Source organism: Prionailurus viverrinus, chromosome D2 (genome assembly GCF_022837055.1).
Source record: "Prionailurus viverrinus isolate Anna chromosome D2, UM_Priviv_1.0, whole genome shotgun sequence".
Lineage (NCBI taxonomy): Eukaryota > Metazoa > Chordata > Mammalia > Carnivora > Felidae > Prionailurus > Prionailurus viverrinus.
In genome coordinates, this window is record NC_062571.1 from 2,171,754 (window position 1) to 2,243,842 (window position 72,089).

Genomic DNA, 72,089 nt, shown 5'->3' on the forward strand with positions numbered 1-72,089 from the left:
GATTTAGAATCTTATTATTATTAAAAAGTCTTACTAAATAATGCCAGCTGGAGGTGAGTGCTATAATGAAACAGCACATAAGAATTTAGAAAGTAACATTGGGGGTTGCTCATTTTAATAGGGTGACCACTAATGACCCCTTTGACAAAATGAATTTGAGCAGACTGCTAAACACCCAGGGAAGCAGATCATGGCTTAAGAGTATTTGGAAGGTAGGAGTGCCTGGGTGGCTCAGTTGGTTAAATGTCTGACTTTGGCTCAGGTTGTGATCTCATGGTTTATGAGTATGAGCCCCATGTCTGGCTCTGTGCTGACAGCTTAGAACCTGGAGCCTGCTCGGATTCTGTGTCTCCCTCTCTCTCTGCCCTCCCCCTCTCACACTCTATTTCTCTCTCTCTCTCTCTCTCTCAAAAATAAACAAACATTAAAAAAAAAGAATAGTATCAAGGCTTTCAAAAATGTAAACTATCATTTTATCTTTCAGCATCTGTTAGGAGGATAATTTTAAGTATTTATTAATTGTGGCCAATAATATGATTCACAATATTAAACTATGTGATTAATACACTTAAAATAAAAAAAAATTCTGTCTTTTAAAAAATCCTTTTGGGGCTTTTGTCCCTGACTTGAGCCTATCAACCAAAGTTTAGAGGCAGCAAAATGAAAGAGTCAACATTTCCTAGCCTATTTGAAAGGATGACACTCTATTATGGTTATTTTTTTAAAAATATTTAACATTGCTTTAAATTATATGATGAAACATTGTGATTTAAATTAAGTGAGTTGCAATAACATATTTCTATAATTTTATGGTAAATTAGATTATGTCAAATATCCAAGGCCAGGGATAAGGCTAGATCCCTGTCTCTGAATATCCCTATTAGCTGACTTAGGAGAAAATTTAATATGGTGATAGTCTGACAAATACACATACTTTAGAAAATTGCTAAATAAACTGCTTATTTTTCTCTCTGAAGCCAGTTGTAGTGCTTAGTGTTTCAAAAAATCTGGATTTGGTTTTATGATGGTGTTATTATTGTTATTATTATGATGCTACTCTCTGCTCTGAATGTCATTAGTCTTCCAGCCAATGTAGGGTAGACTTCTGTGGTAAGATCTCCTCCCTCTGAGACATTGTCCATTTCTCTTTGTCTTGATGTTCCTAATACTTTCTATACCTTTTACGGTTTTTATTTATTTGTATCCAGTGTCGAAATTAATATACACAAAGATTTACATCTTAACTTGAGCTTTGTTAACATTGAAAATAGGGTTAACTCACGTTGGGGCACCTGGGTGGCTCGGTCTGTTAAGTGTCCAGTTCTTGATTCAGCTCAGGTCATGTTCTCACGGTTCATGGGTTTGAGCCCCGCGTCAGGCTCTGTGCTGACAGCATGGAATCTGCTTGGGATTCTCTCTTCTCCTCGCTCTCTGCCCCTCCCCCACTCATGCACTTGCTCTTTTTCTCAAAATAAACATTAAAAAAAAAAGAAAATAGGTGTAATTCACCTTTTTATTCCTCAGCCCCACGTGAAGACAGTATTGTACCATGGCAGACAGTGTGGTCTGTCGTGCCAGCTAGTCTAAGGTGCACATCCTGGTTTTGCACTTAACTGACCACTGGAGAGATTGGGTTGGGAAACAACTTCCTTAAGCCTCAGTTTTTGCCATTGTTTTAACATATAATTGTCAAAAATAAACAAAATAATGTATAAATGAGCATAGAATCTTCTGTGTAATGAATAGTTAATAAATGTCAACTATTGGGGCTCCTGGGTGGCTCAGGAAGTTAAGTGTCCGATGCTCAATTTAGGCTCAGGTCATGATCTGACAGTTTGTGAGTTTGAGCCCTATATCAGGTTCTACACTGGCAGTGTGGAGCCTGCTTGGGATTCTCTCTCTCCCTCTCTCTGCCCCTCCCCAACACATGCTCTCTAAATAAATAAATACATGATAAACATTAAAAACTAATTTTAAAAAAGTCAACTATTATTGTTTGGCTTGAAAACAGTGATGGGTAAATAAATGTTTGACCACATTTATTTACCCCGGATAGGCAAAGCAGTCTTGAAAAGGAAAAACAAGACTGGACGCATCATTATTCCAGACTTCCAGTTATATTATGAAATTGTAGTGATCAAAACAGTATGGTACTGGCACAAAAGTAGACATGTAGGTCAATAGAAGGGAAACTCACCCCACCAAAAACAAAACAAAACAAAACAAAAACCCATAAATATACCCATGATTATATGGTCTATTAGTCTTCAACAAAGCAGGAAAAAATATGCAATGGGAAAAGACTGTTCAACCAAATGGTATTGGGAAAACTGGACAACAACATTCAGAAGAATGGACCACTTTCTTACTCACTACACAAAAGTAAAGTCAAAATGGATTGAGGACCTAAATGTGAGATCTGAAACCATAAAAATCCTTGAAGACAGAATAGGCAGCAACTTCTTTGATATCAGCTGTAACACCTTTCTAGATATTTCTCCTGAGGCAAGAGAAACAAAAGTAAAAATAAACTATTGGGACCAAATCAAAATAAAAAGCTTCTCCACAGCAAAGGAAACAATCAACAAAACTAAAAGGCAGCCTACTGAATGGGAGAAGATATTTGTAAATGACATATCTGGTAAAGGTTTAGTATGAAAAATACTACATAAAGAACCTCTATAACTCAACATGAGAAAAACCTACAAATAATACAGTTAAAAATGGGCAGAAGACATAAACAGACGTTTCTCCAAAGAAGACATCCTCATGGCCACCAGACACATGAAAAGATGCTCAGCATCACTCATCATCAGGAAAATACAAATCAAAACCACAATGAGATACTATCTCATGCCTGTCAGAATGGCTAAAATTAACAACTCAGGAAACGAGTGTTGGCGAGGATGCGGAGGAAGGGGAACACTCTTGCACTGTTGGGGGGAATGCAAGCTGTTGCCACCACTGTGGAAGACAGTATGGATGTTCATCAAAAAATGAAAAATAGAACTACCATATGATCCAGTAATTCCAAAACTGGGTATTTACCTGAAGAATACAAAAACACTAATTCACAGGGACGTAGGCACCCTTGTTTATTACAGCATTATTTACAGTAGACAAGTTATAGAAGCAGCCCAACTACCCATAGGTAGATACATGGAAAGAGAAGATGTAGTATACATACACAATGGAATATTACTCAGGCGTAAAAAAGAATGAAATCTTGCCATTTACAACCATGTGGATGGAGCTGGAGAGCGTAGTGCTAAGCAAATAAGTCAGAAGAAGGCAAATACCATATGATTTCACTCATATGTGGAATTTAAGGAAAAAATGAACAAAAGAAAAAAATAGCTAACTCCAAAACAGAGTCTTAACTACACAGAATACACTGATGGTTACCAGAGGGGAGCTGGGTGGAGGGATGGGCGAAATAGGTGATGGGGAATGAGGAAGGCACTTGTGATGAGCACCAGGTGATGTATGGAACTGTTAAATCACTATATTGTGCACCTGAAACTATTATTATACTGTATGTGAACAATAAAATAAAATAAGATGAGATGAGGTAAAATAAAATAAAGTAAAATAATAAATAAAATAAATAAAATAGTTTGGTAATTTACTTCAGAAAAAGCACATTAAGTTTTCCTCCCTCCTAGTGAAGGAAACAGAATAGTGGTCATGGAATTATTAATCAAACATTTTCCCATGTAATGAGAGATCTGTTTTTAGGCCCATATTGAATCAGGGTTATTTTTAGCCACAGGAATATAGTTTAGTTAGTATCTATACGAACACAAGCTCAACTTGTCCTAGGTGTAACTGTCTGTTTTAAGTTAGTCTAATCTGTAAACTGTTTTCTATGGGTGCTCATTTCAAAATCAAAAGAGACACTTTATCCCACCAGTGTCCAACGTTTCATTCAAGGCAACATTCTCATTGCTGAGATGATTGGTTTCATGCATGGTCTTTTTGTTAGAGAAGAGAGTAGCCTCTTTGGGGAATGATCTTTTGTGGTGGTGTCGTTGTTGTTTCCAAATCTACCCTAGTTATGTTGCTATCTCCTGAGACTCTGGATTTCTTCCTGTTAGGGAGTGTGTAAACAGTTCTATTAGGTCAGAATTACATTCTCTTTGATGGTCAGGAAACACGAGTTGCGACAGCTCCACCAATCTGAATTAACAGTGTCCCGTCTACATCACAGATGAGTCAGAGAACAAAAACAGCTCCCAATTAGTGAGTGTGTTCTTTATTTGCATAAATCCAGACTTACACATCTGTGTTTTAATATTTCTCTTTTCCTTGGAGCGCTTGGGTGGCTCAGTTGCTTGAACGTCCGACTTTGGCTCAGGTCATGATCTTGCAGTTCGTGGGTTCGAGGCCCACATCAGGCTCTGTGCTGACAGCTCGGGGCCTGGAGCCTGCTTCAGATTCTGTGTCTCCCTCTCTGCCCCTCCATCACTCGCACTCTCTCTTTTTCTCTCTCAAAATAACAAATAAACATTAATTTTTTTTTAAATATTTGTTTTACTTATCTAAATCAGGACATTCCACTGGGATATTATATGATTAGGTCTTTGTAATGGATAGCAGAGTACTTCTGTAAAGGAGAAGTCCTACAACAGTACATCTGACATTGAGCATTTCTCAAAATAGCATTATGCATTCTGCCCACTATTAGAACCAAGGTTTTGACACCCATTTTTTAAGAGAGGGCTGAATCAAAACTGTGATGTACAGAACTATCTTCCAAACACCATAGCAGTAAAATACATTAAATGTAAATTGAAGTTAAAAACTTTAGAAGAAGTAATAAGAAATATAATGATAATAGAAAAACTGTATAGTTCTCAACACATCTCTTTTCAGTAGAGCATAGTTAGCATGATACATTAACCTGAAAAATACGATTAATTTGAATGAAATATAAACAGATCCATAGGTTAAATTGGGTGTCCCCCAAAGCACAGACCCAATGACCGTTGGATACGGCTAGTTTATTTCAAGAGTTGTTTCAAGAAGGAGAAGGAGAGGGGAAATGAGGTGGAGAATGGAGAAAACCAGTAGAGTCATTTTAGTGAGCAGGTGACCACTGTGGTCACACGCATGACCATCTCTGACATGCAGAAATCGTGTGGTAGCCAACCTCAGGGTGTCTCGCCAGAGGACAGAGGAACTGGATATGGACCCACCAGTCTCCTTCCCTATTGGTTGTGAGTCTCCCCCCACTCCCTGCCCCCACCAGTCTCCTTCCATATTGGCTGTGAGTCTCACCCCCCCTCCCCCTACCCGCCAGTCTCCTTCCATATTGGCTGTCTCATCCCCCCACTCCCCCCACCCGCCAGTCTCCTTCCATATTGGCTGTGAGTCTCATCCCCCCCAGTCCCTCCACCCGCCAGTCTCCTTCCATATTGGTTGTGAGTCTCACCCCCCCCCCACTCCCCTCTCCCGCCAGGCTCCTTCCATATTGGATGTGAGTCTCACCTCCCGCCCCCCACCCCACCATGCTCCGGGACCTAGACTCCTCTCATTTGTAGATTGGTTTGGTCAAGCAAGAACACAGAGAAACCCTGTGATTATTGAATACGCACGCCTGCAAGTAAGAAAAACAAATCTTCAGGTAAAAAGTTCTGAATTTGAGGAGAATTATCTCTCAGAGCTGTAAGGGAACACAGTTCATTCGGGTTTCCCCTGCAGTGTTACATTCTGCCATTCAAATAATAATAATAACAATGATGGTGATGATGATGATGATGATGTTGTACCTGCTTTTCATGTGTCCACAAACTAGTTACTAAACAGTAGTAGGTAGTGGAGGGGAAAGGAATCCAGGTGGATCTAGGGAAAGCAGAAATTCCCTCGCACACTTTGGCACCTGCAGGAGTGAACCGGAGCCCTTGGAAAGCCTGGATTTCTGGGCCCCACCCACAGAAATGCTGATCCCTAGATTTGCAGCTCCAGGCTCCAGACAGTGCTCGTGATGCTGGTTATGGAGCGCATTTTGAGCATTGGTACAGATCATATTTTCTGAACATACTGCATTTTAGCAAAAAAAAGTTAACAACAAAAGTAAATGCCAAAACAAAACACAAAAGAGAATTACTTTGAAGAAAGCTAAAGATGCTTTGAAAACATCCCTTGGGTTAAAGATCCATCATTGAATCCTAGGAGAGACAATGAAATGACATGACAATCGGTACCAGTGGGATGCAGCTGAAACAACACAAAAAGCCTCGTCTTAAAAACTTACATTATTAAAAAAAGCACAGAAGAAAGAATAAAGCGGATTTAGCATTCTGCAAGAGAATCCACAAAACAAGCGTAAGAAAAATAGGGTAAACATTGAATAGAAATAAAAATGGAATATAAGAAGTAAAAATATAATAAATGTGAAGCAAAAATATAGAATTGGCAGTCAGACCTAAGAGGTTTTTCAAAAATCACATGAAATGAACAACTACTTAGGCTAGAAAAGGGTAAGATGAGAAACCACAAGCATATCGTGAACCACAGATAGGAGAATGAATGTAGGAAGAAAGAGAAATACTTCCGTGTCAGTAATAACAAGCAAACGTTTGTGCAGCATATGTGGGTTTAGGAATTCCCACCTCCTAGACTGACCTGAGGTAGAGTAGCATAGTCAAAACCAGGAAAGGCGAGGAAGGCGATCTGAGAGCTGTATCCCCTGCAAAGCAACAAACCCCAGTAGTGTTGAGAGGAGGACGTGATAATTCATATGCCCCACACACAGAAAAAGAAGAAATACCACCTCTTTCTTTTTAAAAAAGAACTGACAGTAATATGTTCCAAAGGTCATTTGCAGACATACACACACACACACACACACACACACACACACACACACACACACACTGCATTCATATCATCCATGTGCATGTGTGTTAAAGTAATCGGATTGATCCACTTAGGGAGGGAGAGGCACAGTGCATTGTTACAGTGTTTTGATATCAAGGAATGTTTTGATATTTGTTACCAAGTTTGATATCAAGGAATCTGTTGATGAATTGGAGACACTAGCAGGTCAAAGGAAGAAGAAAGCCATACTATTTACATGGCGCCTTTTCAGTCTGCCAGAAGAATCATAAAAATTTTCATGATTTTGTTAAAAAATAAATAGATGCGTATTTCCTTAACATATACATATAGATGCTATCGATATTCGCGTGGATGGGTATGAGATGTGTGTGTTTCTGCGTGTAAATTATAGATGTAGCCGTAGTCCCGGGTGTGACCCATACTTAGTAGCCTAGATGCCTATCACCATGTGATGACAGTGGGGTGGTGGGAAATGATTGGATTATGATACGTCTTGCGGTGAGTTGACAGAATGTGCCCTGTGTGGAGACATGAATGGAGGGAAAAGAGATGATTGGCCGTTGGCATGGGTTGTGGTTAAGATGCAGTTGCTTCTAGCTGACACCCTGTGGCACCCTGTGAGCAGCTGGCTGGAAGGGGTACCTCAGAAGCTCAGATCGGGACATACTCATTTACAATAGCTGGACACCTGCAAGGGGGCTGCAGTCGTCAGCTGTCCCTCAGGCTCTCAGTTTGGGGCTGGTCCAGCCTCCGCTTGGGTGTCAGCACACAGACTGTGTATTTTTAAAGCCCAGAGGCGCTCACGGTGTGAGGAAATGTGAACAACAGAAGACAAAGTGAGAGAAAAAATGGCCCACCGCGATGGAGTGTGATTGCTGGGCAGGAAAAAGAGACTATATGGGATCAGAGATCAGGGAGTTGAGAAAGTCCAAAGAGAAAGACTCTTTGTGCACATTCAATTGGGCAGGTGCAGGTGTGGATTTCACCAGAACGTGATCTCACCAGGCCATGGCAGTGATGAACAGTGGCAAAGATTTCTACATCAATATGTCTACAACAGTGCATGTCGCATGGAAGACGTTCAGTATATATTTGTTGAATTAATCGGGCAAATGAATATGTGCTTCCGTGATTTCTGCAGTCTCAAGTCCTCTGGTCCCAAAACAAAGCAAAACAGCCTACAGACTATAAAGGCAAGGGACAAGAAGATGCCTTCAGTCTCAGCTTTTACCCCAAATTTCTTCTAGTTAAAGAAAAAAAAACAGTATATTTAAAAAAAAACTTAAAAAGAAGTTATCATCCTTTTTGTATGAATACAATGGTGAATAACTTAAAATATAGTAAACAATTAAAATGTTCTTAGTTTAATAAGTTCATTGGCAACACCATTTCCATATGAGGTGACTATTTTTACAAAGTATAGCCCAATATAAATTTTTAAAAAACCTTTAAAAATATGAATATAGATATGAACTCTCTGAGTGCACTTAATCAGCCATGTTTACTGATGTGTGAGGACTAGTATAAAGTGTTCCTAGATTATATGATTCTACCAAGTTCTATAGGCTGTAGTCTCTCCATTTGAACATGTTGGTTTCTAATAAATTATGTTCAATGAGGCCCTAGTAAATTAATACTACTTTTATTCTCATTAAAATGAAATGAAAGGTGGTTAGAATATATAATCTTATCATGAAACTTTTGGGGGAAAAAAAGAGTAGAGAAATGAGACCTGGCTTATAAACTGTGAAGACCTGTTGTTAAAGTCTAGCGATCAAATAGCGTAATAATATCCTGAAGACGGTGAACAGCAGGAAGAAAGTGCACAGAGTTCTGTTCCTGTACCAAGCTATTGAATTAGTTAATAAATCAGTGGACACAAGTGACTACCTGGAGAAAATGGGAGAAGTTGGATTCACATTTGTGTTGACCCAAAATGTATTCTAGACAGATCGACAAATTAGTGTGTGTGTGTGTGTGCGTGTGTGTGTGTGTGTGTGTGTGTGTGTGTGTGTTTTAAAGATTTTATTGTTTTTAAGTAATCTCCATACCCAACGTGGGGCCTGAATTCACGACCCCAAGATCAAAAGTCACACACTCTTCCAATTGAGCCAGCCAGGCACCCCAACAAACTAATGTTTTTATTTTTATTTTTTAATTTATTTTAAGTTTATTTTTGAGACAGAGAGAGAGCATGAACGGGGGAGGGTCAGAGAGAGAGGGAGACACAGAATCAGAAACAGGATCCAGGCTCCGAGCCATCAGCCCAGAGCCCGACGCGGGGCTCGAACTCCCGGACTGCGAGATCGTGACCTGGCTGAAGTCGGACGCTTAACCGACTGCGCCACCCAGGCGCCCCTCTGTTTTGTATTTTTAACAGATTCTTTTCCTTCTCAGTTTAATTTTTTTTTTCAACGTTTTTTATTTTTATTTTTGGGACAGAGAGAGACAGAGCATGAACGGGGGAGGGGCAGAGAGAGAGGGAGACACAGAATCGGAAACAGACTCCAGGCTCTGAGCCATCAGCCCAGAGCCCGACGCGGAGCTCGAACTCACGGACCGCGAGATCGTGACCTGAGCTGAAGTCGGACGCTTAACCGACTGAGCCAGCCAGGCGCCCCAACAAACTAATGTCTTTAAAAAGTGGAAAAAATAAAACCAGGCAACATCATTAAAATACCTTAATATCATAATTAACATCATAATTTTAATATTTTATTTTGTATATCATCTTTCCTAAGCATGGCATAAATGCCAAGGTGCGTGAATAAAATTTTAAAAATTGAGCAAATGAAAATTAAAAACTTGGGAAAACGGTTATAATATGACAAAGGGCTCATATTCATAAATATATTATTCTTGCAAATTAAGCAGTAAAAAACACAACCTCAGATGTAAAAACAAATTTTGAAAACTTTTTAGTTCACAAAGCAATCTGTAGGAAGATGATACAATTCACAACAGTAATTTTTAGAGGGAAAGTTAGGATACAAGTTAAATTTTGTCAATGAGAAATAATTATATATGATGTAGCAATGTCAGTATTAAAATAGCAAAGTATATCTGTGTCGATTGTAATGGAAATGATTCTATGGTACTGGTAAGATAAGACGCACAATAAATGTATTAATCTTTTCTAAAACTTGTGACGTTTTGTGTTCATATATAAGTAAGCATATATGTATATACATGTATATTTCTAAATACTCACCTAGGAAAACATTTGGAAGATAATTATGAAGCGAATTTTTGCATATTAATTCACTAGAAGAAAAAATATATTGTGATACGTAAATGTGGCAAAATCAGGAAAATGCAAATTTTCAGCACAGGTGTTTTCAAGGTCGTTTCTTTCAAGCCACCGGTAACGTGTTTCCTTTCCTCTGGAAGTGTCCTGCACAAGCCATGCTTCTCCTGTGTTTGGATTCTAATCCTTATGTGGCTCCGTGTTATTCTTCTCTTTCATTGTTTCTTTCTCTTTAGTTCCTAAGATGACAGCTGAAAAAAATTAGATTTTCTAATTTATCTTTTTTTTCAAAAAACTCTGAAGTGTTTTGATTCACTATCACAGTCGATGAATATAAAGCTAATTTTGATAACTTAGAAGGGGAATCCAAGCACAATTCCCCAAGCATTTGAAGAATTAATTAGGCGACAGTCTGTGAAAATAGAAGATAATTAATGTTTTTTTTTTTCCTTCAAAGCTGGAGATAGTTTGGGTTAGGGTTTTTGCTTACATTGAGCAGGTAAATGGTCCTTACAGTTTGTCAGTACATCCATTGACTTTATTCTTATTTACAGCATCGCAAATGAAATCCAAATACTTTTAAAAGTGGGCGTTTTGTTATTTTGTAACTAAAAGTTGACCAAACCCTGGATAAAATCTGTAGTCGATTTTTGCAGTTAACAGGTTGTTCGTTTACATTTAGAGGTTTAATTATATTCTAGTAGGAAAATAAAATGTATTTTCATTTTAAAATTAAGATAAATTCCACAGCCTTATGTTTCACAGCGGGGAACATACCTCAAAGTAATTTTCACTTTTCAGTCCCTAGTACACAAGGCAATTTAAACGCATAGTGACCTTTTTCTGGAGGGAGGAGGAAGTTTAAGCATTGCTCAGGGATCACCTTCTAGCATAAAATTCCAATCCGAGTTTAGATTATGCTCAAAAGGAAATCGAAATATTTAAATTCCATTTCCTTCTGTCCTTCTGGTGGCCTACTGCCTTTAAAACACTCGCTAAGCACACCCACCTGGATTCTGTGTTTGGGGACTTTCTGGGGTTGATTTTAGCGGTTTTTTTTTAGGAAGCTCGTTCTCAAGACTCACATTATTTACACATAGTCTATTACTGGTAATTTCCTTGTCCTGTTTTTGAGAAACTGCTCCTTTGGTAACTGACTTCTGACAATAAACATCCACGTTTACAGTTTGAGGAAATAACTTCCTTGGTTAAGAAACTGCCATTAGGTGGATGGAAAGTGGGTCTGAAATACTCGTTTATGTTTAATTCTTAGTGACACCTGTTGTTCTTCTTCTGGGCACTCTGCCTCTGCTAACTACTGGTGGTCATGGAAAGAGGCTATATTTATTTGAAGAAGACATCCGTGAATTTAGTTTTATAGAAAATGTGAGTTTTTGTGTTTATATCTGTAAGTAGATGTTTCTAAACAATTTGCAACAATTTGTGGAAACTGTAGATTAGTGTATGCTTTCTCATAGCTTTAAAATACATTTTGAAATTCTTTTTAAGGGAAAACACAGCACATTTTTTTTTATGACAGCACATTAATTACCACTATTTCCAACTTATAAACTGTGGAAAACCCAAAGGTGGGGACACTAAGGGCTCAAAGGAACAAAATGCTTGAACACAGAGGACTACCTTGGAACTAACAGGACTTCTACAAGCCGTTTCTCTCCGTGTATGTTTGCTGGGGTAATTTTTGCTCCTTCCTGCTGTTTAGGCCGATCTTACAGCTTTGGAGCAGACACGAACCAGCCTGTATTTAGCTGCCTCGTGGAGCAGTGGTGTGAATTACCCCTTTCCACACTCACGCTGTGCTCTGTGAGCCCTCACCCCCCGTGGACCCAGGCCGTGTCCTGCTGTTCTGGGATGTCTAGTTTCCTTAATTCCCCATAACCGCTTCCCCCACTCTCACCATGCACAATGACATTTACATTTTTATTAAACTGCAAAATAACAGTAAAACCCAAAAGAGCCCCTCAGAGAAAAAAAATGCTCAATCATAACAGCATCGTAGAGACTCTTCATCCTTCTGCGTTTTCTCAGCATTAGTGTTCGGGTGTGTGTTTGTGAATGCGCACTTGCTCTGTAATTATAAAGCTATAAAGCGCATCGCTAGGCTGAGCGACGGGGTGCAGGCCCATTCCCCGCTTTCTTAAACACTTAAAAGAGCTGACTCCACTAAAAGTGAGGTGATAGAGTCACGGCAGTTCTGAGGCTCACAACGCTTCCATTCCTGTCTTACGTGAATTTCTGAATGAGCTGAAAACACACACACACACACACACACACAAGCAGTGGCTCTCACCCTTTTTTTCTGTGTATTTCCTCTGGGGAGCTCTGTGTGACTCCTTTACTCCCTGAGTGAGAAGCACACTAACACTGAACAATGCAACGTGGCTTGATCCAGCCCTCAACAGATCCAGCCTTTTCTCCACCCCAGACGGACTGGGACACACATCATCACCTGGTAAATATTGACGGGACGATGAACAGGTGTGTGGGGAAACAGGTTCCACTCACGTAAATGGGTTAGAAAAAAAGCTTAGGGCAGAAAGCCACCACCCCAGGGCAAAGCCCGAGGTGAGCCTGCCTGCCAGGCACTGTCACGGGATCACAAGTGACTCGTTCTGTTGAAGGTACTTTCCACCTGACGCCCGTGTGCTTTGACCACAAACTCCACTCGCCGCCCCCCCCCCCCGACCGTTTGCTTTCTTACACACACAAGTCGATGGTTACAGTCTGATTGTTTTCTCCACGTTCCCCACGTGGGGAGGATGTTGTTTTTTCCACGTTCCCCACGTGGCTAAGCTCTTGTTTAATCCACGTTCCCTGCGAGGCAAAGCCCGTGTTTTCTCCACGTTCCCCACATGGGGAGGATCTTGTGAGGTCAATAAATACAGAGACGCAGGGGCTGTTAGGGGGCTTGTCTCCTTGTGGGTCTCAGCCTTCCCGGCGGGGCGAGCGAGTCCTGCAGACGTGCATTGTGCCACCGGACCAGCTTCCTAGCGGTGTGACCCCACGCACTCCGGTAAGTGCAGTTTGAGGAACTTTGTTCGAGAACGGGGCTGATGCTTTTTAGTTTACGATTACCAAATCGTACTATAGGTCGTTGGCAACATTCTGTGTTTCTTGTCTTTGCCGGCTTGGCTTTTGCCACAGGGTCCTGACTCCTTTTCTCCCTTTTTTAGCTGTCTTTACTCCCTTCTGTTTTCACACGCAGACAGATGAGGTAGCAGATGCACAGACTCAGGGTTTTGCCTCAGAAGAATGCTTATTACATAAAACGGCCATGCACTTCTAGAAAAAAAAAAAAGTCCCGTATAAGTCTATTTAAGACAAGCGCTCATCGAAAGACAATACAGGTTTGTGATTCTGCAGTTATTACAGATTGAGTATGTCTTGCCCGCTTCGTGTTTGCTGGGGTTGGTGAAATTAGCAGCCTTCAAGGTTTATTAAACTCCTCGGAGCCTCAGGGGGAAAAAAAAAACAGGTGGGTTAAACCATACTTCATGCCAATGACAGAAAACTACAGGGGCAATGAAGCCGGACCTAGTGACAAGTAATGCTGGGCTCGAGACTGAATAGGTCTGCATTTAGCAGTGGGACTTTCTCAAGCACTTCTAACCTCCTGGCGATGTACATGCTTTCTTTGGGCTCATACTGGTTGGCGGTCTGAGGGGACAGTGTCAGTGATTAACTCTGATTATGGATGCCTCAAAACAACATGGAAGTACTCACAAACTTTGCCACATTTGGAAGAATTCCTAAAAACTGGCCAGTAAAAGTCTTTCTAAAAAAAAAAAAATTCTTACTCCAGCTACTCTTAAGTTGTTACTTTGTAGAATGAAATTCTCCCTTGTTGTTTGTTGTGATATGTCCTGGGAAGAATCCCAGAGGACTTGTGGCTTCATGACTGTCCATCTCCTTGAAGTAAGAGCAGAGTGTGAGTTCCTCTAGATTATGCTCATATCCTGAGGATCTGAACACTGGTGTCGCTATTAAATTCATTGCATTTGGGAGAATGCAAAACTACATAATGTAGCATCTATATAAAGCATTCTTCCAGGCTTAAAATTCAGCGAGTTTTCAATTAACACTACCACGTGTGGAACCATTCTGTATTTATGTAAAAGGCTATGTGTTTAGCCTTGTCTCCTAGATCTGGTAAAAATCTTCATGTTTTCAGACGTTAAGATGATAGCCCTGGCCGTTAATTGCTATGCCTGAGTTGTCTAAAGTTGGCAGTGGTGTGGTGATATTTCCATGGTAGGAGATCGCTTCATTAACCATAGAAACTTCACCGGAGGTGATCAAAAACTTGTAATATCGTAGCTTTTTTGGCAAGGATTAACATTTTTGTTACAGGTCTAAGTGAGAATTAAAACCTACCAAGAAATCGGTCCTAGGAATCGAAATAAGTATTTGGGTGTTTATATTAAGAATTGTAAAACCTTGGTCATTGTTTTCTCCACTGTTGTCCTACTAAGTTAATAAGTAGGGGGTGCCTGGGTGGCTCAGTTGGTTGAGTATCCTACTCCCGATTTGGGTTCAAGTCCTGATCCTAGGGTATTGTAGGATCGAGACTTTCATTGGACTCTGCTGAGTGTGGAGCCTGCTTGGGGTTCTTCCGTCTGCCTCCACCCTCTCCAAAAGTAGGTAATTGAAAGCTTCATATTTAGGGTATTTAGTCACCTACCTCTACATGCAGGTTAACTATGTGATTTTAAAATGAGCCCCAGAAGGCTGTTAAAAATCTACCTTCCGTTGCTTTCTGTGGACCTACTTGGACATACTAGGAAATCTACGGTAAAACATACTAAAAGACTTCCAAAAGAATGAAAGTCTCCGTGTCTCCTCACAACTTAAAGGATTACAAGGGATACAGCGATACTTTAAACCGTCTTGGTGCTAAAGTGGCTTTTGGCTAAACCGTAACCTTCACACCTGCAGCAGGGTTGATGCCTGAGAGTTAAACAGTGGTGAGCAGAGCTAAACAGACTCCCTGGGCTGACAAATTGAGGGAGAGCCTAAGGAGATACAGGCGGGATTTTTAACCGTAGGCTTCACAGGCACCGAACGGGTGCTCGCAGAGGGATCCCCGGAGAGCTTGAGAGCCACCTCCAGTATCCAGTCGAGTACTGATCCGTGTGTCTATCTGGGGAGATCATCGTAGCTTAGATCAAACCCAAAGGATTAGAGCTAATCGTGCCTGGTGGTCAGAGGGCTGAGGATGGTGCCTGTCTGGAACAACCACACTGGCAACCTTCCAGAAGGCTGTTGCCTCAGCAGGGAGAAATAATTGAGCCTAGATGAACCCCACATGGGTTTTACCTCCCGAATTTAAGCCTTGAAAGTATCGAAATGTTACCAAGTAACAGAAGTGCGTTTCCTAACAGCGGGCAGGAATAATTTTGAGAATGTAAACCTGCAAAAAGTCCCCCCACAAGGTAAAAATCCACCGAGACAGGCATTCAGCCTAGGACAGGCATACAAAGAGGCAGGTTAACGTGACCCTTGATGTGGTGATCAGTCACACCATTGAAACCAGCCTGGGGCTGGCAGAGATGTTAGCATTAACAAACCTGTTCAAACGCTTACCAGAACCATTGTGTTAAAACAACACTTTTAGTCCTAACATTTACCAATTGAAGCACATTTGTGAGACTTTTTTTCTACATCATAAATGTGTTCATACTTCCCAGGCTCTGAATACTAAAAAAAAGTCTAGAAAACGATAAGGGAAACAAAAGACTTTAGGCATAATGTTATCTTCCCATTAAAATTATCACTATCTCAATAGTCTTCATTCATATCTTTTAGATTTTTGTCTTTGAAGTATTCACCCTTTTTATAAGCAATTATGCTTCTAAGCACCTTTATAAGATCATTTTTTAGACATTATGATCTCTCATTTAAGAACCAAACGGTAGTTTCTTCCTGGATATCTGACAAATGTGTAAGATTCAGAATTTCCAAACCTTACTTTATCAACTTTGCCTTAAATATTTATTAATGTGTGTGTGTGTGTGTGTGTGTGTGTGTGTAAGCCTCCTGTCTTCCTCCCGGTCTGTGGTTACTGGCGTCGTGCGGGATTCTGTTCTGGTCGCCCTGCTCTGCCCCTGGCCGCCTTTTCTCAAGTTGTTGAGCCATGTTCATGTCGCGTGTAGCACCCACATGTCTGTGCTCGGTCTCCTGTCTGCGCTGGTCTAGCTGTGGGAGTGCATCGGAGTGAATGCCCCAGCCCCACCTGCCTGCCTCTGGCCACTGCGTCCCCAACGTGGAGCAGGGGCTTCCGCTGAACTTGGCTGTCTTCCTCTGCCAGCCGGCAATCCCGGCGTCTTTCTAGTGGACCAGTCGGCTCTCTTCAGTCCCTGCCTTCTTCAGCCTCTCCCCACTCCAGCTAGGGCACCCCAGGGCCCTGATCTCTAATTGCTCCGCATCCAGTCTGGCTTTGTGGTGAGCTCTTCAACACACTCCAGACTTGCTCTCACAGGTCCCAGGGGAGGTGACGATTTCCCAGTTACGATCCTTCAAATGTTCCTCCTTTCTCTCCAGATACAACTCAAACTATACACAGGGACTAGAAGGCTGTTTAACTTTCTAGCTTCACCTCTTTGCCATCACACCCACACTGCAGGCGTACCTCACAGGGAGGAGAAAGCTGTACTTTCCTGACTCCTTTAGCTGAGGATGGAGAAGATCCCAGAAGTGGAGGGGCCTCGTACAACCAGGTCCCATGCCGGGAAGCGTTTGCAGGGCTCTCTCCTGGCCCCCAGGCTGTGAAGGGAGCTCAACTGTCCTCAGGCCAGGCCGTGCAGGTCCCCTGGAATGAAGAATGGACCCCAGCTCCTGCCTCAGTCCTGCTCAGCTGTTCCCGGGCTGCTCTTCTTGCCCAGGAAGTGAAAATCGTAGTCCCTGTGCTCTCCTTTGCTGCTTAAACCAAATTCTGAGCCACTGCACTGGTTCTGCCTTCCTGTGCATAATCCTGCGGAGTCCCCAAACTGCCCTTCTCAAAACCCTTGCCTCCACTGCGTTCCAGTCCACGTGGCCTGCAAGACTCCAACGTGTCTTCCACGACGGACTTCTGGAAGATTGGCTCTGCGTGCTCGTTCTTTGGTCTTTGAGTCTCCCTGGCCTTTTACTAGGCTATCTCCTGTCTGTGACTTAGCAATGAGCCTTTAACACTTGAATGAAGGATGTTATGTGCTTAAGGGGCTCTTCCTGTTTATTGTATTCCTTGCTGCCTGGTTACTTCTGTTTCTCCCCGCCTGCCCGTTGAGTACAATGGACAGTGTTGTTCCTCTCAGGTGCACAACAATTAATGAACCTCTTTCTGGGTCAGCTATGCTCCCAGCAAGGGTAGCTACCACCTGTCTGCACACCACACGCTCACAGGATCACTGACTGTAGTCCCTGTGCTGACCCTTTCATCCCCGGGACTTCTTCCTTTGACAACTACAAGCCTGTACCTCCCTTTCCCCATCACCCATTTTTCTCCTCCCCTCCCCCTCTTCTCCTCTGGCAGCCATCTGTCTGTCCCCGGTACCTGTGGGTCTAATTCTGCTTCGTTTGTGTTTTGTGTTTTAGATTCTACATGTGAGAGAAATCCTGTGGTATCTGTCTCTTGACTTCAGTATAATCCCCTCCTGGTTCCCTATTCCTGATCTGTGGCTTACTGACTGTGCTTTCTAGGGATCTTGGTCTTCCTGTTCACTGGGTGCTCCTTAGAAATACCGTCTTGAGGGGCGCCTGGGTGGCACAGTCGGTTAAGCGTCCGACTTCAGCCAGGTCACGATCTTGCGGTCCGGGAGTTCGAGCCCCGCGTCAGGCTCTGGGCTGATGGCTCGGAGCCTGGAGCCTGTTTCCGATTCTGTGTCTCCCTGTCTCTCTGCCCCTCCCCCGTTCATGCTCTGTCTCTCTCTGTCCCAAAAATAAATAAAAAATGTTGAAAAAAAAATTAAAAAAAAAAAAAAAGAAATACCATCTTGATAGTGTCTGACATCTTGGGATTCAGACCTGAAACTAAGATTGCTGAGTTACCAGCTCTCAAAAGACCCTAATTATATTGGAGGATTAGAGACCCTACCCTAAATTGATACTTCTAAAATCTAAGGTCCTCAATAAGTGGAATAAGCTATTTTATGAACTTATTAAGAAAGTTGTGTTTTAGTTTTTTGTTCAAAATCAAATGGCTTATTTACAGTAGAAACCTAGGTAAATCGTGTCCCTACATCATTATTTTATGTTCTTATATTGAAGTTCTCAGTGGAAGTTAGGGATGTAGCTTCAATAAGATCTTAAGGAGCTCTAGGTCTGCTACACTCGAAAGAGAAGGTATTCAGATTAATGACTAGGATTTGGGATTAAGCCATGTAAAAACTTGCCCTGTACGCAATTCCTCTGAATGTTGGAAAATAAACAAATGAGTCTGCCACATCTAGGAGATAAGAAAAATCAGACTAATTAACCAAACATAACTTTAGACGTGCTAGATCGTGTTTGCCTATGTTTCCAAAGATTGTCTCAAGTCATTGCATCACTAGTAATCTAGTAAATCTGTGCTGCTTCTTTTGATCTAAAGAGCTCTTCTTTCTACCTGCTTATCTGTTTTTTAGGTGATTTATTAATACAGTGACATTCAGTGCACAGACTCCAAATGTAATTTTTCCTTCGATAATGACTTAAAGGAAATATGTAATTTGACTGTTAACTTCAATGGTAGATCTTCATATGTAGAACATGATCTTTCTATGAAAATTATAAACAGCACATCACAAAGGACCTCTAGTCACTAATAACTAGGACTAAATAGTCGAAAGTCCCGTTTGTTTTTTGTTTTTTGTTTTTGTTTTTTTGGGTTTTTTTTGTTTTTTTTTTTTGTTTTGTTTTTTTTTGTTTTTTTTTTTTTTTTTTTACAACTGCATATGCATGACCCACATGGATTTAATACAAGCTGACCAATGAGTGTGAATGCAGGTCTATGTATTTAAGGACTACAGAGAATTTGGTGCCTGTTCCAAGTCTGGAGATGTCCCACATTATCACAGTACTTGTAGTTCTCATTTTTAACTTGTAACCTGTTTTCTCATATTCCTGTGTCCACATCATTTTCATAATTCTATAGCCTTTTATTTAAGGAGGATCCCTCCAGGTGGAGGATAGTTGAGATTGTCCAAACCTGAATTTTTCCCTGATGATGCATGTGAGTTGTGTGGTAAACAGTTATTTAGCTCCATAATGTCTTCTGCCCTTCTTAGGGGCAGAACGTGGATTCTATCTGGGGATGAAATCCTTCTCCTTACATCTACCTTTTGGCCCTTCATTGGCGTTGCAGGTAGATACGTAACCGAAGCTAGTCCCCAAAACACAAGCGCACGTGTTCTGTGGGCCCTGTGAGGTCAGGACCTAATTGCCCTTGGCCCAGCAGTAGGCGGGACACACGTCCTTGCCATGAGGCAGCTATGAGATTCAAAAACTCCTTGTGAAGACCCAGGGCATTAGGGATCTTGGGCCACCGTAGCTAGGCTGCTAATTTCCAAGCCTCTTAGGTGAATACATCAGTAAATCTCCGTTTGGTTAAGCCAGTGGAGTAGGGTTTCTGTTGAATACCATGAAATTTGCTATCTGGTACAAAGGGCTGGTTGACCTATTGCCTTCTGCTTAGTAACTTCCAGATTTTCTTCCATTTGGTCTGCTTCGTGTAGGGTTTCAGTGGACCCAAATCAAGCAAGCTTCTGTTAATTGAATGCAGAACATAATTGCAGGGTAAAGAATTTTGTTGCTGCCACTTTACTACCTTGAAAGAGAAATGTTTGACTCCCGGAATCCTGTAACCTACTAGCTGTAATGAACCTTCTGAGTCAAGGTTATAACCAGGATTTATTGAAAAATTGGCTGGGTTACACAGGGCAAATAAATTGGACAAGGACTGTAAGATTTAGGTCAAATGTGTGACCCTGGAATGCTTTACAAGTGTTACAGTATAAGGGAGCCGGATGGATACTTTAAAATTACACATTCCATCTCTGCAACTATGGAAAACGACTTCAACAGGAATTAGTGCCATGAGTCAGCTCTGTATATATGATCATGGTTGTATTTTTGCATTTATTGGGTTTAATTCTCTACACACGTGTGACTAGAATCCCATTTTCTTGGAAGGAAAGATAATGCCAGATATTTTTCTCCCTGCATTACCAAGTACAGTTGACCTTGAACGAAGTGCAGGTTAGTGGGGTCAACCTGCTGCATGGTTGAAAAATCTGTGTGTAACTTTGACTCCTCCCAAAATTTAAACAGCAATACCCTACTGTTGGCCAAAGTCTTCCTGATAACATAATGGGCGATTACACTACATATAAAAATAGGTGTTATAGTGTATTCACATAATCAAAAGAATGTTGAGGAAAAAAATCTATCCATGGAACTATATCATTTATCAAATCGGTGTATAAGTGGACCCACAGTTTAAATCTTGTTGCTCAAAAAGCATTAATATGTTTAGTAAACATTGGCAAACTGCTTTGGCAAAGGCCCAACTGTAATGAAGTTGTCAATATGCCATATGTAATGAAGACCTCTGAATTCTGATGAGAAAAATCTGGGAGATCTAGCTAAGCAGTTAAGTGATGGAATCTCTTACCATAAATACTCTGAGCATCAAGTGATGGGTGAACTCGAGCAAAGTGAAATAAAACATACATGAGTGTATATTCATGTGTATGCAGGTGTGCACATGTGTGTATCGAACCTGCATGATGAGACGGAATTATGTGTTTTTTTTTTTTTTTTCAACGGATTTTATGTTAGACCCCTAAAATCCTAAGTCCTTAAGATCTGGAGATCCTGTGAGTTAAAGGCAGCACGTGAGTGAAGACTTGGAAACTGAGTTGGGTGCAGCTCCCCCTAGTCACTGGTGTGGGGACCCTGTCATCCTGTGCTGAAGACGAGAGAATAAGGAGAGTTCAGGGTTCATCTCTAATCCAGGCCAGTGATTCTCAAGGTATTGATTGGCTTTAGAAGCATCGGGAAATCACTAGAAACCTAAATACTTCCCCTCCCCCCCCCCATTTCTGCATCTGCCCTGAGAAGTCCGGTTCCAGGGACTGATGAGGGGTGGGAGCCATCTTTGTGTGACAAGCCCCAGGTGACTGAGGAGTACTGAAGTTTGAGGGTCCCTGCTCTGCTCCCTTTCAGTGACCATGGTAGTCCTGGAAGACTGTGTTCAAGGGAGAAGTCCTTAGAAAGAATGAATGTTTTAGCCCAGGGAATAAAGTTCATGTGATTTCCAACCCCCCCCCCCCCCACAACTGTGTCATATGGAGGCACATTTTAACTCCAGGAGATCTTTGAATTGAGTGGTGATTTTCAAACTTTAGCACACATAAAATTCACAACTTTTTAAATAGCTTTGGGGAAGGTTCTGTTAAGGATTTTTCATAAGACCCAAGTACTTTCAAAACAAGGTGTTGTCCTAAGAACTCTTGGAGAAATGAAGTAAATGAACTTCTAAAGAGGTAACAGTTTCATCCCTAACTGTTGGGGGTGCCAAAGTTCTAGAGGTTTTATGCTGGAAAAAAAATTATGTGCTGTGGTTTATGACTTGGTGTTAAATTATGATTTTGTGTGGCTTAAGTAAAGTGTTGATCAATAAAAACAGGCTTGTAGATCTGAGTAAGCAGCTTTTTAACTGATAGTTGGTGTTTTTGACCAAAGCTTGGTCCATTTGTGAAGTAGGTGCTAACCCTTGTCTACAAAGGTTTCAAAATGTGACCAGATTCAGGAAAGATCCTATCCCTTAGGGCAGCAGGTCTCTGGTTCCAGTTCTGACTATGCCTCTTACTACCACAGGACAAGTAAAGTTTGAATTTTTCCCCTGTGTTGAATCAAGACCACATACTGCATAATGGCTGCATTCTTAGAGTAGTACCTATTAGAGAAGATGCTTTTCAAGGTTCTAGAACTGGGAAATCCTATTTTTTAATGAAAAGCGTCTCTTGTTATACCCCAGATTTTTTCCCCTAAATCAGGTGATGCTGATGTCCTGAGCAAGATGGTATGATATTATAGAATGAATTTAAGGACAAATGTCATGTTTGACTCAGAATAGTGATCTTCCAGAAAAGGACTGAGGAAAGATGGCTGGTCTGAGTATGTGCAGCCTAGCTCGGGAATGTCTGACCTCTTTCTGTAAGAACCATAATAAAACCCATTAGGCTTATAAGAAGTCTCCGCCCCTCAGCAGGCTCCTGCCACCCTTTCATCTCCCTATTCATCTGTGTCCTTGACCTCTGCTGGAACTTGGTAAATTAATTGCTGTCTGTCTCCTTACAACGTTAGGACCTGGCCCTTTTTGGGTACCTGGAGCATACTTGAAATGTTAAACAGAAGACTTTAATTGAGTACTCCATGCCTCTTCTCTGATAGCGTTCTCCCGGTGAAAAGTGCTTCCTGTCTGCAGCAACGCAAGCTGTGTGTTTTGTCCATCACATGTGGACATACAAAGAAGACAAGATTGGGTACACAAAAATGACATAACCTGTGTATCACTGTGGATGTTTGATTGAATGTGCCCCTCTGCATTAATATGCAGATACTGAATTTTAGGTGATTATTTTGACAGGCACCAAGGATGAGATCATTATTTCTAGCTTACTTTAAAACCTGGGTTGTCCAAAGTGAATAACTCTAAGTGTATTGGTAACATTTGCTTTTCTTACGCTATTCAAGTGTGAATCTTCCCACCCCAGTCCCTGTCTCCCTTTAAATTGCAGGGTATGATCTGCCTTTCTGTATGTTCTGGGCATCCCCTTCTATCTCATGAACTTCTGGATTTTAGTATTCAATAGTTCTTCAGAAAACTTTTCCCGTGTGTGTGTGTGTGTGTGTGTGTGTGTGTGTGTGTGTGTGTGTGTGTGTGTCAGAATTTCACTTTATCCCAGTAGCATACAGGTTTGTAATTCCACTCAAGAAAAATTCCTGTTCGTTCTGGTGTTTGACCCAGCAAGAATAATAAAACTGCATGTGCTAATTAGCAATGTACTACCCGTGGTCTTGACCAGATGAACTGTTAACAGAACCAGACTTGATAGTTTTCCCCTCAGTGGTTTCAGCGTCTCTTGTAAAGATCCAAGAATGAACTCAGAGCAAAATGCGTTCAGAGTCCAGCAAAGCTGACCTCCTGGGTCTGCTGAGGCATACCTGAATTTCCCAGTACCTCTTAATTCAGGTAAATATCCAGTAATTCTATCTTTATCTTAAAATGTGTACTTGGTGTTACTGATTGGTAAATATTCAAGAACACATTGTTCCAACAAGTCTAAATAGAAGTACTCCGTTCCATCGATGGGTTCATGCTTCCTCAGGATCCTACCTTTTACCAAAAGCAGGGGAGGGTAGGGGAATTTAAAACCAGCACTTCCAGGGGCATCTGGGTGGCTCGGTCGATTAAGCATCTGACTTCTGCTCAGGTCATCATCACACAGTTCATGAGTTCGAGCCCCGTGTCAGGCTCTGTACTGACAGCTCAGAGCCTGGAGCCTGCTTCGGATTCTGTGTGCCCCTCTCTCTGCCCACCCCCTGCTCATGCTCTCTCTCAAATGAATAAAAAAACTTGTTTCAAGAGTTTTATAAGTGATAGTATTGTCCATCTTTTGAACCATTAGAGTTGATGATTCAAACCATGTGGATAAAGAATAACATTAACTCTGTCCTGTTCACCTTTCCAGTGCTTCTCTTTATTGGTAACTGTCAATATTTTCCTGTTTCACTTCAAGGATGCAAATCCATGCGTTTATAGACTTTTACATGTCTACACCAAGATAGCTTTGTTTACACAAAGCATATCTGGTATATTTCCTATTTTGCCTTCTGTCAGATAAGTTTTTAAAACAGGCCCTCTATTGATACAGTATTCTAAAAGAAGTACAAGTTATCTATAAATTAGTCTATGAATATATCTGGAATTGGTCAATAAGTTCTTACATTTTTGACATGGGCAAACATACCTCAAAAAGGTATACTAAAATTACACTAACTTCTACGAATTTGAAGTATCATGTTTAATTAATTGAATAGACGGTAAGCAAAAGTACTGATTTTATTTTAACTCAGGCCTACTGTGGCAATGAAGAATGAGTATATTGACCTTTTCTAAAAGTTGTAGAACTGCTAACCTTAATATTCTATGACTTTGCTAAATGGCAGTATGACTTAACACCATTTTCTAGTATTCTGAGAATGAATTCGAGAATTTGCTTGATTACAAGAGTTGAACAGTAGTAAGCCTGAAATAAGCTTGAGGATAAATATAGCCTCAACGCACAGAATGATGAAGATGAACCATGGATATTTCACACTTGAGTTAGTGAGCGATCAGTCAACGGACCATCTCTGGCTCCACATTTCACAAGACCGTCCTACCTGAGGCTTCTCCCTCAAACTTTGTGGATTGGTTGTTTTCAAATGAGTCATTAAAGGCAAAGGAGTCTGTCTAGCTAGAATACTAAACCCAGAAAACGGCCTATTGGATTTGAATTGAGATTTCCTGAAAAATCGCTTGCACTTTTACTGCCCCCATCCTAAGCAATGCTCAGCATTGACTGAAAATCTAGGGCAAAGTCTTGGTACTACTTGAAAGCACGGTTTAAAGCACGGGAGATGGTCTCTACCTGTGCATGTATCTCTGTATGTATAGTTACATGTGAATGTGTATGTATAAAATCACTATTAGGAGATCCTATATATATATGCTCCACAAATTTGGAAAACACAAAGCTTTGTCAGATTTAACGTTTCAGCATTTATATTACGCCATTACAGTGTATGCATATATAATAAGCTAAACTTTTAAAACATGTGAAGTTCTCAGATCACTTAAGACCAGTATATAGAATATTATAATTTGATTTCTAGTCTGGTTTTGCTTTTGTCAGTTGCTATAACATGAAATTAAATTAAATTGGGGGAAAGTTGAATATTTTTAAGAGCTGATGCAGCAGTATTTAAGCTGATTAGGAAAAAAGGCTAAGCAATTTTTAATTGCACTAAACTGCTTCGCATATACTCCAAAAAACTTCCTTTAAATAACGCACATGAGCATAAGCTTCCTAGCTTTAGATTACCAGTGCAGGTGTTGTTTTGAATATTGAATGGGCCGTATTGTCCTAAATGATTCATATTACCATTGTGTTCTCATCAATAGCCTTATATATATGTAATCTTGTCAGTGGCATCATTAAATACGTGTGCACGTACACACACTATCCCATGGAAGGAGACAGAAGTTTCTCTTCTCTTTGGCTTTTTATACCATTCATACTAAAGAACCAAACAAGTTAAAGATGCCCCCAACTTAGGGAAAACGTTTGATCCTGCTGTTGACACCAGGGGTTTTAGTGTGGCAAAGGTGAAAAGTATAATTAGTTGGACGCTGAGTTATCCAGATATGATAGCCCTCCGTGAGCTTACTACCAACAAACTGTCTTCTCTCAAGATGTAACAGTACAGTCACGGGAAAACAGTCTGACAGAAAGTGTGATCAGCAATACTATTTCTGGGTATTTATCCAAAGGAAATGAAATCGGCATCTTCAGAGATCTCTGCAGGATGCTACTCCCTGCAGCATTACTCTCAATGGCCAACATAAGGACACCGCCTAAATGTCTGTCACAGATGGACAAAACGTATGCACATAAAGTACATAGATAAGTGGAATATTACTCAGCCTTAAGGAAATCTTGTCACGTACGACCACATGGAAATGATGGTCCTTCTGACCCTCTGGTGAGAAAAGCCAGACAGAAGAAGCAAGTTCTGTGTGATCTCACACGTGGGGTCTAAAGTGGACTTGGAGTAGAGAGTACGATGGTGGCTGTGGGCGTACAGGTGGAAAGGGGGAGGCGTTGTGCGGGGGGGAGGGGGTGCAGAGTACGTCCGGCACCTAGTGTGCTGCGTGGGGATGACCAGGATCCCGTGTTGCGCACTTGAACCTGCTTGGAAGGCTCCTTCAGTGCTCTTGCTGCATGCACACCCACGTGGTAGCTGGATGAGGTCGTGTGTTAACCAGCTGTGGTGATACCTTCTCAAAGTATACACTTGTCAAAACCCCAAGCTGGTACCTTAAAAATAATGCCTGTTTGTCCATTATACGTCTACATTGGGGGGAAATGATGAAAAGCTGTGTGATGCAGGCGTGAGCTCTGGGACAATGTGGCCAGAGGGACAGAGCATGTGGGTTGGCTGGGGAGTGCAGTTAAGGGATGTTCATCACTTGTGCCAGGTGCCCCCCAGCCTGGGCCACTACCTCACGTTATCGTCCAGAGATGTCCTCAAAGCCGGGGAGATGGGAGTGAAAATCCAACATGACTGGCTGACACTGCCCCCCCTGCCCCAGCCACCAGAAACCAGCTGTAAGCCCGTATATGTGAAAAGCTGGCCTCCGTATGAAGAAGTAGCCCAGAAAGCTGTGCAGAGGTAGGAAGGAGGAATCTGAGTAGCTGGGAAGCTTCAACAAGGGCACTGGCTTTGGGCTATGTTTCTTGGTTAAAAATAGCTGCCTACTAGGTTCCTTTTTTTATAATCCACAAAAATAGTCTATATGGTAATAAAGAACTGCAACTCTGACCTGTAAACTCTAGCCGAATCTATAGTCCACCAAAAGGACGTTATTTTCTAGAGGAGGAGGAAAATCGGGCTCATAGTTCTGAGTGGGAGCCCTTTGGGGAAGAGCAAGGGTGGTGGTGCTGGTTTCACGTCAGCTGAGGTGCTGGGGTAGTAGGCCTCTTCTAGGAGCCGCAGTGCCCACCTTTTCCTGTTGGGGTCTGAGGCTGGCTTCAGGGAAGGGATGGTGTCTCAGCCCTCCCCCGTGTATTGCTGGGGGAACTTTGTTCCTGGTGCCCACAGCTGCCAACCTGACAAATACGTGGGGCTGGGTAGGGGCAAGGGAGCGGGGCCTCGGGAAAGTAGGCGGGAGCAGAACCAAAGTTTTCTGCTCTCCATCCAGCCCTCCCCACTCCTGAGCATGTCCTGTTCCTGGCTTTACCCCAGTAGGACCTTTCATGAGCCCTCTCGGCCTGTGCAGGAGGGAGGCAGTAAGAGCTTAGGGCGTGTGTAGGGAGGGGTGGGGGGTGGGCGTCTGCCCTCTGTGGAGCCTGGCATTAGAGAAAACAGCACTTTGCCAACTATCACACTTTTCCTCCACCCTCCCTGGCGAGGCAGCTCCTTCATGTGTCCTCACATGCTCTGGGCTTCCGGAAACTTCCTATGGGACTGAGGCACACTCAGCTGCTGACACATGTAGGGGGACAGTCTTTGTGTCCTGTCAGATTCACTGCAGCAAGGAAATCCTTTCTTGTTCTCCCCCTCTCCACTAGGAAACGAGTTAGCATTCGGTGGGCATCTCTCACACTCCTTCCCTGGCTGATGAGCTCCTGCTCTCATGTGAACTGTCTACACAGTCCCAGGACATTGATGCTAAAGGTAGACTGAAAGCACAGTGCTAAATACTGTCTGTGACCACACATAAGCTCCCTTAGCCCTGGAGCAACTGTAGGAAGAGAGGTCTTCTGTGGTCATGGAAGTAGGTTCATGTGGAGGTATTTGTATTTCTTTCTGTAGGTTCCTGAATCTAACTATCAACTTAAATGTGGAAGATGATGGTTTAAATTATTGGACTCCCTGCCTGTTGCCTGTCTTTGCTCTGTATTCAAGTCCCCTCCCAGGTGAATCCGACTGTACATTTTATTAAAAGAAACCCATCCCCTATGCAGTGGGGGTACAGTTGGAGATCTGGGGTTGAGGATCTCTTGACTCTGGGACTGGGCACTGCCGCTCAGTCGCTGAGTCCCAACATGCGTGTGCTGGCACACGTGGCTGTAAACACACACTAAAATTCCAGTGTGAATGCCTTGAATTTTCTTGGGGTGTGTGTGTGAGCTAGTATTTCTGCCTCAAAATTGTTAGAGGTGAAATAAAACTTTGAATGCAATAGTTATGGGTTATAGAACTCAAAGGGATAGAGCATACTGGTATGTAAGAGGAATTTCAATTATTTGTGAACACTAGGATGAATCATTCGGTCTCCCCTGTGGGCTTAATGTCAGGCTGAGGACTACAATCCGGGTGTCCCTTCTAAAAATCTGGAACTTGGCTGGGTATTAGAGCAAACCTCCTAGGTGAAGTCATACTGGGATCAGTGCTCTAACCTTGGCCCTCATCTTCCCTCAGGGATCCTGTTACCTCCGCACGTTTCTGAATTAGTTTATGGCTCTGGGTCAAGACTGCATGCGGGTCAAAGATGTGGATAATTAGGTTTACGTGTGTGATGCTCCTGTCTTTGGGTCTTAAGCGACACTCCTAAAATAGTTTCAAAGGTACTTGAAATAAGCAGGTCACTTTTTTGAACTTGCAAAGGCATCCTTGAATACATGCCTAAATCAGGAAGTATTGACTAATGTTAGAATATAACAGAAAGACCAAGAATTATCTTAGTCTGTACTGTGAAATGCTTAAGATGCTGAAAAACTGTAGTAATGTTAGCATTAATATATTTTCTCACAGCCCATATAACTTTAGAGGTGTAACTCCTCAGATCTACCAATGTGGTGTGGAAATGTGCCCTTATGGACAACGGTGCAAAGACCGTCTGGGGAAATCGAGGTAAAGCTGTAGAATTCTAAGTGTTGAGGAACCACCAGGTAATCCCTAAACCTAGGTACATACATGCCTAGAACACGCCTAGGCCTTCTGGTTGACTTTCCCGTAGCATTGGTAGGTTGACTCAACGGCAGAGCTCGAAATAGTACCGTTTTTCTTCATCAAAGTGATTGTTGGACCGGGACCCTTGGGTTGATCTCTCCTCTCTAACGGGACTGTACACGATTTGTGTGTCAGTCAGGAGTCCACGCTGACCACATACGCCCGGATCTGAGCGCGGCACGGACGGGTCTTTAGAGACGGGACGTGCCTCAGGCTCTAGGTCAGGTCAGGGCGGTGTGGTAGAAGCACAAGGACTGGGCTCTGGGTCCTCAGAACCTCGTCTGGGTGTCAGCTGTGCGGACTCCCGGCCGGGCCATGCTGCCGCCTCTGCAGGTTCTGCTCCCACGTTAGAGGTGGCGTCCACAGCAGGCTGGGGTAACACGGCCCCGTGCTCCTTCCGTCTGCCTGTGCCTCTACAACGGGACCATTCTCTCTGAGGTTTGAGAGCTCAGGAAGAACAGCCGTGTGCCGCAGGAGCTGGGGGGTGTGCGAGACTGAGTGGTCAGCGGCAGCGCCCCGCTCCCGGTGTTGGTGATCCCGATGCGAGTTTCTGCAAGACCAGGGCCGATCCCTCCGTAAAGCTTGGCCGGCAGCCGGGAAAACCCGCACCCTTGACAAAGTGCATGCTCCTCTTAACCGACCACGTCAAGACTCCGGTCTATATGACGATAAGTAGTGGAAACTGCAGTGAATCTGAGCAGTGCCTCGCCCGGTGTCTCGGGTGACTTTGCTCCTCGAGCATTGTCGGGGGGCCATGTTGGCAGACGTCGGAGGACCTGCCTGCAAGGTCAGTGATCGGGTGCCTCCTGAGGGGTTTGGGGCAGTCCCCGCTCCCAGGGCCCCACAGGCACTCCCTAAGGGGGCTCCACGCGTCCTCTCAAACCCTCTCCCCAGCTGGACTGGAATCTCCTATCCAAAGTGACCATGTGTCTCCTCACCGACGACTCTGTATTCCTTTGGACTGAGGGCATGATAACCTTTCCCACGGTAAATGAACCTGAAAAATCATCAGTTCACAGCTGCATTGAACCAAGCTGTCTGTTCTTTCCCGGATGCTCTCCAGTCTTCCCACAGGGAGATGCCCTTCCTTAGCCTCGGGCAGCCTTTTGAGATTGGCCAGATTCCATGTGGACCATGCACTTAGCTTGGTCTTCTAGCGTGTTATTGTATATCTCCCTCACAGGAAGGGTAGACCTCCTTTCTACATGATTGGCAAATGTTTTCAAGCCAAGTCTGGGCCGTTAGGTGTCGGTGTTTAGATCTTCCTTGAATTCCCAGAAATACCTCTTCTCAAAAGGCGTTATTAATGGAGTGATGTTCTCAAGTTCTCCCTAATGTATTGGGGTTTGGGGTGAGATAGACGGAGATTTTGTTTTCCTAACATTTTTCCTAACCTTTCCTCATACTCCCTTGAAGAAAAATAGGAAGAAACCATCTGTGAACTGAGGGTTGCTGGGCTCCCCTTCACTTAGACTGAGAAAGCTGCAAGATATCTTGCTGTCAAGGAAGAATTAAAAGATGTGCAGATAATCCTAAGAGGTTTCTGAGGCCCTTAAAATCGGTATGGAAATCCATAAAATCTTATTACTCCTCTTATACTCGGAGTTGCAGACACTTTTGCTGAAGCTTTGTCTTCTCATGTCCAGCTTTATACCCAGTTGTAGTTCTCTTTAAAAAATTACATTCCTTTGGTACTCTGCATGGATCTCCTTAGCTACCATATTTTTTCTCCTTATTTTAGACAGGGCCATCTCCTACCTTCAGTGCAGGTAGGTAGACACTTTGCTGTAGGTGTGCTCTCTGGATTTTATTGCCTGTTGTCCATAGTTTCCTGTGATTTACCATGTTGAACTCTGAGAACGGACTTGATTCCTGGAGTACTTGAGAATCAGCATTTGCCTGATGCATCTAACATTGTACAAAATAACAAGGAAAATCTTGAAATCCTGTAATAGAATGAATTGGGGTCGTGCAGCTGAGGAACACGGAGAGAGTATGAAGTGAACAGAACTTTGGATTGAAAGGTGTTTGTAACTGAAATGAGATCATTGGTGACGTCTTTGAGATTTTTCTTTCACTTGAAACTACTTAGAATCCTTATTCCCTTTTAAAGGCAATCTTTAATGTCCACCATTACCCAGGATCTAGTGATAGGCACATTTGATTATAGATATGATATTAAGCATATCTATTGACACACATTGGGGAACTGGAGAGTGTAGGACTTAGAACTTGGTTGCACGATATTCTAAACTTAAAACTGGTGGGAAAAAAAAAAAGTGGACCATTCTGTTTAATTGCAGCCCCCTACTCTGCCTCACCTACTCCTGACCAGTAGCTTCCTGATCCCACTAGAGTGACCAGTTGACAAATTGCTTTCAAATTCTAAGTTTGGTCTCCTCAGTACCTAAGTCTGAGTATGTTGTTAATTATCTCCCAGCACTTGCAGGGTCCTCATGAGTCTCTCTGGATGTTAGGAATAATGATTATGTAAGCAATAATATGTGTGACAGGTTTTCATCAGAACTGGATTCTGCATCTAAACCAGTTGCTTCAGAGAAACCTTGTCCTTTGACGTTTCTAATTTTGTCGATGAAAACAAATCATAAGTGGTAAACTTCAAAGTGTTATGTTAAAAATCTCAAATTTTCCACAATGATAAAAAAAAAAACACCTTGGTTGCAAATATTTGTGGACTTCATTCTTTCCTAGATGATCATTTTGTGGGAATAAATTAGTCCCTCTGACCCGTCCTCCCTGGACATGGAAGAAAAAAAAAAAAAACCTACTTCAAAAAATGAATTTGCTATCTCTGGAAAGACCTACATCTTGACTCACTTTATATGGGTTAGCGGTTTATTACAAAGGGTACTGTTAATGTACGGGGATGTATGACTCACTCTTCGTAATGGTGTTGTCTTAGGCTTGTAGAAAAGGCAGCCCTGTGTTTGATTCCTGACAACTAGGGGGGAGGGGAGGACCAGCTTAGCCAGGTCCTCCTGTCTCCTTTTTTAGCAAAGACTCTCAAGTTTACTGGAAACCGTGGTCTTTAAGACTTCTTCTCCCATAATATGTATACGGGTTCAGATGTGAAATAGTGCACAAAATCCATAATGGAAATATGCACGGTTTCTTCCCCCAAATTACTTGCACAGCTAAGCGTCAACTAATTTTACTGGGGCTCTTCCTGCAGGCTTTCCTATGCCTGTTTGATTTCCCGCTGTTAGACTTGAGGGGTAGATCTACTCCTGGGAACAATGATTCAGCCTCCTTACACCTGCACACGTGTGTACAAACGCTCTGAGCACCCTTTCCTTCACCCACCTTCGTGCTTTGTTGCCGCACGTTTCTGACTTAAAATATTCTAACTAAACTTCACGATCTCCACCACATGGTTCTCATTTCTGTTTCACAACCCTTGAGAAGTCAGGAGTTGGGGGGAAAAACTGATTTTGTTGGGCTTAGTTTGCAAAGGACTCATTCTTAAACTCCGCAGTCCCTCTTCTGTTTCTGTGACCCCTTTCCTTTCTTGGTCCTCTCTTGACCCCGTTGCTCATGAAACGCGCGCCGCCTTTATGGAGATATACTACTTCCTGTGATGGGTGTCCGAAACCCTTTCACCCGTCCTTCGGAGGACATCCTGTAGAGCTTACTGAGGAAGCGTGGCTGGGCATTAAACATTGCTGATCCTACAGATGGTATCTCTCTATTCTGCCTTCACCCCTCACTATAGAGAGTCTGGATATAGAATTCTTAGATGAAGGTGCTTTTCCCTTAGAATTTTGAAGTCTTTTCTTCATTGCCTCCTAGGTGCCTGGTGCTATTTTGTAAATTTAGTTCACGATCTCTGACTTCTGTACGTTTTAGGAGCACTCTTGCTAATATTACTGATGCTCTTAGTTAGAAGGTGTGGAGTCATTTCGTATCCATTTTGTTGTGTTGCCTAATGTCATGTGATTCATAGCTATTATTAGCAATATTCACTCTTTTTGACATTTCTTGATGCATTTCAAACTGCAATATTACATTGGCAGTTCCAGAAAACTTCCTTTATTATTTCTCTGGTTAACTTTGAGTTTGGTTTGCTCGCTCTATAATTCAGTCATCAGTTGCTCGGTAACCGACCTCTTTAAACGTGAGAAGCTTAGACCGTGCACACCAGGGCTCACCTGTTACTTCTGCTTTCTTGCTGTGGCCCGACTGGGTGGTCCCACTCTACATGGCGGATCATGGTAGTCCTCCTGAGTGACCTGTCCGTGAGGCCCTCACACCCACCGGCTGCGAGAGTGTTCCTCACAGGCCTGCAGCTCCCTCACAAGCAGGCCTAGAACTTGCACACTGTTCTCACCACCTGCTTGACCTCAGCAGGGAAGGGGACTCTGCCCATGAGGAGAATACGGGGCATGTGTACATGTGTATATAGGGCATCAGACTTGCAGCCAGTCATGCCATCCATCACCTTCTGGAAATGGTGTTCATGGGATCTTGTATTTCCACCTTGATAACCTTTATCGCTGCCCCCCCCCCTTTTTTTTTCCTATCCTACATTTTTGGGAATTCCCTTTGGTAACTCCTCAACTTACTTTGCAACCATTCTTTTAAATTTCCCAACACTTCTGTAAAAGTCTTATTTTTACAGTGTCTTGTTCTTTGGAGACCTTTTTGTGTCTGAGAATGTTGATCATGTCTGTCTGCCTGTGTGTGTATATGTATTTTTTGAGCTACTCTTGTTAGACATGATTGTTCCTTCAGGATTTACTTTCTCTCCTTGGTGTCGTGTGTGTGTGTGTGTGTGTGTGTGTGTGTGTGTGTGTGTGTGTGTCTACCATGTTAAGGGTCTTTATCTGGTGATCCTCATATTTTTTTTAATTTAAGATGGACAATGAGGGGTGCCTGGGTGGCTCAGTCAGTTAAGTGACTTTGGCTCTGGTCATGATCTTGAGTTTGTGAGTTGGATCCCCATGTGTGGCTGCTTCGGATTCTGTCTACCTCTCTCTTTGGCCCTCCCCTGCTTGTGCTCAGTCTCCCCCTCTCTCTGTCCCTCCCCCACTGTGTGTGTGTGTGTGTGTGTGTGTGTGTGTGTGTGTGTGTGTGTGTGTGTGTCTGAAAATAGATGCACTTAAGACTGATAATGAAAAAGTTGAGGTGATTCTGTGTACAGGCCTCTTCACAGACTGGGGGCCCCCTGGGCAGGAGAGTTCACAGGTGATGACCTGTCAGTACTACAGGTGGCATGGAACAGAAGTGTCTGGGGTCTCCTTGATTGATAGAATATTTCTGCTAAATCTCTGGTTTCTGGCAGGTTCCCCTCTTCTGCAAGTCCAAGTTTTCTGGTTCAGTTTTTCCAAGGAGCAGCTTTTCTTGGACTGTCTCTTGGGGGTGGGGCAGGGTTAGTCAGGTGGACGCTCAGCATGGACCAGAGGACCCCAAACCCTACATATGGCTTTGCGCCCTGTCCTCCTGCTTTCAGCCTGATCCACATGCTGCACTTACAGGCACGGTACGCCTCTGAAGTCTTTCGCAGTTTCTTTTTTCTTTTTTGTACTTGAATTACTTTTGGTAGAGCTCTATGAGCTCCTCCCGAGGCCCCGAACAACTTTCCTGTAAAGCCAATTGCGAGAACCCAATCCATCCCAGCTGTTGTAAAACGGGCTTACTTTTCTGTGCCTGATAACTGTAGGTGGTGCTGACTTTTGGCATCTGGTTGGTACAGTTTGGTACCATTTATCTCTTAGATGACGATGATGCTGAGGTTCGAGGAGGTCGGAGTGCTTGCCCCACGTCTCAAGGTTGAAACAGAGACCCTTTCACCTCTACTTGCGATAGGAAGGGGTTGATCATTTTCTCTTGCTGGGGATCTTCATTCCTTTTATTCGCTGTAATTTAGATAATCCTCCAGGGATGCAGAAAAGAAGCAAGAAAATCAAGGTGTTCAGGCACCAATTTAGAAACTTAAACAGATTTTTCTGCCTCATTAAGCAAACATTGAAGAAAGAGAAAAAACAAGCCATTGACACTGACGTTTCTATATTCACTATTTCTATAGATGTTCAAACTTAGCCCAATAGGCATGATTGGAACTTTAATTTTCCCCTTTTTGACAGCTTCATTCATATTTAAGCTTTATGTTAATTTTTCCCACTCCCCTGTAGTCACACACCATTAAAGGCTATGCATCCTTGCCTATAGTACACACAGGATATATTTTGAATATCTTCGGCTTAACTCCTATTCTTTTTTTTCCCCTCAGTCATAGCATGAATGTGTGTTTAAACATCATTTGTCATAGTTGCAGATGGTTTTCAGTGTTCTCAGCTAAATTTCCAACTGATTTGTTATTCACCACTTTGCCATTTTTGAACAAATTAATGGAACGACAGCTCCACTTTGGAGGTTTAAGGCGCCAAATGAGAGACCGACGTTCTGGGCCGTACTGCAGAGAGTTTCTGTCCTTGTCACTTGGGGCCATGGAGGATCTTAGATTTCCTCTGCCTTCCTGTTTTGGCAAGAGATCTTAATGTCCAATAAACTTGGGCGATTTCTGGGTTATTCTTTTATAATCAGCCCGAAGAATGTTTTATTCTTAATTTTACTTAAACATCAATTGGTTTTTACTTTAGTATGATGAGTATCGGCATGTGAATGGTTGATTCTAGAATTACCTTCCATGTTCCTAACTATAGCTCATCTTAACAGGTCCTCACAACTAGTTATTCATAGGAAACCGGTGAGTTGTAAAGACTGATAGCAGCGTATGTGTGTATGCTTACGAGATAAAAAGCTTTAACAATTAAAAATATTACTAGTCCCCTATTATACTTACCAAAATAACCAGTAAATTCTAAAGTGTTAATTTCTGTTTTGTGTTTTCTCGTTATCTTGGATTTCATGCTGTAACACCAGTGCTGGAATGTTAAATCCACTCTTCTTCTTAATATTGGAGCAAAACGTGATAGAAGATTATCATTACTTTGATATTGTTGAAAATCTGATGAAATTCTACCTAATTTTTGATATGTTCAACCATGCGAAAGTGGAAAGCATAGTATGAGTCTCTGTACTTACACCATCTAGTCTTCACTATCAATATCATTTGCCATATAATGCATCATCATCTAAAAATGGACCCATGTTTTGGCTGAATTAAAACTTAACAGAAAGTTACTTTTTGAGTCCTAGAGACCAAGGCTTTCCCCTTTCACAGATAATAAAAGTGAGACAAAATGAGTTTATCTCCCATTCACCCATGCTTTTTTTAGTAGTTGTCTTCTCATTTTTATATCTTGGATCCATTTGGGGTTTGCTTTCTATATCCTATAGAGAATAACTCAAAATGTATTTTATAACCTCTCAAGCTACTGAAAACCATATATGAAAAGACCTGTTTTCGTGGTTGAAATTTCTTTATGCACTGAGATTTATTCCAGACTACTTCCATTCCATTAATAGTTCTTTGTGTTGACCTCACAGTGTTTCAGTTAAAGGGACTTCTGTATAATCTGGTAGGAAAAGCTATCCTTTCTTCTACTTTGTTCTTAAAACTATTTTGGCTTTTATGACTTTTTTCAACACAAACTTTATAGTCAACTTGTCTAGCTTAAAAAAAAAAGGAAAAATAACAGCAACCACACCCCTACAAAACCTTGATGCCCGTGTTACGGTCATGGAAAAACATGTGGGGAGAATTCACATCTTCATGACCTTTTCTAGTTCTCCGTAGAAATGTTTATATGCCATCCTGCTGAAGTCTACTGGTATCATTTGGAACCTAGATCTTTTTTATAGAGATCCTTGTAAGCTTGGGGTACTTTAAAAGTTTGTTTTTTCCTAGTTATGTGTTGCTGCTTCAGTTACAAATTGCTTCTATTATATATGCTAGCTTTTGACTTTGGTATGTTAACTTATCGTGCTTCTAGACGGAAATACTTTATTTTTCAAAATAGTTTCCTATTTCATTCTTGGGCTTCTCCATATAACCTATCAGATCATAGGCAAATAACCTGATCTTTACCTTTTCCTATCTGTCACTCATATTCTTAGAGTTTTCTCTTTTCAGGTTGAATTGAAATAATCCCCCAAAGTAACCTATAACTGAGATTGTGAATTTGCTTCATCCTCGCCTTTGACCTGTCTTTTGAGAGTCCTGCTGATCCTGGGGGTTGAAATCTATTATTTCAGGTTACAAAATCGGTTTCTCTTTTTCTGAGTCTGTTAATCCAGAGATCTTAAATGCCTTCTCAGAAGCTCAGGGAAAGAAACCTATGGCTAGATAGAATTTTTCTTCTATATCTCACACAGGGATCAATGGACTTCCTGATGCTGAGCTGTTCATGCAATCCTGGAATAAATCTCAATCAGGTTTCTTTTTACTCCGGCACATTGTCTTTCCAACACGATCTAAGGTTTTGCACTGGTCTTGTTCTGTGATTCGCCCTTTCTTCTTGACCATCAGGGTTAAGTACCAAATCGGTTTTCTGGGCCAGATACCACTGTTGGGTGGCCTGAGATAACAGCCCACAGGCTGCACCCTCGTCTACTGTCTTTACCCCCTGTCCTCTGTGTGTCTGATGTCCCTCTGTCTCCTTTTCCAACTCTTGGAATGGCCTTCAGTGTCTACTGGATATTCCACGGTGATCCCCTCATCTCAAAATTCTTAACTACTTGTACAAAGACGCTTTTCCCGAACAAAGTGCTACATCACGTTCTAGCGTTGGAACATGGGCGTACCGTTTTTGAACCAGCATTCATTCCACTGCAGGTGCCCCTGTTCTCTCCTCTTGGCTGTGATTTTTTTTTTTTTTTGAAGCTCATTAGGATTATCTGGCTTTTGAAGTGATAATATCCCTATGAAAACACCAGACTGTGTCTTTGTCCTGTGTGGGTAGGATGCAGTTCCTGGATAAATTGCCACCATTTCCTTAGAAATTTTAAATTCCAATTTTCTGGTCTCTACAGGTATCAGTCTGGTGAACCATGTTTTCTCAGAAAAGTAGCTTATTTAGGCTCCTTCCTTTTACCTTCCTTCCTCTTTGTCTTTACAAATTAGCCTTGTTAAATTTCCAGCGTATTGATCCCGACTTCCCCTTGCCGTTGGTGGTGTATTACTGCAGCCACGTCGTCTTTTATTCTTAGAGATTTTCCCCCAAAGAAACCGCATGCTTACTTAGAACTTTTTTCTACTAAAATACATTATTTCTGCTGTCACTTAGGGTGTTGGCTGGCTTTTTCTAAATCTTGCATCAGGTGTTCAATAAAATATCCACAAGAACTACCTCTACCTCAGTAAGTATGTTATTTGGCTCTCCTATATGCTCATGCATTTTGTATCCACATGACTCGTTTTTGCACTGAGGGGTGTATAAAAGTTGCCTGTAATTACTTTCCTTCTGTGACTTCCTTTTCAATCTATTTTACTTTATGGAGACGGTTGCTTATTACCTTATAATGTGGTGTCCTGCCTTGTTTCCCTTTATTCTTCGTGAATTCTGACTTCCCAGGTCCTCACATCCCTGACCTAGTTTGGTTGCATGTGCCTTCATGTCATTGATTGGTCATTAACTTTTTAACCATTCTGCTTGTAAATAATCCTTAGGTAAAGCCGAAGTGTTTTCTTCTATATGCTAATAAGACACTTTTTTCAAACACCTACCCCTTGAGGGTTTTTTTTTTTTAAGTTTATTTTTGAGACAGAGACCGAGCATGAACGGGGGAGGGGCAGAGAGAGAGGGAGACACAGAATATGAAACGGGCTCCAGGCTCTGAGCTGTCAGCACAGAGCCCGACGTGGGGCTCGAACTCCCCGACCGCGAGATCATGACCTGAGCCGAAGTCGGCCGCTTAACTGACTGAGCCACCCAGGGGCCCCAAGAAAACACTTTTAATAGGTGAGCCAAGCCTGTCTGGTTTTTGTCAGTACAACTGATCTTCGGTCTCTGTTTTTCACCACTCTGTTACTGTGCATTGTGTTCTTTGCATCGTGAACTGTGTTTTCATTACGATTTTAGGTATTAGTGTTCTGCTCTTTCCCCCTTAAGAATGTCTTTCATTTTAGTGATGCCCTTTATACCAAAAACCTCCGTATGGCCTATTTCCCTTTCTTTATACTCTGCTATCCTGCTGGCCAGCTTTAAATGAGCTCCTGGACTTCGTACCTACCAAGATATCAGGGAGCTTTTTTTTGCTTTCCTCTTATTTGTCCTCCATCTTTTTTTTTTCCATCTTCTAATACATTTGGACTCTTACCCCCACGTTTGTTTTAATCTTAAATCTCCAATTTGTTTTTTATTCAATTCAGTTGGGTTTTTGCCCATGTTTGCTCAGCCATCTTTTATAAAATGAAGGTCACCGTTTAGTAGAAGCTAGAGAGTTCAAGCCATCACCCCCTTCAAGGAAGGATATCTTGAGTTACTGGTTTTAACATTAATGCTGTTCTATTGCCAGACTTCAGGTTTTTTTGTTGTTGTTTTCCCCAGTGATCATTTTAAACCTGTGACTTGCCTTCTATTTCCTGGCTCTCTATTTCTGTATTCAGTGTCCCTTATTGCACTCCTAGTTTGATCTATTTTTTCTCCAGCATCTTCCAATTTTTCTCCTGTACTGCATCACCTATTTTTTACCTCTTCCTGTTGTTTGCCCCCTTGAGAATAAGCTTGTAGCCATTTTCTTGAGGCATTGTGACCAATGAGGTGAGGGCAAAAATGCATTCAAAATTACACTTCAGACTAATTATCAGATTCTTAAAGATCTAAAACAATGTAGATACTTAGCTGACTGTTTCTACTTCATACCTACTTATTAAAAATTCCTCTTTTTATGTACTTTATTTTTTAAATTCTTAATCTAGAGAAATTTTGTATCTTACATGGAACAATGTTAACAGTTGTCTCAGGCTTAGCTGAGATTGGAGTAGTATTTAATGAGCACTTAAGTATTTTGTGTGAGTATGCAATTGTTTTAATAGCATAGAGAAAAATTGTCTTGTACCTCTTAATGATGCTTGATTCTTCACATGTATTCATGTTGGGGTTTTGTTTGTTTTCTGGATTAACAAGAAGTCTTATGGGAGAGGGAATATGTGAAATGCTTAGTTTGGTTCTTGGTTCTGTTATTACCGTGTTTGTTCCTAGGGAGATGTGCAGTTTCTTTATGAACGGTGTTGATCTTCTAAATCTCTAATACTAGCATCAGTAGAGTACTTTCTCTGTTACCCTTCCTCGTCCGAAATAGAGACCTCACCATCCAGGTCCCTCCTTCACAACATTGTCATCTTGAGCTCACACCCTTCCTTCCCAAGTCTCTTCCTTTTAGCTTCCTAATAGCTGCTGTTCTGAATCTTCAGAGTTGAAATGCACCCTAGCATTTCCCACGTAGGTGTGGGGACCAACCTTCTGCATGCGAACCCAGGATCACCCATACTCACCCGTCTCCCTTGCGGACTGATTCTCTGCTAAGGGGCTGCTTCTGGTCCACATGTTTGTTTCTCGAATGATGGACGTAAGGAAGCTTCAAGTCCTCTTGTCTTCCTATCCTTGATAGGAGTCGAATTCAATTTCCTTGTTGATTTGCATGGTTTCAAAAGTAGGTGGAAATACTTAACTATATGGCCGTCACTATCCTCATTAAGTTTTGTATTGTGATTTTTATCTGCTTGGCCTCACATGTACAAATCAACAAAAAGCCAAATTATTGGAACAAATACTTAGGGACAATATAATGTGTAAAATATACATAGAATTGAGAAATTAAGGTCAGATGGAAATTTAAAGGATTGCTTTTTTTTTTAACATTAGGAGACCCTTTGCAGAATATTTATTTGCTACAATAGAGCCAGAAGTTTCCTTTTCTTTCCTAGGTGTATGGTGGAATTTTCCTGGTACAGTAAATAGCCCCACTTCTAATGTTTATTTTTGATAGAGCATGTGCTCATGAGTGAGGGAGGGGGAGAGAGAGAGGGACACAGAATCCAAAGCATGCTCCAGGCTCTGAGCTGTTAGCACAGAGCCCGAGACGGGGCTCAAACTCAGACCGTGAGATCATGACCTGAGCCGAAGTCCGATGCTCAACTGACTGAGCCACCCAGGTGCCCCAAAATAGACCCACTTCTAATCCCCTGTCTCCACAGTTACCAATTCCAAAATTTAGTTATCGCAAAACAACTGGTATTTCAATATTTCGAACTTGATGTGAATGAGTTCTCTTCACGCAAACTTGCAGAGACAATAAATATCTGCAGACTTTATTTTATACACTGACAGTGTCCTACAGCATGGGGGCTTTGTGAACTGAGCTCGGACTTCTCACTGACCGTGCATCAGATCTCCCAGGGCAATCTCCTCTCCTCTTCCTAAACAATAGAGGAGCCTCTGGAAAATTACCTGAAGGCTAAGGACATAAGGTACAAAACTAAGCAAAACAAAGATCAACCTACAGCCTCTTAGACACTAGAAAAGACCTACATGAGTTGTGGGTCTATAATGCTGAAAGTATTGAAAATGCAGCATTGAGATTGCCATTTTAATGAAACTTAAAAGTAGGCATTTAATCTTTTGAAATGTTACAAAACCAAGACAATTTGAAATCTGTATACCTAAGTTTTTTAATGTTTATTTTTTTGAGAGAGAGAGCGTGAGCAGGGGAGGGGCAGAGAGAGGGAACCACAGAATCAGAAGCAGGCTCCGGGCTCTGAGCTGTCAGCACAGAGCCCGACCCAGGGCTTGAACCCATGAGCCTTCGAGCTGAGAGATCGTGACCTGAGCTGAAGTTGGCCTCCCAACTGACTGGGCCACCCAGGCACCCCTGAAATCTGTATATTTTAAAAGCACTGACTGTTAAAAAGATTTTTTTTGTGTGCTTACGGGGGTGGGAGGGGAAGGGAGGGTGGGTGAGGAGAATGGAATGGAGGGCACCTGTTGGGATGAGCACTGGGTATTGTATGGAAACCAATTTTTTTGTGTGTGTGCTTCGAGGACTTCATCCTTGTGTTCATCCTTGTTTATCCTCTGCGATGTATATCTTAATGACTTACCTAAAGGAAGTTTAAAGCAAGGTATTGGAAATACAAAACCTTTCAAATAGCGTCTTTGTTTTGAGGGACTCGGTTCTCTCTTCACAGCAGTAATACTGAATTTCATTGGACATAACTTTCAAAACTGGGGATTTTCATCTTTTGGTTTAAAAGAACAAATACTTGGTTTAGAAGAAGGAATATTACTCTATTAATACATTACAAATAACTTGATTAAAAGATGACCAGGAGAACCATTTTTGCCGTAATCTTGACTGTTTTCATACCAACTTAAAAAAAATCAATTGTAGGAAACCACTTTGCAAAACTCCTTCAGAGTATTTAAATGTGTAGAACTTCTCTGCCAATGTACTATTTCTAGCTTTTTACAAGTGTTTAGATTCCAAACTTCATAATTCTCTATTTCCTGTCCTTTTCCTTATTCTACTTGTTTTAATTTGGCCCTGGCTAGATGGTTCTTTTCTCCCCACCTTCATTTCATTTCTTGGGTCGAACTGAGGTTCGGGTTATGAGGTAAAGCCGTGAATCTCTGCATTCCTGATCTGTGTTGTGTGTTTTCAGTAACAAAAGAGGGTTAGAAGCAGCTGAAATCATGGTGAGTATTCCAAAACAGAAGCACCAGACTTGTTAGCCAATGTCCATTTAATTCTGAAGCAGTGAGGACAAACCCCCTTCAAATGGATTCCAAACTTAGGCATTGGTCAAAATGCATAGAACTTTATAGCATAAGGACTGGACTTGAATGTAGACATTACTCATTTTGATTCTTTAATTGGGAGAACATAGAAGTCAAATACCTGCCACTGGAGGAGCAAAGAGTCCCAGAAAAGAAGATATATTAGCAATAATTTTTGGATTATTTTGAGGATGGTTGGATTTAACAGGATCAAACGGTGAAGTTAATTGGGTTTTATAAAGCTCTTTAATTTTTTGGCTTGATAAAGACCTTTTGAATTTGTGTTTCATTTACTGGGTGTTAAAACTTAGATGACTAAACATGAAACTGAACGTATGCACACACAAATCCATAATATACATATATATTTATGCACCTCTCTGTATCTCAAAAAGTAATTGCCAAAAAGCCTATTTTAAAGAAAAGGTGTATAAAACATGATCTGATAACTGGATAAGTTCAAGTATGTGATCAGTTTTCGGCTTTGGTTTGTACGGGTGGGTGGCAAAGTAAATTTTGCACAATAATCAGTGTTAAATTCTGTAAACTTTCAGAGGTGAATAGCCAATATTAACACTTCTTCAAAAGCAGATTATTCTAGAAGTCCTAAATTCTGCCCCCAAAGTGGTCTGTGATTTTTTTTTTTTTTAAATCATGACCAACTTTACTCCCCCCCCCCCCCCCCCCTGGTTGTATTGATCTCCTTAAAACTCTTGTGAGGTGCTTGTTGCAGGAGTTAAGTCCGTTAGTCAGTGTTAAAATGAATGTTGAAATAAGTTGCTATCTAATTATAAGCTTCGTTAACCTAGAATAGGCAGTCAAGGTAGGTTACACATAGCTCTATACTTTGTACAAATGCTATCCATCTAAGCATGGAGTCAAACATTTAATGTTTTAAGTCCAATATATAGACCCATTTGTGAACACAGATTCCTACCACGCCATGAATCCCATCATGTGCAATACCAAGCCAAAAAGCCTTGCTATTTCCTTCACAAGCATTGGACATTACACTTAGGTTACTTCTTAGTGTCCTTCTATTCATCTTGGCAGTCAGGTTTCTTCACTTCCACTCTAAGCTCTTGAATGGAGGGGGTCTCCATGCCTGTTTGACTCTGTGACCAATACAAATGGTTTAGTAACTGGCAGGGTGCCCAAGTGGCTCAGTAGGTTGAGTATCTGACTTTGGCTCAGGTCACAACCTGAGGCTCTGACCCACAAATCATCATGTCGGACTCTGTGCTGACAGCTCAGAGCCTGGAACCTGCTTCAGATTCTGTGTCTCCCTCTCTGCTCTCTCCTTCAAAAATAAGCATTAAAAAAAAAAATTTAGTACCTGGCTCTCCTGCAGCTTTGTGGGGTGTGTGTGTGTGTGTGTGTGTGTGTGTGTGTGTGTGTCTCCAGCATTTTCATATCTGTATGCTTATGATGCAGGCAGATGCGTTAGGCTACTTTGAGGCTATTTTAAGCTATTACAGTTGCATATTGTAATAAGATTTAAAAAATGAGGTCCCTATTTTACATGTACATTTGAATTATTACTTTGGAATAAGCTGTGCTTGATCTTAAGTCAAGGAGCTAAACACATGCAGGTACTTCAAAGACTCTGGGATAATGCATTTATAGCTTTTGAAGTAGCTTTTATTCTCCCTCTTTTGTCATTTTCTTTTTCTCCCCTAATGTAAAGTTCGTATTCTTATTAAAGCATAATTGGCATAAAATACGGTTTTCAGGTGTAGGACATAGTGGTTCTGCATTTGTATTTGTACACATTGTAAGCAGATCACCACAACAAATGTAGTTGTCTGTCGCCATGCAAACTTAATACGTACGACCATATTTCTTGTGCTCTGCGTTAGATCCTGTGACCATCAGTTTATAGCTGGAAGCTTGTACCTCTTAATTCCTTCACCTGTTCCGCCACCTTGCTGCTTCCTTCCCTTGTGGCAGACACCACTCTTTCTGTATCTGAGTCTGGATTTGTTATTTACAAGTGGACTCTCAAAACCTAGATCCTGTGGCGTTTGTCTTTTACTCTAAGCATATCGTTTGCAGTCCATTCATGTTGGGGAAATGGCAAGTTTTCCTTCTCTCTTAAGGCTGAGTAGTAATTGCGTGTGTTACACATTCACATGCTATTGTGTTTTCTTCATCTGTCAGTTGATGCACAGGTTATTTCCAGGTCTTGGCTATTAGAAACAATGTTGCAGTGAACACAGACATGCATGTATCTTTTTCTTCAGATAGATGCTCAGAAGTAAACTTGTCGGACTGTATGGAAGCTCTTTGTAATTGTGTTTTTTTTTTTTAACTTGTATACTGTTTTCCCTAGTGGTGGCACCAATTTATATTCCCACCAAGGGGCAGGAGGGATTTATTCCCACGTCCACGTCCTCACTAACACTATATTGCCTTTTTAGTAATAGCCGGTCTGACAGGTGTGAGGTGGTATCTCTTGATGGCTTCAGTTTGCGTCTCCCTGATGAGTGATCTTGAACAACATCTCCTGTGCCTGTTGGCTATCTGTGTCATCTTTGGAAAAATCTCTATTCAGCCTCTCTGCCCATTTTATTCATTGGATTGCTGCTTTTTTGTTGTAGAAGTTCTTCATCTATTTTGGATATTTAACCCTTATAGATGTGATTTGCAAATACCCTCTCCCATTTATCATTTTATTGACTGATTCCTTCACCGTCCAGAAGCTTCTTAGTTTGCTGTAGGCTGCTTTTTTTTTTTTTTTTTTTTTTTTTTTTGCTTCTGTTACCTTTGCCTTTGGAGTAAAAAAAAAAAAAATCACTAAAATTGATGTCAAGGAACTTACCACTTCTTACCCCCCCAAGAGTTTAATGCTTTCAGGTCTTAAATACAAGTTTCAATCCATTTTGAGTTAATTAAAAAAAAAAAAAGTTGTATTAGACTATGTGAGCGGGTAGGAGCGGAGAAAGAATCCGAAGCAGGCTCCAGGCTCTGAGCTGTCAGCACAGAGTCCGACATGGGGCTTGAACTCACCAGCCATGAGATCTGGCCTGAGCCTCAGTCGGACACTTAACCAAGTGAGACCCACACCCCCCACCACCGATGTCCCTTTTTTGAGTTAATTTTTGTGTATGATGGACCACTAACTTCTATCTCCATTCTTTTGCATGTCCCCAGAACTATTTAGTGAAGAAACTGTCTTTTTTCCATTGTCTATGCTGTGGTTCTCCTGAGCATACTTCTTACTGGTTTTCAAAGCCAAATGTTTTGGGGGTTCTTCTCTCTGATGTGGAAGATCAACCCTTTGCTCCTCAGGTGAAAGTCTGTATCTTTGGGAACTTCCCAATTGTGCGTTTTGGTGTATTTCAACTCAGTTTTTCTCTTTTGTAGCACTAGCAAATCGGATGGTCAATAAAATTTTAAAAATTGAACAATATTTTATACCTGTGTAAGTGATACTCCTATGATAACTATCACAGAAAATAGAGAAAATAAGCCCTTTTTTTAATATATTGGGAGTTTCTCTCTTAAAACTAAAGTCATTCCAGAATTAAACCTCCTCTACTTGTTTTCTACCTTGAGATTGGAGTTCTTAATATACCTGCTGAATTTCTGCAAATATCTTTGATACTTCCAATAATTTGATCTGAATCTTTAAAATCACTTGCATTTATAGCATTTTCATCAGTTTCCAATCCTATATCTATATATTCTATAATAGAGCTTTTAAACAAAATTTCCATGTCAGCTGTTAATGACTACTGTGCTTGTTCAAGAATATCCTTAAAGCCATAATTGAAACAGAAGGAGCACAAAAGTTGATGTTTGGCACATCATTAGGGAAGAATATATGGAATTCATTTTGAGAGTGAGATTTGGATAAGTCAACTTGCCTTTTAAATTTTTTAAAATATTTATTGAGCGAGACAAAGGATGAGTAGGGGAGGGACAGAGAGAGAAAGAGAATCCGAAGCAGGCTCCCAGGCTCTGCAATGTCAGCACAGAGCCTGACGCAGGGCTTGAACCCACAAACCATGAGATCGTGACCTGAGCCGAAGTCAGAGGTGAGCCAGGCACCCGGTTGTCTAATCTATGTTGAGCAGGTCTGTAATACCTGAGGCCTTCCGGTGAATGGGGCCCAGAACAGGAGCCACTGTTCTAAGTCTACCAGCAATGCCAGCAGTTGGCCAGCTTCCAACTCCTTGTTTTGATTGGGCGGAGGAAATAGGGAGAGGTCGGATGGCTCAGGAGCTAATGGATAACGTGACTACAGGTGAGAGCGCTGTGTACGTAACGGAAATTCCCCAAGAGCAGCACTTCAGTGCACTCACACCCAGAATAGAACTTAAATATGGGAGGTGATGGATGTATTGATTCAGTGGAGGAAATCCTTTCATAGGGTACATTTGTCAAATCCTCACACTGTATACTTTAAATACTTTGAAATTTTGAGCATCTTTTTATGTGCCTGTTGGCCATCTGGATGTCTTCTTTAGAGAAGGGTCTATTCATGTCTTCCCATTTCTTCACTGGATTATTTGTTTTTTGGGTGTCACTCCTCATGGAAAGACAAATCAAAACCACACTCAGGGACCACCTCACGCCAGTCAGAGTGGCTAAAATGAACAAATCAGGAGACTATAGATGCTGGAGAGGATGTGGAGAAATGGGAACCCTCTTGTGCTGCTGGTGGGAATGCAAACTGGTGCAGCCGCTCTGAAAAACAGTGTGGAGGTTCCTCAGAAAATTAAAAATAGACCTACCCTATGACCCATCAGTAGCACTGCTAGGAATTTACCCAAGGGATACAGGACTGCTGATGCTTAGGGGCCCTTGTACTCCAATGTTTATAGCAGCACTTTCAACAATAGGCAAACTATGGAAAGAGCCTAAATGACCATCAACTGATGAATGGATAAAGATGTGGTTTATATACACAATGGAATACGACTTGGCAATGAGAAAGAATGAAATCTGGCCTTTTATAACAATGTGGGTGGAACTGGAGAGTTCTGCTAAGTGAAATAAGTCGTGCAGAGAAAGACAATACCGTATGTTTTCACACTTATGTGGATCCTGAGAAACTTAACAGAAGACCATGGGGGAGGGGGGAGGGAGTTGCAAGCCATAAGAGACTCTTAATTTTTTTTTTCTCAACATTTATTTATTTTTGGGACAGAGAGAGACAGAGCATGAACGGGGGAGGGGCAGAGAGAGAGGGAGACACAGAATCGGAAACAAGCTCCAGGCTCTGAGCCATCAGCCCAGAGCCCGACGCAAGGCTCGAACTCACGGACCGCAAGATCGTGACCTGGCTGAAGTCGGACGCTTAACCGACTGCGCCACCCAGGCGCCCCAAGCCATAAGAGACTCTTAAAAACTGAGAACAAACTGAGGGTTGATGGGGGGGGGGGTGGGAGGGAGGAGATGGTGGGTAGTGGGTATTGAGGGCACCTGTTGGGTTGAGCACTGGGTGTAGTATGGAAACCAATGACAATTTCATATTTAAAAAAATAAAAAAATGGTATAACCACTTTGAAAAAATACCTTGAAATTTTATTTGTAAGTTTATTTCTCAAGAAAGCCAGCAATAGGGAGCAGGGGAGCCAAACCAAGTTCAATCTTGCAGCAGCCACTGACCTTGCCAGAGTAGACCAAGAAGGGCCTCACATCCATCTCCAAGAGCAATCAATTCTAGCCTGGTCATTCCCATAGCAACTGCATCTGTAATAGCCTAGAAAAGAGGGCGTCACCTGGCAGTTTGTTCCTCATAGGGGAATTAGATCCTGTCCATGTCTCTTGTGGGTATTTATCTCGCCATATACAGCATATACATAACAAAATGGCCCCATGCAGAAATAGACTTCCTTTTCTGTTTGAAAACCATTAGAAACCTACACTTCCTCAAAATGTTTAAAAGTAAAGCTGTTAAAATAGCTGTTAAAACTTATGGGATATATAAACATCTCTACATGATCTTCAGCTTAACATCTTATTTGTTTAGCTTTGCCTGATGTGTGTCAAGATAGAATTTGTATTTTCAGATTTCCCAAAAGATCAGAGAATTTCCAGCTTCTCTCAACCGGTAGGTGGTAAAACTTCTGGCCTTGAAAAGGTCCTCCATTAAAAAGCTCCTACAGGGAAAGCAGTTAACTCCCTAATCAGGGGAGGTTCCCCCCCCCTTCCCCTTTTGCATCTTTAAGTCTAATTAGCTTTGGAAACTGTGTGCACCACCTTCTGGTGCCTGTGTGCATGTGCGCCTGTGTAAGAGTTCGCTACTAAAGGGTCATGTGGTTCATTCTGGCCCTGCCAAGCATCTATGGATATAGAGATGCGGTTTCTCACTGAGTAAGCTTCCAGGTTGGCCAGTGACTTTTTTTTCATTTTCTATCCCAAGGTGTTTGTTTCCTCTGTTTATACAACCATATCTTATAGTTACCGACAAGGGCATTCTACCATTGGCTGTTCTGTTCCTTTCTTTTTCCCTTTCCCCCATCAGCTAGTCTCCTCTCCCATGGAGTCATGTTGTGCCCTATTTCCCTGCTGAGAGCACTAGGAACAAGCAGGAAAGTGCAGATCCAGGGAGCTGGTGGAAAAGAGAGCTAGAGTGGAGTTTTAAGGTTAGTGATGGAAGATGATTTCTAAATAAGCATATCTAATTCAAGGTTGAGAAAGGGTTAGTAGGATAACCAAGAAGCACAGGTTTTCAGAACCAACTAAGTCAGAATGAAGTATTTCTTAATGAGGTGAGTGGTCAAAATTTCAGTCAGCCAAGGGTTTAGCAATCGGCAGGACATTCAGGGACTGCGGTGAAGTTTTCTCACTTCCACAGGTTACAGAAACCAGAATTGGGGTAAATAAAACCCACATTCACCCCATAGTCTGTGTTCCCTTGTCTCGTTTGATTTCCAGAAAGGGTGTAGTTTGGGATTGTTTGCAGAATCTAGTGGGAGAAGAGGGCGAGAGAAAGAGTTCCTGGCACTTTATATTTTAGCAAGATACCCTTTTAGTTTTTTCTCCCATATCCCCTCAAAATTCTAGGTATCTGCTGCTAAACTTAGGCAGTTGCATTAAAGATACATATTGTTACTCTCTGGTATTTGAAAGAAAAGAAGTATTCTCTTTAGAGCTCTGACCACCCCCCCCATCCCAACTCTAGTGTTTAAACAGTGGTGCAATCCCATCAGCATCACAGAAATCACTTTTATCAAATAGAACGTTCTTGCCATAGAAGAAACTTGAACTGTGTTTAAACAAGCGTTTGGAAGTGAGTTGATCTTCTTTATTGTCTATTCTCAGTCCCCAGGCAAGTGTAGTAAAGATTTAAAAAGTGACTAAATGATTCACGGACTTAAGATGGTTCACATGTGACCTCTTTAGGAAACTCAGCGAATCTGCATTTGGGGACCACACTTAGGCCTAGGTGCAGCTGGATGGGAATTAGATTCATTACGTGTTCCCTGGCTCCCGCCTCAGTAGTTCTCTACATTGTTGTGCCCTCCATAGTTGATGCCGAGAAGTCTCTTGACAGGTGAAGCGGGAACGTGTCCTTAGTTTTCCTTTGTTGACTTAGTGATGGACCTAGACAGAATTGTGAGCTGTGATGTGGGTTTTCTTGCATTCTTTCTCCTCTGAAGAAGTCTACCTGATCTGGTTATTGGGATACACGGTACACGCTCCGTTCCCTGCCATCGTCCTTCCATAGCTCCATTCCGCCCACGCCCACCCTCCACCCAGCCACTCTAAGATACTCGGCCATTATGGCCCTAACACAGCCTCATTTTTATGGGCCTCCAGGTTGGAAATGACGTGTCAGTTGCTATTACACTGGGGTATATGCTGGTAAATGTGACTTAAGATGGGATTATTTTTAATTCTAATTGGTCATGAGACCTCTTTTGCAGGTTAGTCATCTATGAAGGTTATCACATCTGATCTGCAAATTATACCCCAGAGGGAGACAACCTCACCTGTTCTCAGTCATTCCCTGCTAACATGTTAAAACCATGCCTCTGTAGACCAATTCTTGCTTTGTCACTGTTGGACTTTATAGAAATAACAAAATACCCTGCATTCCCATATTTTTGTTAATATTGTATAGAGTTCTCTTCGGTAAGGCTTTCTGCTTACTATTGATGATGCCCTTGACTACTAGTTATAAGGTTCTTCTCACCAAATGAGTATCCACTCTCTAGGCTGTAATCCCTACATGTAGTAATTTTCTTTTTTTATTTCAAAAGATTTTTGTATACCAACGTTAGCTCTCCACATGTTTTTCTACTTTAGGACCTTTCTCTTATTCATAAAGCCTTCATGTTGGCCAGGTGCTTTCCATTTTCTTTATTAATCATCAGTCCTGATAACGTGTTACCAACTTCTTATATTCTCATTGTTCTGCCGCAATATGAACTACATTTACCCAAGTGACTAAATTATCTTTTCAAGAAAACAGCTGGAGAATCTACCAGCTACCCAACATGTTACAATCTTTTATCTTCTAATTGTGTGTGAATGGCTAAAACAAAGTTTTGTTACAATGGGGTAGAGACTTAGGTTGTAATATTGTCTGCCAAAATCTCTTCCTAGTTTTCATATGCTGTGCTGAGTTATTAGCAAGAAATAAGGTTTCATATGATTTTAAAGATGTAATCATAGTTTCAATAGTCTTCAAAAAGTCTACTTTGGTCGTTATCCAAATATCCCCAGCAAGATCTGAGCTCCCTCTGATTGTGTGACATAGCCCAGCATGGGTTTGTCATAATGGTTCAATGGAGGAAGAATGGGTTTTTCAGTCTCGAATGTGTGTACACAGAATCGGCTTAAGTTATGTAAACTCATTCTTTACTTTTGCTTGTGGAATGGGTAAAATTTCCCACATGTTTGTATTGATATTAGAAGGTAGAAGTGAAGATGAAGCTAAGGGTTGAATAGGATGTGAGAGTTTCCTAAAACTGGAAACAAAACAAAACAAAACACTCTTTAACCCTGTCAACTAGATGTCATGATCATCATGTTTCTGACCTTGATTTGAGTTTTGATACTGAACTGTTATGTCTCTATTTGATAGACATGGGAATCTATTTGAAAGGTAACACTGTAACATCATGAACTTGTTTCTCACTTGGATAGTCCTAAAGAAGCCTGCGACATTAATAGTTCGTGTGCGTGCACATGAGTGTTTTCTGCATGGATTTGTGCCTACGAGCAATGATATATTAAAAAGTAAAATTAGATAATTTTACTCTTAAAAAACCAAATACAAATAAATACAGCTTTTTTTTTTTCTCTAGTATATATTGAGTGAACCGAGCACTGGAAGGGTCTGTGGTCTGGTATAGGGAGCATTAGTGGGTTCTTGGCACTGAGGTTCTATCCCTGGCCTTAATAAAGTCAGCTCTGTGCAACAGTTAAAGGCTGGGTGAATTTTATTCCATCTATAGAGCTCATTCCAGCAAAAACACATACAATTAAACAGAAAAATACTTCTTATTTGAAAAACATTGTAGAACAATGGGGGTTATGTTTTAGGTTTGTTTTTTGTTTTAATTTTAATGTTTACTCTGAGCTGTCACCACAGAGCCCGATGTGGGGCATGAACTCAAAAACCGTGAGATCATGACCTGAGCTGAAGTCGGTCGCTCAACCGACTGGAGCCACCCAGGTGCCCCAATGTTTTTAACATAGAATGAAGGCAATTATAAGAGATATTATAGTAAAAAAAAAAAAAAAAAAAAAAAAAAAACTTGTAAATACCACTTGACCAAATTTTAATTTTTTCATATATTAAAAAGAACAAAACCTAATCGTTGGAATACCCTATATCTCACTAGTATCATTAGCTAACTTCCCCCAAATCACACAGTAAAATACCAGAGCCAGGAAGTTTGGCCTAGAGCTCATGTTCTTAACCAATACTCTATTGGCTCTTAATTCATCAGACTTCTTGTCTTCATTTTTTTTTCTTTCAACATTTGTTTATTTTTGGGACAGAGAGAGACAGAGCATGAACGGGGGAGGGGCAGACAGAGAGGGAGACACAGAATCGGAAACAGGCTCCAGGCTCTGAGCCGTCAGCCCAGAGCCCGACCCAGGGCTCGAACTCACGGACCGCGAGATCGTGACCTGGCTGAAGTCGGACGCTTAACCGACTGCACCACCCAAGCGCCCCTTTTTATTTTATTTTTTTCCAGACTCCTTGTCTTCAAATGAGAAGGTACTCCGAATAGGTCATGTGGATTAAAAAAGTCTTAGTATGGTGCCAAGAACATAATAATTCAGTAAATGTTCACTATGATTCACTCCATACTGCTTTTAGTTGGATATTTAATTAAGAAGAACCAGGATTAAACCCCAAATACATGGCCGCTAGTTGAGTGTATGTTTTTCTGTCAACAACTACTCAAGTGGTGGGAATCATGGCAGATGTTTAACCTCTAAGACAGGCTTCAGGTGAAAACTGAATTAGACTGATAGTAGTGAGTCCTATCAGATGAGAGGGAAAGAAAATACACCTTAAACAGAGGAAACTATACATGTAATCATTCAAGTCATGAAGACCTTTCTTTTTCCCCAATATATCGAAATACAGTTGTTCTCTTACATTTAAATCAATAACCTGGGATTCATTTGTCATGATTCATGCATTTTTCCATTTGGGAATCTAATTGATCCAGATGAATTCAACCCCCCTATTATAGATTCAAGCAGTCTGATTAAAGTCACATCTGTGCATGTGTGTTCACGTGTGTGTGCAAATGTGTGGCGGGAACTAATATATGAAACGGCAAAAGACTGAATAGATCCATGGATATCTTTTAGAATAACACAGAAGTCTTAAGACTTCGACTATACCTTATGAAAACAAGGTATAGGGGTGCCTGGCTAGCTCAAAGGACCATGTGACTTGATCTCAGGGTTGTGTGTGTGAGCCCCATGTTGTGTATAGAGATTACCCAAATAAAACAGTATACCTTTTTTTTTTTTTTGTCTTTGAGACTGAGGGTTATGAAAAGAACATGAACAGGAACATAACCACCTATGTGAGGTCACCAGATTTATAAAAAGGTAGCAGAATCTTGAATTAGAAAAGTCTTTTCTGTAAATGTTAACTTTTGAAATGACACTGCAATGACTCTTGATGAGCATTCATCTCCTCTCTGATTCCTCTAGCTCAGTCTTTGCTAATATCCATGTTAAATGTTGTGCTTAAATTTCATAACCCTAATTTATTACTCCTTGCTGTAATTTTAAATGTTAGCTCCTATTTTTGGCAGACAAATCCTATAACACTATGAGTTAAAGGGGTCTTGAGAATTAATACCACATCTGACTATTTCCTAGTTTGCACATAGTGGGTACTAAATAAATACATGCTGGGGCGCCTGGGTGGCGCAGTCGGTTAAGCGTCCGACTTCAGCCAGGTCACGATCTCGTGGTCCGTGAGTTCGAGCCCCGCATCAGGCTCTGGGCTGATGGCTCGGAGCCTGGAGCCTGTTTCCGATTCTGTCTCCCTCTCTCTCTGCCCCTCCCCCGTTCATGCTCTGTCTCTCTCTGTCCCCCAAAAAATAAATGCTGAAAAAAAAAATTTAAAAAAAAAAAAAAAAATAAATAAATAAATACATGCTATCCAATGTAAAGATTACTTGCGATCTAATGTTAGGAAGTAAAAAAAAAAAAAAAAAAAAAAAAACAACACTGGTGTTGAATTATTTGGTTACTTTATTTTTAGAATGATGTTTCTATTGGAATATTTCTTAAGAAATGTTAGTTTTGGGGGCTCCTGGGTGGCTCAGTTGGTTAAGTATCCAACTCTTGATTTTTGGCTCAGGTCGTGAACTCCTGGTTCATGAGTTTCAAGCCCTACATTGGGCTCCGTGCTGACAGTGCAAGAGACTGCTTGGGATTTTCTCTCTGCCCCTGCCTCAAAATAAGACTTAAAGTGTTAATTTTTACCTACTTGTTAATATAGAATATATCTTTAAGAACAAAAAAGGGTAAGATCTAGGACCATGTCTTGAATATTAATCTTAAGAAATTTCCACTAAATATTTATTCTCAGGAGGGATAAGCCCAGGAGTATTTATATTTAAAATATCTAACGAAAAGCACTTTTAAAATGGTGCAATAGGGACCTTCAAAAATCCTAGATTCCAAAACATTGGTTTTACTCTTCTAAAAATCATCAGAACCAGCTTCTCCAGAACTCTTACAAGCCTCTGGTTAATTTCAACCTGTGGAGCATGTATTCAAAAACCAAACCCAAGGGATAGTGGCAACCCTAGAAGAGTCCTAATAAAATGCCAAAAAGTTTTCCCGTTCACATCCACATGTTCCTAACTCTCTGGTGGCCTTGGGACACCTTAGCATCAAGAACGCATGAGCTTGGAAACCAGCTTGGCTGACCTAGGATTGGATGTCAAGTCAGTGCAATAGGGTTTTTTCTATTCCATATGTTAAGGATGTTTGAAGTCCCCAATCCTTCCCCAAGTGTTTGAAGTGAACGGACTGAAAAATCAACGGCTCTTCTCGGACCTGTAAGGCGGGGAGATCGGGGACAAAGCACTGCCTCCCAGACGAGAGGCAGGTGAGAACAGGGTGTCTTGGCTTTATTACCAGAGCAGACTCCAAGGGGAGGAAAACCTGAACCATGGTTGACCTGCTAGAGGCCGTGTGTGAACAACTCTGAGAGTTAAAATCTCCCCAGGAGGATCCCATGATATGGGGACCCCGACGGTGTTGTGAGATCTACATCTAGGAGCTCATGGGGAAAATGGAGAAAAGACCCCCCCCCCCGCCCCCCCGCCTGCTTCTAGCAGGGAGGGGGGGAAGGGAACCACTTTGAAATACTCCTGAATACTGTTCTTTTTTTAATTTTTTTTCAACGTTTATTTATTTTTGGGACAGAGAGAGACAGAGCATGAACGGGGGAGGGGCAGAGAGAGAGGGAGACACAGAATCGGAAACAGGCTCCAGGCTCTGAGCCATCGGCCCAGAGCCCGACGCGGGGCTCGAACTCACGGACCGCGAGATCGTGACCTGGCTGAAGTCGGACGCTCAACCGACTGCGCCACCCAGGCGCCCCCTGAATACTCTGTTCTTAGAAGGGCCTCCCCTGGGGGAAACCCCTGAACCTGTGCCTAAATTCCCACAATAACTAGGAGAGTCTAACCTGGAGAACAGCAATGCCCCAATCCAGCCAGCTGCAGCCTTCTACAGAGGGGAAGGGAAATAGGCGGGAATGCTCCCACTTACTCTAGCCATCTTGACCCACCAAAGGGGCAGAAGAAAAATGGGAAAGAGGGTGGAAAAGAGAGGGGGGGGGGAACTGAACTTCAGAAGCATAGATCAACTAAGAGCCTGGGGTCTGATCACAGAATGGTTACTTTCCCCTCCCCCATCCCCACCACATCACAAAAGACCTTTTTATAGCTGTTCCCTTTACTTAGTGCATCCAGACCCCTTACCCAGAAAAACGTAAACAACACAAGGCATACCTAAAGGCAAAAGACACATTTATGAAAGGACAGAGCAAGCATCAGAACCAGACGTGGCGGAGGTGTGGGGATTAGTGAATGTTTTAAACTAGGATTAATATGCTACAGGCTCCAGTGGATAGAATAAACCACATGCACGGAGGGATGGGCGATATAGGCAGAGATGGAAGTGCAAAAAAAACCTCCAAGTCTTCATTTCGGTTAGTGTTTCTTTATCTCTCGCCTTTCTTTGAGCTTATGAGTAGACTGGACACAGCACAGTGAAAGACTCCCTGAGCTACAGGTAGAATTCTTTCACAGGAGAGAAGCATGCCTGGGTTCACTTGTCCAGTGAGAAGTATGAACCGTCTATGCAGCACACACGAATGAACCTGGATCAGTCAACCCTAATCCAGCCAGTGGACTTGTGCGTTAAATAAACACACATCAATGTCAGAGTGCTTGCTGGTTCTTTTAAGTTGCACACAGGTATTATGAGCTTGTGGCCCACACAGAAACGGGAGGTGTCTAGATTTGGTCAGACCTGCATTCTAAGACCCAAGTCTAGCTTAGTTTCTAGCGTGTCTCTCACTGCTGGTTGATCCTGTGGGTGTGCACATTTCCCCCAAGAAAAGGCACCGTAGTAATCTATGAAGGTAGCTTTCGAATAATTATTTTAAAAGAAACAAATTTAAATTCTTGCAGGTTTCTACTGCAAAGAATATTGTGTAAAGGAGAGCAGCTTTGTGTAATAGACATAATGCATTTGTTTTTTTGTGTTTTGTCTTGGTCGTAATGGCCCTAGTGATGCTACTTGTGATCAGCCATCCCATTGTTTTCTGACTTGCTATCCTGTAATTGATACTTATGGGAGTATTTCCTGCTGACCACATCTTCAAAAGTCTGACTGGCAAGCATGACTTGGCATCCTGAGTGAACAAAACCTTTGGCCTCCAAACCACTATTGCGAGAACATCATCACTTCTCTGTCATGGATTAACAGCACTGATAGTTGCTGGTGTCCCCCTGGTCCATTCTTGGTCCGTGGAGCCCGTCTCTGCTAACACTGACCTGGGCAGAGAGATGCTGAAAATGTCTCCTCTGATGTTTCCTTTCACTTGTGTTACGGTTCACAACTCTTGGTATTGCTATTTAAAAGTAAATCCTTGCCATCAGTATCTTAGCATGGTGCTTTCCCAGACAGAAAATTTGGTGTCTCAGGAACAAATCTCCTTACTGAGCTTTTAGCAGTTTGAGCCTGGGCTCTGTCAGACCCACCATCCTGCCCTCTGCATTTCAGGTTTTTTCACCTGTCTTAAAATCCGGAATTTGCACTCTCAATGCTTCAGAATTTGACTGTGTTATACTTTACAAACTCAGAAAAAATAGTTCTTATATATGATAAAACTTCCTATATGTTAAAAATCGTTTTGCTGTTTTGCCAGTGAATGTTTCTACAACATCCAATTAAAAAGTAACAGGACAGAAAAAGCAAAAAAAAAAAAAAAAAAAAAATGTAACAGGACTACTGTCACGGGAGCATGTGAAAAGCTGTGTGTTCCAACCCCATCTCTTCCTCATCAGGGGGTGGACTTTATAACTTCTGCTTTTGGTAGTCTTATGGTTTGCCTCCAATGTTCCAAAACTTTTTTCCTTGACTAGTCAACAATAAAGAGAACTTGACCTTAAAGGTATTTGATGCCATTACTACCTATCTTCCTGTTTCTTGTAACATTTCTCTATTGTTAACTTGACTTTTTCTCTGGTTTATTTTGTGACCTTATAGGTGAGGTTATAAAAATGGCATCCAAGAGTTGGACTCTTCTGGCCTGTGTGTTCTTCGTGACCATTTAGATATCTGAAAAATAAAAATTTTAGGTTGGTGCCTTGTTGAGATATTAATAGCCTGGTACGTATTTTCGTCTGTGTTGCCTGCATTCATATGTCCTAGATATTAGACTCTGTAATTCCCATTTAAATTTTTTTCTTGTGTCCATATTTTCTAATTTTTGACCAGTATCTTGATTCTGTTCTGCACACTGGCCAGTATCTCAATTCTCCACCTAGAAGGAGGCTATCTGTCCCCTGACCTTCCTCTCCTATGGTATGCTTGAGTCTCCTACAATCAGCAAAACTCTTATTTTCACATTTTCAAAGTTAATTGTTATATTCTGCATTGAGAATGAAAGCCAGGACATTCTTGCTTTGTTCATAGGCTGGCTGTAAAGGGTGAACATGAGTAAAGCATTTATATTCTGACAATTACGACTTTCTGCCCTTTTTCTGGACCATATAGTGTTCTGTAAGTAGACTTCCTTTTTTATGACTTCAGTGTTTAGATTCCTAAGCAACTCACAGGATAATTTTCCTACTAGGCATTCTTATAATTCTTCATATTTTAGTTTTCTTTATATTAGACTATGAGTTAATTGGTGGATTTTTATTTTTATGTCGCATTTTTTTCTTAAAACTTATCTCCTGTTAAAAGCATTCAAAAGTGGTACACAACTGTAATCGTTAACGTTTTTCCTGGTGTTTGCAACTCAAACTATTTCAAGAATCTAGTGCCTTCCCACTTTGTCCCTTCAATACATCCTCAAATAAGATACTAAGAATGGATCACAGAAGATAAATTTTCTGAGTCCTTGTTGGAAAACACATTGTCCTTTTATATTTGACTGTAACTTCTCCACGTATAGAACTCTAGTTTAAGAATCATCTCTCGAAACTTTGATAGCAACTCTATTCTGGCATCTAATTTTGCTGTTTGAATTTCATTATGCCTTGTTTCATTATAGAACAGTCATCAGCAAATGCTTCCCATGTAAATATTTTAGAGTTGTCGGGCTGTAGAGTCTGTCTCTGCTGTTGTAGTGCTAATGTGATGGTAAATGATACGCAAGCAATCGTGGGTGTGGCTGCATTCCAGTAAAACTATCCATGGAGAATGACTTTGAGTTTCGGATCATTTCAAGGTGCCTAAAAGATTTCTATTTTTTTCAGTAATTCTTTTACAAAATGCATTCTTAGCTGCTGGGCTGTATAAAAATTCAACATGGAGACTGAATTTGATTCAAGTCCATTAACCATTATTTTGATGCTTTTTATCTTTCATTTATGGCCATTATTAGCAAATTTCCCAATGTGCATCAGCATATCTGTCCATTGAGCTCTTGTTATTAGAAGGCCTTGTTAAACTTGCAAGCACATACCTGGGAAAATGCAGAACCGTGTGGTGTTGGTGCTTGTGGCATGGCCTCAAGGACACTGGCGTAGAGGCTAGCTAGCTTATGTTCAAAGCTAAGTATCAGGCTTTCACTTGAACACAGCATCCACTGGAGCCCCTGCTCGTGCCCAAAGTTACCCCCACCCTGGGGCAGATTGGGCCCATCATCTTCCTCCATCCCCTTTTCCTCTTTCTTAAGCTTGTTGCATTTTCTGTTGTGTGGGTAACACCACACCAGCTGTGGACGCCATTTTCTTCTCTTCACTGTTGGTGACTCATCCCTTTTTGTGTTCTCTGTGTTATGTCAGTAGGATTATAGTTAGGACTATAGTCCCAACTACAGGACTATAGTATAGGCACATGTATGTAATTAGTCACCTTGACTAAAAAAAAAAAATTACATTTGAATGGTATTTATCCTTAGGTGCTAATGTGATATCAGGCTTACCGTAGTTACCACTCCTCGTTCCTCTGAAATGAGGCTATGCGTGATACTGGCTAAAGTTCCAATAACAAGGATTGTCTGGATGTTCTATTTTGTTGGTCATGGGGAGGTTGTTACTTAAAGGAATTAAAAAGGAAAAGAAAATCTTGCACAGGATCTCTCTTACTGATCATCACCATCATATGTTCTACTGAAAATTATGTTTGTGTTCATCGTTCGTTTGTGTATTCTGTATTTCTCTTTAGGCATCTACAGTTACCTCATCTTTAAAACTTCTAGTGTAGATTCTAGAAACTGGAATGTTGGACCTTTATATTTTTTCCTTGATCTGTTATTGATAGAAAATAGAGCTACATCTTCATAAATATTATTAAGACAGATTGTTTATAGAATTACCCAAAGTGCCTGGAGGCGCCTTATCAGTAACTTACTAGAGCATTCATGAATGCGGAACTCCATCTTCCTGAGGAGATGTCGAGCCAAGGTCCTGGAAAAGTCCATCCCATTTCCTTCAGCATAATTCTTGAGTGTATATGAGAGCTAATAACCTGTCCAATGTAAAACTCCAAAATTATACTTGGCATTCAACTTGATAGGGACAATACTTGTATGTTATCCTGTTCTCCTGTTCCCTGGTTTGATCTAATTTGTGAATATGTGGTTAACTGCCTTTATGTATCAGATACAAAAGGTGACCATTGTTTATTTACAAAAATAGGAATTTGAGGACTGATACTCTTATTCTGGAGTTGAGAATAGTGGTCAGAGTTGGATTTTCTTTTCTAGTTTTAAATCCTGATATCCAAAATATAATCTTGAAGTGAATCCCAGAACAGAATAAAGATTATTTAATTTTTAAGGAAAGAAATGTGAGTATTTCAGCCTAAATTGGCACATTATGAAGCCAGTCTGTAGGATTCCTTCCCTGGAATATAAAGAATAAAATATAGCTGAAATGTTGGAAATTAAGAAAAAGCAAACATAAATGAGCTTAGTCACTTGCCACCTGAAAAAGATTGGAAGCAGTTAATCAGTAACGAATTCCATTGGACATGGAGACTTCCCGGAAAGATGGATAAATCATGGCTTTGCTGTTTACATTATATATTTGTAAAGGGCTGTAATCAGGTTTACACGCTAAAGAGTTTTCACTCATTTCTGCTAAAAGTCAGCAGGGATCTGGTTCAATAGTTCATACGTTTATTTTTTTAAATGGATTTATCATCAACTACAAGCCTTAATTAAAGATAGGTAGGGCAGAAGATTGTTTTTCTGGCACTGACACCGACATCTTAGGACTCTTCACTTACCCTGTCTGTAAAAAGTGAAATATAATGCCTCAGGATGCGTTTTGTTGACAGAAAACTAATGCTATGAGGTTCGTGGAGGCTCAGCATAGCAAGTATACATATGTGGTGATTTTTAATCTTTTTGATGGCTTGATTCACTCAGAAAACATAAGGAGGTTATTTGTCTGAGTTATACTTGTAGAACTGCAGGGAGTAAAGGTAGCTGGCCTTCAAGTGTCTTTTTCATGCAAAAACAGGAATTGCTTTCAAACAGAAAAGAATCAATTTTCCAACTGTAAGTGGTTCTTAAAAGGAAGGACACATTTTATAAGCAGTATTCCAGCGAGGAAAGAGCTGGGTTCTCGTGAGGCCAGTGCAAAGAGACCAAGATAAGGAGACCGTATTGATTGTGCAGAGTGGCTTAGTCTCTGCATCAGGATGATCCGACTTGGTGTGAGACTGGTTTGTGTAAACTGACTGCAACACCTGATCGTGTTACTGGGTCCCGTTTATCCTCAGCTACTTTATCTCCAAGATGAGTGTAGCTGTGAATGCTCAGTAAATATTAGGTAATTTTATTATGTATGTACAACTGATAGGCACAAAATAAAAACCCTGCTTAAAAAATAATACACTAAATAGCTTAATGTTATCAACGCTGCACACTGATTTTTCTTTCCCTTCTAGAACCTGTGCCCTACAGCACAGCAGAAGGGATGCTGCCTGGAATTATCTTGTTCAAATCCTTTTAAGCTGCTTTTGGAGAGACACAGACATCCACGAATTAACTCTGGCAGTGGGGAACTCTCAGGAGATGATGTAGCCTCTGTATCCCCTCCTACAATTCTGAAGTCTGGGGGCCCTACAAACAATTATTTCCCTGACTCTTCCTTAGTTACAGCCTCACTGCTACAATGAACGTCAAGTGCGGCGTCTGGTGGCTTAATTCTTGGTGATTGGGAAAATTAAATAATGTCTGGATATCTGACTCTTCCATTGTGTGCTCAAGGTGCTTCTTTCTTTACAGTGTTAGGGCAAGATTGCTTTGCTACCCAGAAAGGGTAATAGCATTGACTGAATGCTGAGCTAAAAGTTTAGCAAACCTCTTTGTTTTTCCCGTGGGAAGAAAAAAATCTCCGGGAAGAGATAAAAAAAAAAAGATGGAAAGTTCAACAGGGCAGAGGATGGTCCACATAAAATATCCCTATCCCTAAAGAATAATCTAGAAAATTATTCTAAAAGTTTGTAACACGGTATTTTTACTTTCAAGGGGTTGAATTTTTCTTGTTCAAAAGCCAGTTTGTAAAATAGAACTGCTGTGCAACAATAGATAAATCCAAGGCAAATGGTAAATAATAAAGGCATTCAAAATCGAGAACCTGAAGCTGGCAAGTGTGGGACGCTGATTCTTTCCCTTGTGAATTAATCACTGTGAATAATTAAAGTGGCAGCTACACTTGCAGTATCGTGGCAGTGACTATGCAACCAATTTGTGGAAGTTTCCACTGAAATTAGGAAGCCTAGTATATGAGAAAATCATCATTTCCAAATTGCAGCTCAAGGTTCTGCTGTTGATTTTTGAAAGTGTGACTTCTCTGTCCAACAGGATCAAATCTGGAATCCACCCCTTCCTGCCTGCATGACGTTGGACAAGAATTGCGTCCTTGTGCTGAGTCTGTGTGTAAAATGGAAATAGGACTAATCAAACTTAGGGCCGTTTTTCTTTGCTTTTTTCTTTCAGACATAGATTAGAGATCATGCATACCAAAATCACTAGGAGGCCTGTCCAACCTGGAGGTGAAAATAAAATAATGAAAATGACACTACATGAGTTCGCTCACTTGTGTAATTGTAAGGCCTTGGTCCCCTTATTCATGTCAGGTGATCGCTGGGCGTTCTGGGGTGATCTGTTTGAACAGAGAAAGTTCCATTCAAGTTGCTGTGTGGAACCTCACTACCCTTGCTGCTAAAGATCTCCAAAGGAACGTGTTTTTTGTCCTCGGGAACTTCTCCATACAATTCCTACTGGGCACTGGGGTGGGGGATACCGAGTCAAGTCAGATTTCCTATGTACCCCTTCTCCACACAGCCTTCTGCTTCTTCTCATCTCCACCATCATTTGTTACAACCGATGAACCCACAACAAACATGTTGTCTTCTGAAGTCCGTACTTCACACTATTAACCCCTGGTGTTGCATGTGCTGTGGGTTTAGACGAAGAGATAATGGCCTGTATCCACCATAGGATCACACAGAAGAGTTTCCCTGTCCTACGTAAACTGTGTTCTGTTTCCTCTTCCCTTCCTCCCTGCAACCACTGGTTACTGTCTCCGTAGCTTTACCTTTCCACAAATGTTATATACTTGGAATTGTACAGTATGGATTTCCCCTCAGCTTCTCTTGCTTATTAATATACATTTAAGTTTCCTTTTGTCATGACTTGTACCTCCTTCCCTTTTAGCACTGAATAACTGGGTATACCAGTTTCTTTCCGTTTTTTAAAATTCCAGTCTAGTTACTATGCAGTGTTAAATTAGCTTCAGGTGTACAATTTAGTGGCTCAACAATTCTATCCATTTCTCATTACCATAAGTGTACTTTTATTGCTTTTTACTTTTAATGTAAGTTGTTTTACTTTTAATGTAAGTTTTTTAACTGACAATGTAATAATTTCAGGTATACAATATAGCGGCTTAATACTTCCAAACATCACATGGTGTTAATCACAAGTGCATGCTTTTTTAAAGTGTTTATTTTGAGACAGAAAACTAGTGGGGAAAGGGCAGAGAGAGAGAGAGAGAGAGAGAGAGAGTGTGTGTGTGTGTGGGGGGGGGGCAGAGAATCCCAAGCAGGCTCTATGCTAAGCACAGCACTGGATCCCATGACCATGAGATCATGAACTGAAATCAAGAGTCTCACGCTCAACTGAATGAGCCACCCGGCCGCCCACAAGTGTACTCTTAATCCCCATCACCTATTTTACCCATCCCTCCACCCTCCTCTCAGGTAACCCTCAGTTTGTCTTGTAGAGTTAAGTCTGTTCCTTGGTTTATCTTTTTTTTTCCCTGTTGTTTGTTTCTTAAATTCCACATATGACTGAAACGCTGTTTGTCTTTCTCTGACTTACTTCTCTTAGCATTATACATTCTAGTTGCATGTCATTGCAAATGGCAAGGTTATATTCTTTTTTCATGGCTGAGTAATATTGCATTCTATATATACCACATCCTCTTTATCCATTCATCAGTAGATGGATATTTGGGCTCTCCATAATTTGGCTATTGTTGATAATGCTGTGATAAACAGTGGGGTACATGGATCAGTATTTTTGTATTCAGTGAGCAGCTACCTAGTAGTACAATTGCTGGATTATAAAATGGCTCTATTTTCAACTTTTTGAGGAACGTCCCTACTGTTCTCCAAAGTGGCTGCACCAGTTTGTATTCCCACCCACAGTACAAGAGCATTTCCCTTTCTCCACATTCTCAACACCTGTGGTTGATTTCAGCCATTTTTGACAAGTGTGATACAATACCTCATTGGAGTTTTGAGTTGCATTTCCCTGATGATGAGTGAGGTTGACCACATTTTCATGTGTCAGTCTTCTGGATGTCTTTTTTGGAAAAATATTCATGTCATCTACCCATCTCTTAATTGGATTATTTGTTCTTTTGGGTGTTGGTTTTATAAGTACTTCATACATCTTAGATAATCATCTTTTATCAGATCATTTGCAAGTTACTATGGCTAATGTCAGAGATTACAGCCTGTATTCTCTAGGATTTTATGGTTTCAGGTCTAACATTTAAGACTTTAATCCATCTTGAACTTCTTTTTGCCTATGGTGCAAGAAAGTGATCCATTTTCTTCTACATGTCACTGTACAGTTCTCTCAGGACCATTTGTTGAAGAAACTGTGTCCCCATTGGATATTCTTTCTTGCTTTGTCAAAGATTGACTACATAGTTGTGGGTTCATTTCTGGGTTTTTTTAGTCTGCTCTATTGATCTGTGTGTCTGTTCTTGTGCCAGTACCATACAGTTTTGATCACTACAGCCTTGTAATATAACTTGAAGCCAGAATTGTAATGCCTTTAACTTTGCTTTTCTTCTTGAAGATTGCTGGCTGTTCAAGGTGTTCTGTGGTTCTGTACAAATTTTAGGATTGTTTGTTCTAGCTCTGTGAAAAGGGCTATTAGCATTTTGATAAGGATTACATTAAATATGTACATTGGTTTTGATAGTGTAGACATTTTAACAATATTCTAATCCTTGAGCATGGATTCTCTTTGCTCTTTGTATCCTCTTCAACTTCTTTCATTAGTGTCTTACAGTTTTTCAGATTAGAGGTCTTCGACCACTTTGGGCTTTTTCCTAGGTGTCTTATTGTTTGTGGTGAAGTTGTAAATGAGATTGATTCCTTAATGTCTTTCTGCTGCTTGATTATTGGTATATAAAAACTTTTAGGTTGTTTGAGTAGTTTTGTTTTGGTTTCTTAAGGTAGGCCTGTGTTGCTATATACTTCCCACTTTTGTTTCCATGTATACATTTATTTCCATTTTTTTAACGTCTTTGATTATGTGGCTGACCCATTCATTGTTAGATAGCATGTTGTTTAACCTTTTCTTTTTTCTTGTGGTTGACTTCAATTTTTTATAGCATTGTGGTTACAAAAAGTGCATGGTATGATTTTAGTCTTTCTGTATTTGGTGAGGCCTGTTTTGTGATCCAGTATATGATCTATTCTAGAGAATGTTCCATATGCACTTGAAAATGTTTATTCTGCTGCTTTAGGATGGAATGTCCTGAATAGACCTGTTAAGTCTATCTGATCCAGTATATTATTCAAAGCTACTATTTTCTTGTTTATTTTCTGTTTAGATGATCTGTCCGTTGATGTGAGTGGGGTGTTAAAGTCTTAGTATTATATTCCTTTATGTTTGTTATTATATAGATTTGGGTGCTCTCCTGTTGGGTACATAAATATTTAGAATTGTGAAATCTTACTGGATTGTCCCCTTTATTATATGGTGCCCTTCTTTGTCTCTTCTTACAGTTTCAGTTTTAAAGTCTAATTTGTCCATTAGAAGTATTGCTACTTTGGCTTTTATTGTCCATTGGCATGATACATAATTCTCCATCCCCTGACTTTCAATCTGCAGGTGTTTTTAGGTCTAAAATGATTCTTGTAGGCAGCTTATAGATGAGTCTTGCTTTTTTATCCATTATGACCCCTTATGTCTTTTAACTGGAGTGTTCCATTTTACATCCAAAGTAATTATTGATGGGTTTATTGCTATTTTGTTACTTGTTTTAAACTTGTTTCTGGAAATTTTTATTTTTTCAAACTATGAACTTTATTATCAAATTGGTTTCCATACAACACCCAGTGCTCATCCCAAGAGGTGCCCTCCTCAATACTCATCACCCACCCTCCCCTCCCTCCCACCCCCCATCAACCCTCAGTTTGTTCTCAGTTTTTAAGTCTCTTATGCATTGGCTCTCTCCCACTCTAACCTCCTTTTTTTTTTTCCCCTTCCCCTCCCCCATGGGTTTCTGTTAAGTTTCTCAGGATCCACATAAGAGTGAAAACATATGGTATCTGTCTTTCTCTGTATGGCTTATTTCACTTAGCATCACACTCTCCAGTTCCATCCATGTTGCTACAAAGGGCCATATTTCATTCTTTCTCATTGCCACGTAGTACTCCATTGTGTGTATAAACCACAATTTATCCATTCATCAGTTGATGGACATTTCGGCTCTTTCCATAATTTGGCTATTGTTGAGAGTGCTGCTATAAACATTGGGGTACGAATGCCCCCTATGCATCAGTACTTCTGTATCCCTTGGGTAAATTCCTAGCAGTGCTACTGTTGGGTCATACAGTAGGTCTATTTTTAATTTTTTGAGGAACTTCAACACTGTTTTCCACAGTGGCTGCCCCAATTTGCATTCCCACCAACAGTGCAAGAGGGTTCCCGTTTCTCCACATCCTCACCAGCATCTATAGTCTCCTGATTTGTTCATTTTAGCCACTCTGACTGGTGTGAGGTGATAACTCGGTGTGGTTTTGATTTGAATTTCCCCGATGAGGGGTGACATTGAGCATCTTATGTGCCTGTTGGCCATCTGGATGTCTTCTTTAGAGAAGTGTCCATTCATGTTTTCTGCCCATTTCTTCACTGGGTTATTTGTTTTTCGGGTGTGGAGTTTGGTGAGCTTTTTATAGATTTTGGAGACTAGCCCTTTGTCTGGTATGTCATTTGCAAATATCTTTTCCCATTCCGTTGGTTGCCTTTTAGTTTTGTTGGTTGTTTCCTTTGCTGTGCAGAAGCTTTTTATCTTCATAAGGTCCCAGTAGTTCAGTTTTGCTTTTAATTCCCTTACCTTTGGAGATGTGTCAAGTAACAAATTGCTATGGCTGAGGTCAGAGATCTTTTCCTGCTTTCTCCTCTAGGGTTTTGATGGTTTCCTGTCTCACATTCAGGTCCTTTATCCATTTTGAGTTTATTTTTGTGAATGGTGTGAGAAAGTGGTCTAGTTTCAATCTTCATGTTGCTGTCCAGTTTTCCCAGCACCATTTGTTAAAGAGACTGTCTTTCCATTGGATGTTCTTTCCTGCTTTGTCAAAGATGAGTTGGCCATACGTTTGTGGGTCTAGTTCTGGGGTTTCTATTCTATTCCATTGGTCTATGTGTCTGTTTTTGTGCCAATACTATGCTGTCTTGATGACAGCTTTGTAGTAGAGGCTAAAGTCTGGTTTGTGATGCCTCCTGCTATGGTCTTCATCAAAATTACTTTGGCTACTCAGGACCTTTTGTGGTTCCATAGGAATTTTAGGATTGCTTGTTGTAGTTTCGAGAAGAATGCTGGTGCAATTTTGATTGGGATTGCATTGAATGTGTAGATAGCTTTGGGCAGTATTGACATTTTGATAATACTTATTCTTCTAACCCATGAGCACGGAATGTTTTTCCATTTTGTTGTATCTTCAATTTCCTTCATAAGCTTTCTATAGTTTTCAGCATATAGGTCTTTTATGTCTTTGGTTAGATTTATTCCTAGGTATTTTATGCTTCTTGGTGCAATTGTAAATGGGATCAGTTTCTTTAAGAATGCAACTGATTTCTGTACATTGATTTTGTATCCTGCAACTTTGCTGAATTCATGTATCAGTTCTAGCAGACTTTTGGTGGAGTCTGTCAGGTTTTTCATGAATAATATGCCATCTGCAAAAAGTGAAAGCTTGACTTCATCTTTGCCAATTTTGATGCCTTTGATTTTCTTTTGTTGTCTGATTGCTGATGCCAGAACTTCCAACACTACGTTAAACAACAGCAGTGAGAGTGGACATCCCTGTAGTGTTCCTGATCTCAGGGAAAAAGCTCTCAGTTTTTCCCCATTGAGGATGATGTTAGCTGTGAGCTTTTAATAAATGGCTTTTATGATCTTTAAGTATGTTCCTTCTATCCCAACTTTCTCAAGGGTTTTTATTAAGAAACGTTGCTGAATTTTGTCAAATGCCTTTTCTGCATCAATTGACACGTTCATATGGTTCTTATCTTCTCTTTTATCAATGTGATGTATCACGTTGATTTGTGAGTGTTGAACCAGCCCTGCAGCCCAGGAATGAATCCCACTTGATCATGGTGAATAATTCTTTTTATATGCTGTTGAATTCGATTTGCTAGTATCTTATTGAGAATTGTTGCATCCATATTCATCAGGGATATTGGCCTGTAGTTCTCTTTTTTTAATGGGTTTCTGTCTGATTTAGGAATCAAAGTAATACTGGCTTCATACAGTGAGTCTGGAAGTTTTCCTTCCCCATTTTTTGGTATAGATTGAGAAGGATAGGTATTACCTCTGCTTTAAATGTCTGGCTCCCCTGGGAAGCCATCTGGTCCTGGACTCTTACTTGTTGGGAGATTTTTGATGACTGATTCAATTTCTTAGCTGGTTATGGGTCTGTTCAAGCGTTCTATTTCCTCCTGATTGAGTTTTGGAAGCATGTGGGTGTTTAGAAATTTGTCCATTTCTTCCAGGTTGTCCAGTTTGTTGGCATATAATTTTTCATAGTACTCCCTGATAATTGGTTGTATCTCTGAGGGATTGGTTGTAATGATTCCATTTTCATTCGTGATTTTATCTATTTGGGTCATCTCCCTTTTCTTTTTGAGAAGCCTGGCTAGAGGTTTATCAATTTTGTTTATTTTTTCATAAAACCAACTTTTTGTTTCATTGATCTGTTGTACAGTTTTTTTAGATTCTATATTGTTTATTTCTGCTCTGATCTTTATTATTTCTCTTCTGCTGGGTTTGGGGTGTCTTTGCTGTTCTGCTTCTATTTCCTTTAGGTGTGCTGTTAGATTTTGTATTTGGGATTTTTCTTGTTTCTTGATATAGGCCTGGATTGCAACATATTTTCCTCTCAGGACTGCCTTTGCTGCATCCCAAAGCGTTTGGATTGTTGTCTTTTCATTTTCTTTTGTTTCCATATATTTTTAAATTTTTCTCTAATTGCCTGGTTGACTCATTCATTCTTTAGTAGGGTGTTCTTTAAGCTCCATGCTTTTGGAGGTTTTCCAGACTTTTTCCTGTGGTTGATTTCAAGCTTTATAGCATTGTGGTCTGAAAGTATGCATGGTATGATCTCAATTCTTGTTTACTTATGCAGGGCTGTTTTGTGACCCAGTATGTGATCTATCTTGGAGAATGTTCCTTGTGCACTCAAGAAGAAAGTATATTCTGTTGCTTTGGGATGCAGAGTTCTAAATATACCTGTCAAGTCCATCTGATCTGATGTATCATTCAGGGCCCTTGTTTCTTAATTTTTTTTTTTCAACGTTTTTTTATTTATTTTTGGGACAGAGAGAGACAGAGCATGAACGGGGGAGGGGCAGAGAGAGAGGGAGACACAGAATCGGAAACAGGCTCCAGGCTCCGAGCCATCAGCCCAGAGCCTGACGCGGGGCTCGAACTCACGGACCGCGAGATCGTGACCTGGCTGAAGTCGGACGCTTAACCGACTGCGCCACCCAGGCGCCCCAGGGCCCTTGTTTCTTTATTGACCCTGTGTCTAGATGATCTATCCATTTCTGTAAGTGGAGTGTTCAAGTCCCCTGCAATTACCACATTCTTGTCAATAAGGTTGCTTATGTTTATGAGTAATTGTTTTATATATTTGGGGGCTCCCATATTCGGCACACAGACATTTATAATTGTTAGCTCTTCCTGATGGATAGACCCTGTAATTATTATATAATGCCCTTCTTCATCTCTTGTTACAGCCTTTAATTTAAAGTCTAGTTTGTCTGCTATAAGTATGGCTACTCCAGCTTTCTTTTGGCTTCCAGTAGCATGATAAATAGTTCTCCATCCCGTCACTCTCAATCTGTAGGTGTCCTCAGGTCTAAAATGAGTCTTTTTGTAGACAGCAGATAGACGGGTCTTGTTTTGTTTTTTTTTTTTTTTTTTTTATCCATTCTGATACCCTGTGTCTTTTGGTTGGCACATTTAGTCCATTTACTTTCAGTGTTACTATAGAAAGATACGGGTTTAGAGTCATTGTGATGTCTGTGTGTTTTATGCTTGTAGTGATGTCTCTGGGACTTTGTCTCACAGGGTCCCCCTTAGGATCTCTTGTAGGGCTGGTTTAGTGGTGACAAATTCCTTCAGTTTTTGTTTGTTTGGGAAGACCTTTATCTCTCCTTCTATTCTAAATGACAGACTTTCCGGATAAAGGACTCTCGGCTGCATATTTTTTCTGTTCATCACACGGAAGATCTCCTGCCATTCCTTTCTGGCCTGCCAAGTTTCAGTAGAGAGATCGGTCACGAGTCTTATAGGTCTCCCTTTATATGTTAGAGCACGTATATCTCTAGCTGCTTTCAGAATTTTCTCTTTATCCTTGTATTTTGCCAGTTTCACTATGATATGTCGTGCAGAAGATCGATTCAAGTTATGTCTGAAGGGAGTTCTCTGTGCCTTTTTCTTTCCCCAGTTCAGGGGAGTTCTCAGCTATTATTTTTTCAAGTACACCTTCAGCACCTTTTCCTCTCTTCCTCGTCTGGAATACCAATTATGTGTAGATTAGTTTTCTTTAGTGCATCACTTGGTTCTCTAATTTTCCCCTCATACTCCTGGATTTTTTTTATCTCTTTTTCTCAGCTGCTGCTTTTTCCATAATTTTATCTTCTAGTTCACCTATTCTCTCCTCTGTCTCTTCAATCCGAGCCGTGGTTGTCTCCATTTTTATTTTTGCAGGTCATTGATAGCCTTTTTTAGCTCCTCCTGGCTGTTCCTTAGTCCCTTGATCTCTGTAGCAATACATTCTCTGCTGTCATTTATACTGTTTTCAAGCCCAGAGATTAATTTTATGACTATTATTCCAAATTCACTTTGTTATATTGTTTAAATCCTTTTTGATCAGTTCATTAGCTGTTACTTCCTGGAGATTATTTTGAGGGGAATTCTTCCGTTTGGTCATTTTGGATAGTCCCTGGAGTTGGTCGGGACTGCGGGGCACTTCCCCTGTGCTGTCTTGAATAACTTGGATTGGTGGGCGGAGCCGCAGTCAGACCCGATGTCTGCCCCCAGCCCACCGCTGGGGCCACAGTCAGACTGGTGTGTGCCTTCTCTTCCCCTCTCCTAGGGGCGGGATTCACTGGGGTGGCGTGGCCCATCTGGGCTACTTGCACACTGCCAGGCTTGTGGTGCTGCGGATCTGGCGTATTAGGTGGGGTGGGTAGGCAAGGTGCACGGGGTCGGGAGGGGCAGGTTTAGCTCCCTTCTCCTTCGTAATCCGCTTTGGAAGGGGCCCCGTGGCAGCAGAGGGAGTCAGACCCACCACTGGAGGGATGGATCCGCAGAAGCACAGCGTTCAGTGTTGGTGCGGTGCAAGCAAGTTCCCTGGTTCCATTTGGGATTTGGGCTGGTGGATGGGTGGGGGAGATGGCGCTGGTGAATGCCTTTGTTCCCCTCTAAGCTGAGCTCTGTCGTTCCAGGGCTCAACAACTCTCCCTCCCATTGTCCTCCAGCCCTCCTGTTCTCTGAGCAGAGGTGTTAACTTAGGACCTCCCAGATGCTAAATCCCGCTCGCTGTCCAAACACACTCCTTCCGGCCCC